This window comes from Channa argus, chromosome 23 (assembly GCF_033026475.1).
Source record: "Channa argus isolate prfri chromosome 23, Channa argus male v1.0, whole genome shotgun sequence".
In the NCBI taxonomy this organism is placed as follows: Eukaryota; Metazoa; Chordata; class Actinopteri; order Anabantiformes; family Channidae; genus Channa; species Channa argus.
In genome coordinates, this window is record NC_090219.1 from 11,290,818 (window position 1) to 11,343,388 (window position 52,571).

General features: G+C 42.2%; 3 protein-coding genes across 8 annotated transcripts; 2 read left to right on the forward strand and 1 right to left on the reverse strand.

Annotated features, from left to right (window-relative positions):
- The first annotated feature begins 4,881 nt into the window (after nucleotides 1-4,881).
- lsp1a (lymphocyte specific protein 1 a) lies at nucleotides 4,882-34,105 on the forward strand. Of its 2 annotated transcripts, none has more exons than XM_067493386.1 (13): nucleotides 4,882-5,212; nucleotides 14,478-14,624; nucleotides 18,414-18,783; nucleotides 18,885-19,033; nucleotides 19,207-19,444; nucleotides 20,020-20,157; nucleotides 21,676-21,719; nucleotides 23,425-23,506; nucleotides 24,447-24,584; nucleotides 25,134-25,229; nucleotides 25,806-25,892; nucleotides 26,369-26,477; nucleotides 33,445-34,105. In XM_067493386.1, the coding sequence occupies exons 1-13, from the start codon at nucleotides 5,154-5,156 to the stop codon at nucleotides 33,465-33,467; spliced, it is 1,680 nt and encodes a 559-aa protein (XP_067349487.1). In that variant the 5' UTR covers nucleotides 4,882-5,153; the 3' UTR covers nucleotides 33,468-34,105. The 2 variants fall into 2 exon arrangements, with proteins under 2 accessions (XP_067349487.1, XP_067349486.1); XM_067493385.1 differs by having other exon boundaries at nucleotides 24,447-24,583; nucleotides 25,127-25,229.
- Nucleotides 29,535-37,629, reverse strand: prr33 (proline rich 33). Of its 3 annotated transcripts, none has more exons than XM_067493382.1 (3): nucleotides 37,513-37,629; nucleotides 37,117-37,163; nucleotides 29,535-32,933 (listed from the first exon to the last, which is right to left on the reverse strand). In XM_067493382.1, exon 3 carries the CDS (start codon nucleotides 32,916-32,918, stop codon nucleotides 29,829-29,831), a length of 3,090 nt encoding a protein of 1,029 aa, XP_067349483.1. In that variant the 5' UTR covers nucleotides 32,919-32,933; nucleotides 37,117-37,163; nucleotides 37,513-37,629; the 3' UTR covers nucleotides 29,535-29,828. The 3 variants fall into 3 exon arrangements, with proteins under 3 accessions (XP_067349483.1, XP_067349484.1, XP_067349485.1); XM_067493383.1 differs by having other exon boundaries at nucleotides 37,072-37,163; XM_067493384.1 differs by having other exon boundaries at nucleotides 37,117-37,153; nucleotides 37,513-37,622.
- A 2,381-nt stretch (nucleotides 37,630-40,010) lies between these two features.
- LOC137108769 (troponin T, fast skeletal muscle isoforms-like) lies at nucleotides 40,011-50,798 on the forward strand. 3 transcript variants are annotated; one of them, XM_067493779.1, is made up of 14 exons: nucleotides 40,011-40,156; nucleotides 41,896-41,936; nucleotides 42,158-42,171; nucleotides 43,256-43,429; nucleotides 44,900-44,917; nucleotides 45,629-45,647; nucleotides 45,783-45,828; nucleotides 45,932-46,048; nucleotides 46,227-46,304; nucleotides 46,656-46,769; nucleotides 46,867-46,979; nucleotides 47,521-47,611; nucleotides 48,367-48,407; nucleotides 50,479-50,798. In XM_067493779.1, the coding sequence occupies exons 2-14, from the start codon at nucleotides 41,917-41,919 to the stop codon at nucleotides 50,513-50,515; spliced, it is 882 nt and encodes a 293-aa protein (XP_067349880.1). In that variant the 5' UTR covers nucleotides 40,011-40,156; nucleotides 41,896-41,916; the 3' UTR covers nucleotides 50,516-50,798. The 3 variants fall into 3 exon arrangements, with proteins under 3 accessions (XP_067349880.1, XP_067349881.1, XP_067349882.1); XM_067493780.1 differs by lacking the exon at nucleotides 44,900-44,917; XM_067493781.1 differs by lacking the exons at nucleotides 43,256-43,429; nucleotides 44,900-44,917 and having other exon boundaries at nucleotides 40,014-40,156.
- The last annotated feature ends 1,773 nt before the right edge of the window (nucleotides 50,799-52,571 follow it).

Genomic DNA, 52,571 nt, shown 5'->3' on the forward strand with positions numbered 1-52,571 from the left:
GCTGCAGCCTTAAGCCTGCTTTAGCCAAACAAGCAAAAGGGATTTAATTTTTTTTTTTTTTTTTTTTAAACCTGGGAACCTGTTGGTCCTCCTGGATTTACAGAGTTATATCTGAATTCAAAGATGAAGGGGGCTTGGTGGTTCAGTGGTAGAACCTTAGGATGGTCCCACCAAGGGGGACCTTGCTGTCCGTACCAAGCCCAGACAGAAATGGGAGGGTTTGCGGCCGGAAGGGCAGCTGGCACCAAAGCTCACGCCAAATCAAGGTGCAGAACACATTCCGCTGTGGCGACCCCTACTCTCTCCTTCTAAAAGGCCTAACGGGGATTTGAAATGTAGTAAAATCTGTGGTTTTCTGGGCCTCCAAGCTCTGACAACTACTTCTAATACTCAGGGACGTTAGAGACACTTCACCTCTTAAGTCTCAAGCTAAATTGGACTGATGGGGGTTTGCTGTAGTGATTTGTGTCTTTAGATAAGCTCAAAACACAGCAGCTCAAGCTTAAAGTGTTTGTTTTCCAGCAGGGAAGGTGTAGGAGACGAAACGCCACCGACTGTCTGCTTGTGTCCAAAGCAGCAGCTCGTCAGCTGAGCCTGGACGGTGGCTGAAGACAAAACACCATCTACACTTCGATGTGTTGCTGCAAATGCAGCCAGTTTCTTTCTGTCACCACATAGACTTGTGCTAAAGCGAAGCTACTAAGCTCTGTCTGAACTGAAGCTGATGTTTCAGTAAGTCAAAGTTTGTCTCATTATCATTCAGGATCACAGATTGCTGTAAAAGGTATTGTTCTGTTATATTTAAATAGAACTTGACGAGCTTATTATTTATCAGGCCGTGTTCTGATTGGCTGGGTGACTTGACCTCCAGGCTATCAGTTGTAGACATTCACGAATAAACCAGTAAAATCTCTCTATTGTTTTACAGCGGATTCTAATGTTTCTTTATTCAGCAGAATATAATGAGTCGTGTCATATTCTTTGCCTGATGCCGTGGTTGATCTTCTAAACGTCTCTGCTTGTTGGACAGATCCAGCAGGTCTCTGCACCTTATTTACAATTCTGTTTGGGTAATTCATACTTTTTGGGTAATTCATACTCTGCTTCAGTGACAGATCTCAGAAGCATTTTTCCTTTGATGCAGGCGGATTCTGGAGCAGACTTGTTTAGACTTGGGACAGACAGGTCTCCCAGTGTCAGAGAGAATATGAGACAAACTAGTTTTAAATTTGGTGCTATAATGGTTAAATTATCTCTAAAGTAAGTTTAAAAATGTGTGGTAGGTTGTTAAGATGATGGTTACATTAATATTTCATGTGAGAACCCACAACTTGCTTAACATCTACAGGAGAAGTAAAATCGAATGAGAATCTGTTATTTGATGCTTCAGAATGGAGCTGAAAGAGGTCATTGTGTTTTTCTTTTCCAGTTTGTCACCCAGTGGCAGGTTTGATGTTTTTTCCAGATGTTTGCCGACGTGTTGGAACATGTTGTCAGCGTGTCTCTGGTCAGATCTGTCGAGCTCTTAACTTTTTCTGTTTGTTTTAGAGTGTCTGGGTGTTGAGGTTACGTTCAGGTCAGCCTGTGTTTGTTGGAAATGCGTAGCTCTGTTTTATGAGCATGAGCTGAGGGGGGGGTCGTCCACGCCATCAATTCGCTTCCCAGAATGCCCTTTTGTTCGACGTGCCGCCAAGCAAGACTTGCCAACACTCCAGGGGAGAATGGTGAAGAGTGGGTTGCCGTGGAAACAGCGGCGTCCTCAATATGTGAGGGTCTCTGGGAGGAGCGGGGCCGAGACAAAGCAGCACAGTTGGTTTGTCGAAGTGTGAAGGACAGAGAGACGGTTTCATAAGCTGAATTCAGCTGTGCACGAGTGTCCAAAGCTGCAGAGGGTTTGACTGATCTCAGAAGAAAAAAGGAATTGAATTCGTGAACTGGGCTGCTTCGACTGATGGTGCCAGTTTACAGGGTTAAGCTTGGGTAACCTTGGCTAAAAAGAATGTTACAGACCGTCCCGAACCAGGAAAAATGAAAGGAGGAAGGTTTGCTACCGAAACTGAGTCAGGCTTGTCTTTTCATTCTCAGCATCACTTGACTTAACATTAAATCCTTCACAGAGCTGCTCTGACGACATGTAGCCTGTGTTTGGGGTTCAGGTTTGGGCTTCCATGAACCTTAGGAACCTAAATCCTACAAAGGTTTTTTCTACCATCTGTCATGGATTTCTCTTCTCTGCCAACCTTCTCTCCCTCCAGACTGTTAGTGGGACGTCTATTATTACTAGAAGTTGTGGCAGTAAATAAAACTGCAAATCCTGTAAGAGCAAGTATTCTTGTGTGCTTGTGCATTAAAACAAGCAGCAACTGACGGTTGATATCATATCATAACTCAAACAGCAGCAGCTTGTGTTGCCCTGAAAAAAACCAAAAAAACTCCCAAAGAGTTTTGCTGAGATTGTGGATAGAGACGTGTGAACAACACAAACTCGACAGCCCACCTTTCGGTGTCAACGAAGAGCCAACTTCGCCACAGATTCAGCTCCACAGGTCCAACATGTGTGAACACACCTTCAGTGTTCACTTAATTTTTTTGCTGGTCACTTTCAGAGAACCATTTGTTTAGCTCACCATCTTTAATCTGTGTCTCGCTCAGGCAACAGCTAATGGCGTCATCAGTCACAAATGGACAAAAATATCAAGTGGCACAACTGGATCTGAAGACTGAGCCTTTGTCCTTCGAGCACATTGTGATATCTGGCATTGAACAACAGAGATGTATGATCATTATGTAGACTTTTGTACGATGTATGAGCAATAATTCTTAAATAGAAATTTGTTCTGCAGTCTGAATTTTGAAAGTAAATAGTAAATGTTCTGCACGTACCTATTGGCACTCAAAGCGCTTTGCACTGCTTCTTATTCACCCATTCATACACACACTCATACACACACTCACACTGATGGGGGAGCTGCTATGCAGCTGGCCAACAATCACCGGGAGCAACTAAGTTGGGGCTCAGTGTCTTTCTCTGTGACTTTGACATGTGACTGGAGGAGATGGGGATTGAACCATCAACTGTGAGATTGGTGGACAACCGCTCTACCTTCCTGCGCCACAGTCGCCCACAAAATACCATTGTGTCAAAATACAATGATACTGGCGGTTTTGAGCAAATGTTTTCAGGATGTGGCAACGCTGCACTGAACAGACATCACGTCAAATTCCCAATCTTCAGCAGCTGTTTGGCATGTTCCCCCCACTCTTCCCCTAAAGGTAAGTTGTCAGTATTGAAGAGACAGGTTCACATATTTTATAGATTGCTACGTGGGAGTTACCTCATTTGTTTCTTTATTATTTTTTTTTAAATTCTTATCTTTATTTTTGGAGCCAGCATCTAGTGTGCGTCAGTGCCACTGTACTTTAAAGAATGATATTGGTAACGTTCATCATTTTATCAGTCCATCATACCGACACTAAAACCTACAATAAACTGTTTGCTGTCTCAGGCTGCAGCCTGGATTAGTTTGTCCATCTGCATCGTACACCTCTCTGCTGTTGTCCAAAAACTAGCTCTGCCCAGTGGAGCTGCTCCACCGGGTTCATTCCGAAAAGCGACTAGAATAAAACTCCCCCAAAGACTCCTGCATGAAGTGATGGTGAGTCAGAGCATTTGGGGCAACGTTGGTTAGTGGTTAGGACACTAAACATGACTAAAGGGTTTATTTTCAGTGACAGTATAAGGTTTGTTGAAAATATGAGTAATTTTTAAAAAATGACCAAAGTTCCCCTTCCAGATACTTCCACGTGTTTAGATTAGGATTCAGCTGCTCTCTGCTGAGCAACTGTTACAGACAGTGGTGGAAAGTAGCAACGTACTTCTTTACTGTACTCAATAATACTTTTTACATATCTTCACTTGGCTTAACTACATGTAATTATGACTGCTTTGACTTTTATTTCACTACATATAAGAGCATATGATTATATCTTAATTTAACATAACAAATCACCAGTGAGACATGAATCTCTTCACTAAACCAGGTTCAGACATAGCGTCAGTTCCTTCTTCGACATATTAGCACTAAAACTTTGGTGTGTTTGTGCTGAGTTTGGCCTGTCAATCTATTTTCAGCTGTAAAGCTGCTGAATTCACGGTAAAATGTGTCTTCAACTGACAATCGTTGAGTGCAGTGTCAAATTCACTCTGCCATGTCAAAGTCCATCAAACAACGTCAATTCTGTGTGTCCTCACCTTATGTCCAGCTCTCTGGACATGTTATCAGTGTTTTATTGTTGAATTTACTGAACAGTTAGGCTGTTACTGTCACTGTGTGATGGTCCAACATGAGAAAAAAAAAGAGCATCAGATCATAAAACATCTTTAACCATCATTTAAGTCTTTATAATAAACGCAAAGCTGCACGGCGAGAAAAATACTTTTATTTTAAATACTTACACAAAGAAATTTTACTCTAGCAAAAGTATATTTGAGCTTTACATGAATGTATTTCTACTAGTACTTTTACTTAAAGGCAGTGCAGTATTTTCAGTATTGTAAATGTTTCTGCTGCATCAGCCACAGACTTTCAGGCTCCCTCACTTTGTTACTTTGTTCTCTGGTAATCTGCAGTGTTGGCAATCAAACGGAGATTGAAATGTCGGGGAGGGGACGGGGATGGTTCAGCAGTGGATCATCTTTCATTCCCCCCTCAGGGAGGAACACATGACCGGCATAACGGAGAAAGGCGGTGAGTAAGGGGGGAAGAGGGAGAGAGATGTCGGGCCCCGCCGCTCTGAGCTCTTCAATGAAAACCACATGTAGGACAGAGGGAGGGAGGGGGAGAGGGAGGTGTAATGACTGAAAACCCAGCCTCTCTCAGAGAGAGAGAGAGAGAGGAGGGAGTCACTCTGAGCTCCGCTGACATTCCCAACAAGCGTAGCAGGGGAGCAACCAGCAGAAGAGTCTGTAACTGTAACACACTCAATAATCTGAGCTTCAGTTTGGCTGCAGGACCCAGCGCTGCCTTCGCTGACGAGGTGCAGAAGAAGAAAAGCAGCAGAAAGTTACTCTCATCCGCCACCGGGATCTGCTTTGTTTCCACCAAAGAGACTTCAGAAGGAGGACAGGAATTGGAAGAAGAAAAGAGGCCAGAATGTCCAACGCTTTGCTGAGGAGAAACTCCAGCAAACAGGGTTTACAGAACCTGATGAGGTTTGTGGCTGATCTTTGTCTTTCTGTTTGTTTCTGCTGAACACACACAGAAGGAAGCGGCTCAAGTTAATATTTAAACATGACCACACTGATTTCAGTTGGGTTTGACATCAGATAAAGGTGTTTTAACCTTTTAAGTGAAACGTCTGAAATGTGAAGAGAAACTGTAGATGAGGACAAAGAGGATTGTTTGTCTAAATGGGAACAGTGGGATTACTGGGAGTGTTTTGGGTCACGCAGGGTTTTGGGGGGATTTGGTGCTTTTTGAATGGATTTATCTCCACTCACATTAATCACAACAATACATTTATTAAAACTGTTAATTTGCTTTTTTTTTTAAAAAAAAAGAAATTATCTGTGTGTTCAATTAGTTGAGAAAAGCTAAAGCAGGAAATAAATTTTTTGTGAAAACCAGGACCAGTCGCTGCTGATCTCTGGGGCAAGCTGGACGCCTGAGGCATCTCTGTTTCAGTGAGAGGGGAAGTGGTGTCAGAGGTGAAAGGTCAACTGAGTCAGTCTTTTGTTTTCTGGGTGCTTACCAGTGGCGGCACGTCCTGTCTTTTGGGAAAAATATTTTTCCCATCTTGTGTCAGGTTCCAGTGTGACTCTTGTAATGCAGGAGATAACAGCTCGGACCAGCTCCAGGGCCCCCTGACCTCTTGGTCCTGTGCCCAGTAGACCTGCTTGTAAATCCATCCGTGACCCTGTCTTCAAAACATTAATCACCAATACCACAGATCTGCACACAAATAAGTTCTTAAAGTCTGTAACATACCTAATGTGGGCCTTATGAGTGGAGACCTGTCTAGGGTGGAGCCCGGCTCTTGCCCAAAGACATCTGGGATAGGCTCCAGTCCCCTGAGACCCTGAACAGGATACGTGGTTAAAAATGATAGATGGTTGGTTACTGAATGTGGATTTGTTGTCAATTTGTATAAATGACCAGTCGCAAATCTGTTGATACTGAACAGTGACATTCCCAAACATTTCTTTATCACTTTTTGTGAGTGCTGTGATGTTAGATTTTTATTTTTTTCTTATATTTGTGGACCAGGTTAACGGACACCGTTATTGAATTTCAACCAGCTTCCCATTCTTCTACTTTGGGGAGTGTATATGTACAACCTCAATTCCCAAAAAGTCGGGAAGATGTGAAAACGGAAATGGAAAACAGGATGCAATGATTTGCAAATCTCATCAACCCACATTTTATTCACAATAAAACGGAAACAACATATCAGATGTTGAAACAGAGAGAGTTTTCATTTCATGGAAAATATTAGCTCCTTTTGAATTTGACGGCATCCCACGACCCCTCAGATCGATCTGCTCATCAGTGCTGTAGGAGGGGGTCTGGACTAAACCAACTTGCAGTCTGTCAAATGGGTCATCAGTGCTCATTATCCATTTTGTAATGCGGAAAAATCTGCAAATCAAGGGCTGTTATTCTGTAGAGCTGGTACAAGCACTTCAAACGTGTACTTTGCTGATGATACTCTTAGAACTACAAGAGTGCGCTGCCTTTTTCTTGGCTCACACAAAGTACACGAACAACAAAAGTTTGTTTAAACCTGCAGGAACAGGACACAAACTTCATTCATTCTGCGCATCAGAGTCAAGAGCTGTGTCTAATCTGTTACTGCAAAGGTTGAGCTATGCGATGGCTGGCCAACAGCAAGACTCCAAGGCCCTTGGTTTTTATTTATGTCCCAGTTGCTTTGTGTGTTGCGCGTGCAAAGAATCTAGGGATCGCTGCGAAGGATCAGTGGTTGGAGCCGGGACAAGGCCAGGTTTGACGGAGGCTTTGAAATGAGACGACACTGGGACAAATGCAGGCCCCAAATTGAGACACACTTAACTTTGTGCTAATTAATTTTATTGCATCAGAAGAGGGTTTAACTCTTCCCATCTCCCCATTTCCTCAGCAGTTTTTCCATAGAAAACTGAGTCCCGGTTTTGTCATACTCTGTACTCACGCAGTGACTTAAGGTCCTAGGAGTCTGCTCGAGACGCCTCGCTGTGTCTGGAGGTGTTGTAATCAGTGAACTCAGTGTAAACGTCTGAGTCACGGTGAGAACAGCGGTTGGGCCGCGTGCTAATGCGGCAGATAACAGCTGGAGGAGGCGGCATCTCGCTCTGATTCAGCAGATGGGATCAGTCTGCAGGAGCTGACGTCATTTTCAAAAAAAGCACTAGATCATGCAATGTGGGCACTGACTGTTTTACATCCATCATCCACTGTGTCAGACATGATTCATTCTGCATTTCTCAGAGGTTTGATCTTTCATTCCAGCTGCTTTGCAGGAGCCGATTGCACAGAATTTAGCTTTTAACACCTTCTTAAATACAAAAAGTAGTGGTCAGATCTTTCAATTTTTAAAGTTTTAATCCTCAACTTTTCAGTTACAAATGTTTGAATGTTCTCTGAAAAAGACAAAACAAGAACAAAAAAAGTCATCAATGATTTTAGTTGTTAAAAGAAATCGCAGCACCAATCCGCAACTGATTGTACAGTAAATCATACAGTTGCAGAGGTATCAGCTGTAACATCAGCCTGCAGCGTCAAACACAAACCGAACACATCACCGCAGGAGAAAATCGTCGACCGGAGCCAAAGACCGGCTGTTATCAGCCCGTGCACTGTGCACGGAGGCAGGCAGGCAGCAGGGCCGATCTGTTTTCAATCAGCGCTTTCCGGGAGACAAACTCACCCCCGGTGACGTAATCCAGGGGGCAATACCTCCTTTGAAACAGACTGAATGACCCCTGAACCCCCCACACATGGCGGTTGTCCCCGTGTGTTTACGATCCAGGGAGATAAGGCGCTAAGGAATGTTTTGGTGGGAGTTAGACGATGAGTGATGAAGCCTCCCTCCCTCTGCAGGTTGTCTGCGTTAAAATGACGCAGTAAAGTAAACGGATCGAGTTTCCTGTTTGCAGATGACAGCTTTTTATCTCTCTGGCCTTGCTGTGTGAGCACTGACTTCACTCTCTGTTGTCCCGTATGTGCAGATAACCAAACTCCTCCAGAGCTGATTTCTCAGCGTGGGAGTTTTTTCTCTCTCACCTCATTAAAGTCCTCGAGGTTAAAGCATAAAGAGCTCGGTTCAGGCCAGGTTTTTAATAATCCACCCTGCATGAAGTACTAGTGCTACAGTACATGAAGTACACGTACTGATTCCTGTCCCAAATGGTTTGTAAGGAAGTCATAAAAACGTGATTCAGTGGAACCAAAAGTTAATTACTAACAGCAAGCTAAGTAATTGGAGGACATGAGTAAACGAATCAGAAATATTATCGAGGCTTCTCTTGTGTCGGGGAAACGTTTCAGGGCACCCAGCTCTTAACCTTTGGCACCGTGTGGAATCAGATGCTCGGTTTGTTTAGTTATGTATAAAGGGAAAATGTCCTCGCTGCATTTGTTTCGGGATTTCGGTTTGTTTGTGAACAATTATTCCGTCATTCTTCATCAGCTTCTCTTTAATCTTAAATCCCTTAGTTGTTTGTAGTCCTGTGGAGGTTCCACAGGTCTCCCACAGATTCCAGCCATTAGCAGGTTTTTGCCTCGACCTCCAGTAAAGTCTGTTGGGAACCGTGCAGGACTTCATGGATCAGCGATCCATTTGTGCTCTGCGCGGAGGGGGGACACTCCGACATGCAGCCATAACACAGTGAGTCTGCTGCAGGTCTCAGGGGGCTTGTCAGACTTCTGTTCATTACAACTGGTGTCTGACTCCATGGTTAACACTAACCCCTCCAAATGTATTGGAGCAGGAAGCCCAGTACATTGGTTTGCTGTTCTTAAGGCGTCTGGGTCACTGATTTTCTTTTTCAGCCGTATAGAACACAGCACTTTTTGCATCAGACGATCAGACAAGTGAGCAAACATTTTTCAACAGATGATTTCGAAGTGAATTTAAACAAGCACAACGTAAAATTTTTGTGTTCAGCTCTGAATTAATTCCGCTGCACTGTCTTGTTTTCTATACCAGTAAACCAAGACACTTCTGTCACTGTGCTCCAAAGATGAGCTTTAGATCATGAGCACATTCATTTTCCCTCCACACTTCCCATCACTTTGGTGGGTCTCCTTGGTCTCATTAGTCCATAAAACATCCATAATGTTCCAGAACCTGGATCATCTCTGTGCTTCTTTTGTTACGTATTCCAAACCTGGCTGATGAGGGATTTACAGCTTGTGGTACGGCCTCTGTCTTTCTGCTTGTTTCCTTCAGATGGTGGATTGTGATGTCTTCAGTCCTGCTGTGTGGAGGTTGTTGGTAGTTTGGGGGGTTTTTCTTCGCAGCTCTGTGTTTCTGTCATCAGCTGCTGTTGTTTTACTCTGGTGACCTGTTCTGTGTGGCTTCCTTCTTCCTTTGGCAACAGCAGGCATTAGGTGGTAATGCTGTGCTTCTGATTTTATTTTTTAACTTTAAACCTAAACATCTAAAGAACACTAATAAATTGCTGCTCCATTACTTTTGAACATGGCTGTAAATACTCAGTCTTCTAAACCCTTTCAAACTTGTGCATTGCCTCTGCTTTCACCTTCCTGTTGAGGATCAGAACCAACGTGTCATTGTTTAAAATGTTGCACAGCTTTGCAAATGTCCATGTCTCTTTTGGGACCAGTGGTGCTGAACCTTCAGAAGCTCTAATAAAGTTGTCATTGGGAGACAAATGAGAACAGCAACAGCAGCAGTTTTGACTCTACGTGTCCTGCTGCTCTGTGCAGGTTGATCCCCTCTGGCTGCTTCCTCACAACTCGTCTGGTGACTCCGGTGACTTTTTGGCGTCTTTCTGTTGTTGTGTCAGAGTGATTCAGTGCCCTCCGCGGCCCGGACTTGTTTTAACACAACACTGACTTCATCTCGCAAACGTCTTCCCACCGTCCTCCTCTGTCCCGCGTAGCCTGGCGGGCTTTGAGGCTGAAAGGGAACCGTGTTATTATTGTGTCATTCAACCGAGTCATCCAGCCGATGACAGAATTTGGGCTGACAAAAGAGCAGCTGAGGATTTAATACTTCAATCCTTTATTTTCTCCTCGCAGCCAGTTCCTCTTTCAGGCTCGTCCTGGGGAAACAGTGTTGGACAATAAAGTTTAATGCCAGAACAAGTGCAGACAGATAGAGACCAACAATGTGTGGTTCAGTGGTTTCTGTTGGCAGGTGGTGGAGCTTTCATCTGTATTTGTGGCTGAGTGTCTCACGTTTCTGGTTGGTGCTGTTGGTCCGTTCTATTTTATCTTTTTCTTTTTTTTTTTCCCTCATTGTGCCACAAATCTGTTAGCAACCAGCTGTGTCTCCAAAACACTGGAGAACTGTTTGTTACTTAAACACTCCAACATTTTGGATATCGTTTTTCATTTCGTTTGCCTTCATCGTTCTTCTCTTCTCGAGTTCATCATTGTCCCATTTGGCGATACATCCAGGATGAGCTTTAGAGTTTCAGCTCATCCAATCCTCACGATTTATTTGAACCCAAAGTTGAGGGCAGAAATTTGCCCAGGAAAAGCCCCACGTTTAAACAGAAGAAAAAGTCTTTGTGTTTGAAAGCGGGAACCAGGAAACATTTGGCGTTCTGCTTCGAAAATCACTGAATCAAATCATCTATTACCAAAATAGTTGCAGGTTCATTTGCGTTCCATCAGCTAATTGAATAACTGACAGGCTTTTGCAGCTTATTATCGTTGGCACATAAGTTTGTGCTTTTGCAACCAGTGGCACATGAATCTTAACCAGGAAATGAACCTGTTTCCTTCAATTTAGTTAAGAAAAAAAGCAAATTCTTCAAATTAATTTGGTGTTTCTGAAAGTCAACCTTTAGAAATAAAACTTTGTGTGGAAATCTGTTTTTACTTTTGCATAGATTTCCTTCCTTTTACTTATTTTACTTTTCATAAACTAGAAGTTGAAGATTTGCAGAATTCATCTTTGAAAACCCCAAACAGGTTAACGTAACATAAAAAAGCCTGTGAGACAGAATCCAGCTTCAAGTCTGTTATTTGAGTTGTTTGCTGACTGGGTGCAGCGTCTCTATATGGGACATGTCCCCTTCACAATCCTAATGTGGTAATTTACTAATTTCACACTGAATTACTACTTAATGTCTCTGATTGTTGCCTGCTGATCATTAACTGCATTTTCCAAACTTCTTTTACACTGTTAACAGCCTAAAGACAGAACCTGCATTTATCTGCATTATTATAATTTGCTGTTCATGTCTTTTTTACTTTATTGAAAAAAAAATATGAAAATCTCAGGCTGGGAAATTGTTACAGGCATTTTTTTACTTCAGCAACTTAAAGAAGAATTTACAGGCAGAAAATTCAGTTGTTTTTACTTTCACGATGTTACATTGTTCTTTCTTCTGTTTGTCCTTTAACCGTGAACAAAAAAACGATCAAGTATTGATAGTGAACACAGGATGTGTTGCCACCCAGTATTTAACAGTTAAACAGCAACAATGTTTATTGACTTTTCAGCTCAGGTGTATCGTTCTGGCTCGAGTCACCCTGAAATTTCTCTGAAGAAACATTTGACGGTGCTTTACAGAGCAACAACAGACTTGGGACTTAGGCGGAGAGAGTGGTCAGGACGTGTTGTGTGAATCGTCTGGAGACACAGTCCAGACCTGCAGCCGCTTTGGACAAGGGCAGAGATTTCTGCACTGCTGCAATGATTCAATGACAAGTGCGATAAAATGCAGGAGGAGGAGGAAGTAAAACTGCCGGTAATCCCGGTACTTTAAAAGCACTGAGGGGGATTTATCGTTTAGTCTGAATCAGATATTTGATCCAGTGCCAAACATGACAAAATCCCACAGCGCTGATTACAGAAAGGAGACGTAACTAAAGGGCAGAGGAGGGAGAGAGTTTAGCAGGTTTTAACACCCAACTGCTGACTACACAACAAGCCAGCAGCCAGAACCTGCTCTGTGAGGCAGTGGGGACCTGGACCAGGTCACAACTAATATTTTGGTTGTTGGTTGATTTTCCTAACTCCAGGTCATTTTCTCTAAAAGTTAATATACCAAAGAGGCAAAGAAATGATGCACGATAACATATGATAAATTAATTACTGGTGAACCACAGAAATTAGATCACAAAAAAGACCAGAATTTGTTGGTCAGATTTGTTTTTTTGTTTAGTTTTTTTTTAATCCAGATCATTGGCATAAATCTGTAAGTAGCAGCAGAGACTTTTACTTTGAAATTCCCGACTACCCAACCTGACATTGAGCAAATCGTCCTGACACACTGCTCCTAGCACCTCTAATACAAACGTCCCTGTTTTTAATCCTTTCTCTACCCGACCTCTGCCGTGTTTTCTGACCCACATCCAGCTGTGCACCAGCCTCTCCACCTCTGCACCTTTATTCATTTCCTGTCTGCTTTTTCCTGTCTGCTCACAGGAAGGAAAGACAGGGGGAAAAAAAATAGATGAGATGGAGGAAGTTGTGTTGGCCCTGCACACGTCTGTGTACTGCTTGTCACTGGAAGCACACTTTAATGGGGCATAGCAGTGGGTTCTGTACAGTAGATGGTCTGATTAACTACTTTTGGATCTAGCCACACTAAACTCACTGAGAGAAGTGTTAAAGCTGCAGCTGGTCAGTGGTGGGCAGCAGAAACTAGTTGTGGCATCACTTTTTAAGGTGGCGTGCTATTGGGCAAAGAGACGAACTGCTGGACAGAGCGATGCATTGAAATGTACCTCTGGATGTGGGGGAGACCAAACCCAGAGCTAAAAGAGAGAGAATACTGCACTTGGTTTCCTGTCCGCTACTTGCTGCCGAGTGGGTGGTGCACAGAGACTATTTAGAGCTTTTCTTTAAAAACAGCTGCTTCGTGCTGCAGGAAATTACACTGCGAGGACAAAAAGACTGAAACAAAACTGTAGATGTGTGGTGCAGAAACTGAAACAGAACAATGAAACTGAAACTTGCAGTAAAGCTCAGTAAAGACAAGAGGAAATGCAGATTCAGCTGATTCTTCTCTGTAGGTTCATTTTCCCTCTTCTGATACTTGAACTTTTTGCACAGAGGTGTCACTTCTGCACACAGGAAGCACGAGGGGTCTGATAGGAGATAATGCTGCAGCTTGTAACTGTGGTGAAACTAAGCCAGACAAGACGTAACAATAAAAGTTTTATCTGTGCCGATGCTGAGGGTCAGAGGTCACAGGATGTCCCGCATACAGCAGAGGAACAGATGGGGGCTGGCAGACATTAGGGATCTTTTTAGTGACCCAGAAGCCAAATGTGAGTTTAGTAACTCGACACCTGAGCACATGGAGCTTATTGACCTGTTAGTCCTCTGGGTGTTTGCTCCGCAGGACACAGTCCAGGTCACAAGCTTGGATCCAAACACTCACCGTCATGTTTCGTATCAGTGTCCGTACAAGCATGTGCCAATACAGATCCAGCGGAGGATTTTTTTTTTATTTCTTGTGGAATATTTGGTTTGTGATGTGTTTTCTTTATATTAATATTTTGGGAAGCTACTTACGTGTTGATGCTGAAGCAACTGTACATGTGGTTTCGATGTTAATTAGTGATGAGTAAAATTTGAACATGGCAGAAGTTGTGTTGATGGAAACTTCACAACTGGAACAAAAAGTTGCTCAAAACTGCATTTACCTGCCCACAGGACGGAAAACCACCACCCAGCACTAAAATGAATATAGATCCAAACTCGCAGTAATGCTGGTACACGCTGATCTTTCCAGTATTCAATAAACAAAGAAAATGTGGATTTATGTGATGCTGTGAATCAGGGCGTCGCTCATGTTTGGCTCATAACTGACGATTAACAGTGTTTGTAATAAATGCAGTGATGTCATGCAGACATGAGGTGAAAAGCACGTGTGTTTATCCTGCACATAAACAGCCGGTGTCCTTTCTCATCTGAGGGCCGGCAGATGTTCTCCTGGACAGATCTCAGCCTCTTCACGACTTAACCGACTCTTTGTCGAGAGGCCTGACAGACGATGAGTCACCATCTGTGTCAGCTGTAATACATGAGGAATGTTTGAAGTTTTATGGTTTCCACGGTGGAAAATTAATCATTGCATAAAGAAATTACACAGAAAAATCCCTGAGTCGTCGTACATTTTCATTTAGGCAATTCTTTCAGAGTTCAAGTCAAAAGTCCAGTGGTAAAAATGATGGGCGGGAAAGACAAATTTTCTAGCGGGAAAAATGAGTCAGAATTCACAAACTTCGTTAAAACTTTATTAACCACAGTTTGTCCTCCCTCGTGTCTAGGCTGACGACTCAGAGGAGCATCGAGGATGCAGAGGAGGTGGAGAGGGAGCGTCGGCGAAGAGCTCGGGAGGAACTACGCCGGAGAAACAGCGGCTCCACGACCGGAGAGTCATCACTGGAGAGCGAGGCGCCAGCAGAGGAGAACATGTAAGTAGAGATGAAGGGAAATAAAAAAAACTTTATCAAACTGTGTAAATGCTGAAGCTGCGAGTGCAACTGTTCTTTTGCTTTTTGCTCCAGAATTTCCATCAATGTCACCATGTTTTGTTTTAAAGGCACAATTTCCCATTTTACACAAATTAAACACTCGTTTGGTGAAGAAGCAGCAAATGTTGGATTTCCTAAAAAAATAAATAAATAATACATTTCGCAATTAATTCAAAGTAAAAACAGTGAAGGCTGGACATGAGTCGGAACAGACATGGATGATAACATTGAGCCTAAAGGGAGACAGTTACTGAACTACTTTGGATGCTTGTGTGTGAGAAAGTCCCGGCCATATGTAGCATAAAAATAAAATCCGGACATACAAAGATCTGATGAATTCGAAGGTGACTTGATTTTGTTTATGATATATTTATGATAAAACATGGCCGTGTTGTTTATCATGTTTGAGCCTGATGTAATTTTGAAATAATCCAAAAGGTTCAAAAGAAGTTTGTGAGCATGAAACCAAAGTTCAAACTTTACCATTTATTAAAAAAAAAAGAGATTTAAAAAAAAATGCACATTTGGCATCAATATGTTTGAATTTCTTGTCCATGCAGTCATGAGAACGCAGGAAGTTATTAAGTGGACGCCATTAGTCACTAACTCTCCTCATGTCCACTGATTTCCTGTGCGAACTGTAACTGTGTGATCGTCTACTTTCCTGATGATAATTCTGAGTTTAAAGACTTTGTCGTCATGTTTCCCAGCTGTGCAACTTGTGGCGGTTTTTGACGTGGCCTCGATGGTTTACAGGGTTTCACGGATGTCTGGGTACATAAAACAAATGTTTCCATTGGGGGGAAAAACTGCAAACAACCTCTTTCCTCCCGTCGTGTTGATGTGAAGACGAACACACAGCTGGCTTCACATTACACAACCTTTAAAGAATGTTTACTACAAAGAGTCTTGAGGGAAAAGCACCACCATGTCAAAGCTTGTGGTGTTTCAGCCGACTTTTCATTTCAGCCTCTTAATTACAGCCTGCACCTCGGACACCTTCTCCTCCATCCCATCACAGGCTCAGCTGATGCGATGTGAGGTGACTTCACTGAAGCCTGTAATCAAATGGGTTTTCTCCACAAGATGCAGCGATGATGTAATGCTGTTTTGAAATCCCCTTTGGGTCAATTAGCTGCAGCATTTTCTGCCTTCAGGGAGGTCGGAGATCCCACGGATGTTAGTTAAAGATTGGTTTCTATAACTGCTACGTCAATCATCTGCCAAGAGGTTTTTATAGGTTGTTTACTCATATCAACCCCAGATTTTCTACACTGGAAAAGCTGCAACTAGAATTTTTTTTGGCATAAGTAAAAAATTAAAGCTTGTTAAGACCATAAAATTCCAGCTCCTTTCTCTGCACCATATGTCTAATGGTTTAGTTCATGGTTTAATGGTTTGGTTTCCATGTTCTTCTCATCAAGCATTTCCAGTTTCAGCAGTTGATCAGCGAACAGAACGTGTCAGCTAAAGAATATGAACATGAAATTTCACCAAATGTGCGTCCTACACTCTGAGCCACCAGCTCTTTCCATCCTATCGTTCACCAGATGTGTCTGTGAGGCATTCAGGGACCGTACAGAATATAAGTTTGTTGTGTTTCGAAAGCACTGACTGAATGGTCAACCACTAACCCTGGTCACCACCACCACCGTTAAATCAACATGTGATGTCAGAGAAGTGAACCCAAACATGCTTATTTTGAACAAGCTGTGAATATAACGAAGTTCTTTGGATCTAATTTTTTCAAGCCGCTCTGTGTTTTTTGTTCGTTGAAGTGTCTCAGACGAGTTAGACGGTCTTAAAATGTTCATATGTAGTATTAATTATGTGTTTGCCTTAATTAATAAATAGATTTTCAAAAGGGGGTCACAGAACTTTTATTTCTGTTTATTTTACTCAAAGGCAAAAACTTAAAAAAAAACAAAAAAAAACTGAATGACTTTTTTTTTGAAACTTTGACTCTTCATCCCAGTTTTGAGTTTTTGAGGTTGGCAGCTTTGGGTTCACAGTGCAGCAACGGCCAGTGTGATCAGGCAAAATAATACCAAACCTGACCAGGTGTCGACTTTACAGGTCAAACAGCAGACGCACACAGAAACATGACCTGTCGTTAAGGCTGATTAGTTGCTCCCATCATACAACGGTGGGAGGGGGGGGGGTCTTAATCGTCTGGGGAATGCTGAGTGAATTCCTTTCTGCCAGCTCCTGGAAACACTAAACACACTTTCATTAGTTTTAATTAGCAGGCGGCAGAACCAGAGGAGCTGTGGTAATTACTGCAAAACAATCCAGTTCTAATTTAAAACTTAATTAATGTTCACGAAAACACAAAAGCAAAGTCCAAATGCTAAATAACGGCCGAGTAGATTGTACTACTTTCTGCACGAGTGGCTCTTTGCTGCTCTGTACTGTACATCTTTTGATCAGACATCAGTACTGACCTCCTCCATAGGAAGGACAAAAACACTGCAGTGGTTGTGAGAAGCGTTCACAGCCTTTTGGGTTGTGGTGTTGGCTTTGTGGCCTGCAAATACCTCCGGTTGCTCTGGTCTCTTCACTCTTTAACCTCACTTCCAGCCTCAACCAGCAGCTGGTAAATGTAAAAAGCCTCTGACCAACGCAGAGCTACTCACCCAGCACCACACAACAGTCCGAAAACCATCCAAGAAGCGTGGTAGGGTGCTTAGCAGCTGGAGCAAAACTGTAATTACAGCCTTGTGGTTGTTTGCCTCAACCAGTGAGTTTTAGTTTACATGCATGTTTGTCCAGACTCATTTTCTAATAGGTTCATCCGTTCAACTTTCCTCAAAACGGCATCAGTCGTTTCAGCAAAAGCCCAGAAAAGTTCATGTTCAGGTGGAAAAGCCCTTTTGTGCCTGTAACTAACAGTAGGAATAAGGGGGCTGTAGTTACAGAGCTACTAAATCCACAGAGGGAGGGGGTTCGACTGGGTGGACAGTCAACACACACAGTTCCTGTTTTTACAGCCATCATTGCTTTATTTTAATCCTTATCACAATAACTCTCATAATCAGTTATCGTGACAACGACAGCAAATGTGTCCTCACCTCAACCAAATTTTGAACAATTAACATATTTTTGTGCTTAAAGCTAAGCAAACTTAGCCGATAACTGAGCTTCAAAGCCACTCTGCATTTTCATCATATGCTGTATGTCCTCACTCTGTTATTGTCTTTGAACTGAAAATGAGACCTTGCAAAATTCAACGTAAGTCATGAACTTCAGGCTCAATAAGAACAACTTTAAATGTCCTGGTGATTCTGCAGTCAGGCTTTTTACCGCCGTTAAACTTGAGTCTGATTCTTGGCTCTGATTCCAGATCATTTCAATAAGTTCTGTACATTGTTACTTTTCCAGCCTGCAGCGACTCGACCCCCTTTGCAGCCTGTCAAAGCCTGCGTTTACTGAAGCGCGGAAAGCCTTGTTACAGAAATCACTTGATGCCTTTTGATGAGCAGAAACCTAAATAAGCTCCTGCAGACTGGCTCAGAGGTGGTGAAAAAAAAAAGGAAAACCATCTCCAGGCGGCACACACTTAATCACTGTACAGTTAACTATGATTGTGATTTGGTTGTGACGATTCGTTGGACCGAGTTGGTCCTAGTCAGTGTTGGTCTGGTTCAGTCAGCAGAGACAATCGTTAAGTATCAGCTGCGTAAAGATTCTAGCATTTAGTCCCACGATTCAGTCTCATCGCCTCCGCAGGTACGACAGAGACCTGAAGCCAAGCAGCTCCCTGTCTCTAGAGGAGGACGAGGGCTTCAGTGACTGGACTCAACGCAGGGAGAGACGGAGGCAGCAGCGCCTGCAGGAGCTCAGCCATAGAGGCGATGAGGAGGACGAAGAGGAGAACCTGATAAACCAACCCACAAAGACCGTCCAGGCCTGCATCACAACCTCAGGCCGACTTCAGAGACAGCAGGAAGAAGACCAGGCCAGAGCCTCCAGGATGGAGACAGAGAGGAGGAAGGAACGTGAAGTGGAGGCCATCAGAGGAGAGAAGGCAATGAGGGAAAAAGAGAAGGAGGAGGAGGAGAAGAAGAAGAGGGATGAGTTTCCTGGTCCAAAATCAGAGGTAGGGATTTAAGGATCTTCACAGATAAAACACACAGCGGATTCTGTTTGTAGTTTGTTGTATTTCAAAAAATGTGCCGACCGTAACATTTGAATGCACAGGTGGAGAGAAGAAAAGAAGTTAAAGTGTCCTACACATCCAAGGTTTTCCTTCACCAGGAGCCGAAACCCAGCAAGTCCAACGGAGACATGAGCAACACGGAAGTAACAAAATACATAGACGGCAAGACAACAGCAAAAAGATCCACCAGGTGTGCAGTGATTTATTTATGGTTCATAGTTACTTCCTGCATCTTTGGTTAAAACCTTTATCAGTTTCAGCTTTCAGGAAATACATACAAGTGCTTGGCCATGGGCAGGTCTTTGGACAGTCTCCAGACTGGCATTAATAAAATCTTTAACTCCGCTGTGGTCTGTGTCGCAGAGCCGTGGAGCCAGAGGAGGCGGAGGCCATTCTAGAGGCGGAGCAGCGTCTGGAGAAGATCCGACGGAGCCTCCAGGCAAAGGAGAGCCAGGGGATGGAGCAGCTGAGTCAGCGTCAGGCCGAGGCCGAGCAGGAGCTGGAGGGGCTGAAGAGGAGGAGGGAGGAGAGACGCCGAATCCGGGAGGAAGAGGAACGCAGGCGGGAGGAGGAGGAGCAGCAACGACTGTACAGAGAGGAGGTGACGTGCCTCATTAAAAAGCTCATTACTTTCAATACACAGCAAATCACCACCAGGCACCAGTCAAGAAGCTTGATTTTTAGGAAAATAGAACAGAAGGTTCTGGCAGTTTATGATCTACAGTGGTCTGACACAAAATCCCCCCCAGAGCCTTGAAACAAAAAGATGTGCTGGGAGCGTATTTTAGGAGATTCGGGATTGTAATAAAATATGGACTTTAAGAGTATGTTTGATTATGTTTCTAAGAGTTTTATCTTTATTTAGCTCGCGACAGTCCAAATAAAGATGGACACAAGAAGAGGAGCAGGTGAAGAGTAGGACACCAAACAAGAGCAAAAAGGACACAACACAGAACTGCTCATGTGCATCAACTACATGACCACTTATGCGACATTTAGCCAACTTTGTAAACGCAAATTTTAGAGGGATGTGGAGTCACTTTGCCCCCTGGTGACCATTAAATCATTAATGCATCATTTGCAGTGTGGACACTTTTCCCCTTTAGCATTAAAAGCCAGTTTGAGCCACACAGTCTGATGCAGAAATGTAGAGTTCAACATGGTTTGTGACTCCAGGAGGAGAGGAGACGGATGAAGGAGGACATCGAGAGGAGGAGGATGGAGGCGGCGGAGAGGATGAAGAACCTGAGCACATCCAGTGTGGATGGAGACGAGGTGTTCAGTCCCTTTAGTCCCAAAGCTCCCACACACAAGGTGAATAAATCTTGTAAAGTTAACTTATTCATGGACAGGTGGTGCAGCTAAACGCTGGTGTGTGTTCGACTGTCCTTCAACCTGCCAATGAGGAATAACTCTGTGTTACCTTCACAGCCGAGCGGTTCAGTCTCAGCTTGTAAGTTTTTTGTGTGTGTGTGTGTGTGTGTCTCTGATAGGCCAGTGTGTCCTTGCTACACCAAAAAATTAGCATGTTATCATCAGGAAACCACTGATATGTAAATGTTTGAGTGTGTGTGTGCTGTGCTGCTTTACTGTAGATTTAGCAGATTACGCACAACTTGTTTAGTCCCTGCAGGTGAGTTCAGATGTTTACATGGACTTTTTCTGAACATGTTCAACATTTTTTCCCCATTGATACTTCTGTTATTGGAGCTACTTTATTTTGAACAAGGCAACATTTAAAAAAAAAAAAAAAAAAACACTTTTTATCAGTTGCTGTCACGTTCCCAGGGGGTCAGTAGTGTTGGTGGCACTGCTTTTAAACTCTGCAGCATAACCTGAACAGCTGGACGAAGCTTTGCACAACTGCTGGATTTTCGGCGACGATTGTGTAACTTCTCAGCCAGGTAGCTACAATCCAGCTTGTAGGATGAAACTCCACACCAATCATTTACGGGCGCTTTATCAAAGCCTTTAACATCTCATAGATACACACATGGTATTTTTGAATATGACGCTTGGAAACCTGTGGAAGGGGAAATGCTGCCAGTGATGTTCGATTTAAGCTGCATCGTTTAAAGGCAAATACCAGCTTATGACTGTTATTCTGAAATGTACAGTTGAAAAGAGTTTGTGTGTGCAAACTTCTGACGCTGACTGTCCCCTTTAAAAAAGTTTGAGATGCTCCAGAGCTGCACGATATCATTTGTGTCTGATGGAAATGTGCATGACACTGCATGTGTGTCTCTGCACCTTTGTGCACTTATTGAAAATTGACACTTGTTCTGAGGATTTTGGGGAGAACAATAATCATTTGCATTTTTTATCAGACTCATTATAATAATTTAAAAGTCTGTAATCCAAACTAGAAATGTATTTTTAACAAGTGACAATTTGTGTCAGTTGCATGAGCCCAGTGCCAGTGTTTTGGATGCATTTGTGCTGCACAGTTCAGGTCCTGTTTGTAACTCATACAGGTACAAAACTGACCTGGTGCAACAGTGTTTCACCCAAACTAATGAATCCACAATTCTACCGAACAAAAACCGTTTCACAGCCAGCAGTTTTACTGCATGAGGTAATGAGAAGAAAGAAATTGCCATAAACAGCTGAGGAAATGGTTCCTTTCTTTTCAAATGCAAATCAGTCTGTTGTTCAGAGCTGAAAACACGTTCCCATCATCCCTTGCACGTGGTGCCAGATGGGGCGCTGCAGCTCCTCTGATGATTCATATGGTTTGTGCTGGATGGATAGTTAAAGTGTAATCTACACACTTCTGAATGCATAGACCTTTGGAGAAAGGGGGAAAATGACTTCAGACTTGTTCTTTTTCAGATTACAGAGAGAACGGAGTCCCTGAATCGCTCACTGAAGAAAAGGTGAATATCATGATGAGCAGTGATCATTCTTTATCTGTTTTTGTGGCTGCATGAATCTGACAAGCTGAAATATTTCTGTGTGGTTTTAGAAAAATATCAAATGGTCAAATTTGGTGTCTGTGCATCCCCACTAGAACTTGGAGATGGTTACATTTGTTCTAAGTGACCCATCAGGATGGTACAAACATGTCCACAGTGCACATCTGTAGATCCAGGAAATATCCAAAACAGCTTTGGTTCATTGCAGACTGTTGGTGGCAGAGGTTGACAGGCTGTTGTCCTGTTGAGTCAGTGAATGCTGGTCCATGTTGATTCCCAAAAGCACCTACAACGGGCAAGTAAGCATCAGAACTGGACTTTGGAGCAATGGATGAAGGTGGCCCAGTCAGATGTGCAAAGTGCATGTACACTGTTCATCTGGGGCAGTGATGAGAAAAGCATCCACTGTGGGAGTCAGATCCATGGAGGCCCCACCTCCCAACTTAGTAGACTAGAAGAATCTGCTGCTGAGGCCTTGGTGTCCGATACCAACTCTGTATTAGGCATAATGTTGTGGTTTGATCTGTGTGCGACTGGGCTGCCATTTTTGGTTGGAAGGGAGTTTTGTGATTTGAATGTTACTTGTGGAAGGTTGGGGGCTGGACTCTGAGAAGTGACTTAAGCCTTGCAGGTCTCTGAATCGATTGGTTTCTGACGGATAGTTCCTAGGACAAGCCTCCCAAATGTTAGAATACACTGAAGTGCTCCTCACCTTCATCACACGTTTGGTTCTGTTCCATCAACAATCCAGAATCCAACGATATTCAATTTACAATGAAAGAAAAGAGCCTCTGTTTGCAGCTCAGTCTCCTGGTTAATTCTCCACTGATGGACAGGTGACCTCTCGACCTCCTCAGCTGTGATTTATGGCTGTGCTTAATTCTGTCCAGATGCAGGTGTGGGTGTCGTCTCTGGTGTTTGGTGAGGTATGGCAGCCCCCAGGCAGCGTGCAGTCGTCAGATCTGTGGTGCTCTCAACACGACTAAAGCCTTTGTGTCTTTGTAGAAGTTTTTGTAGAGGAACATAATTACAACGAAGTTGTTTTCTGATAAGAAAACAATCATATGTTGACCATAATCTATAAATAGCCAGTTTCAAAGCAGATCACAGTATGAAGTAATTTAAAGTGAAAACCTTTAAAATGTGGGCATCACAGAGAGGGGGTGGGGGTCTCAGACAAGTGAGATGGAGAAATTTTCCCTCCATGCTGTGAAGGAATGACATCATCTAACATTCGAGTTCATTTCTGGATTTGGTTTCTCAGGAAGATGGTGGAGGTTGTGTTGGGACAGCTGGATGAAACATGGTTCCTTTCAGGCCAGACCTCATCTAATCACCCACATATTCACATTTAAGCTGCCCTGACAACATTTCTAACATTTCTGGTTTTGAATGAAGTGTGAATGATGCAAACATGTTAAAAAATGTTTCTCGCAAACAGCACTTCAGGTAATTAAGCTTCTGTATACAGTGAACTGCAGGCGACGTGGTTCATTGTGGAGAGTTGTATAACTTTAAAATGACAAAGTGGAATTTAGGAAAAAATGAAGCGGCATGAGAGAAAATGAATAAAACATGAAGTTTCACAGTGAGAACTGATTTATTCCTGAATCTGTGACTCTGGTTTTAACTTTTCATGTTTCTCATTGTGTTTCCTTTGAATCAGTAACAGCTTTAAGAAGACGCAGCCTCTCGTCCTGACATCGAAGATCGATGACAAGCTGGAGCAGTACGCCCACGCCGTGGAGGTCAACAACCCAAACGCATACATATAAAGTGTTGGGCTTTGGTTTCTTCATTGGTTCATACGTCCGTCAGAAAACCTTTAGTCCTGTTAGATCTGTGCAGAGACACGAAAAATGTTTAGCAGAAGTTACTTAGTTTTGTTATTTCAAGTGGTTACAAACAACACATGTGTCTAAATCCAGATATATTTTTTAAGTTAACTACTTATCATTTTAAAATAATTTCCAATAAATTGTCATTTTTTTCCCTAAATTACTTTGAGGATATTTTAGACTAATCTCATTAATATTTCCAACTAAGCTCATGTTAAATGTACTGAAATATATCACGTAAATTGGCAAATTGCCATGACTCAATTTCTTACTGTACATTCATCTTTGTATAATGATTTAACTCCTACATACTAAAATTAAGTTTAATCTATTTTCAATGGATTCAGTAAACAAACTTATCATTGTAACAATTACATCTCTGTCAAAGTGCAAAGTGTTGGAAAACCTGCAACATCGTTCCATCTATTAGACAGACACGGCTTTGGGCTTGTCCCTTAAGGGGTCGGCACAGCTGAACATGTTGCGCGCGTAGATTTTGCACACCTGGTGGGGTGGGATTCGAACCGGCGGCCTTCTGCATCCCAACCCAATGCTCTACCACTGTCTCTATCAGAAGACAAAGCTGAAAGCTCGAACCACTACATTCTCTCTCAACACACATTTTGAAGTGTAAATAGGTCCATGGTGACGTAAAACCCTGGTTACAAAATGCTTACTCACCCAGATTAAAAAGCCTAATGGAGCCCGTGGAAAGTCAGAGTGAACAGAAAAAACAAAATGGATTCAGTTTAATCTTGTTTCATGTAGGATCATTTCACTTTTTTCAGTGTATAGAGAAGCTTTATGGTTTATTAGCCTACAGGACTAACTCAGGCTTGTCATTGTGCAGAACTCTCAGGAGGTGTGGGCAGCGAAGGCCTCACTGACCGACCTGCCCAGCTCACCTGAGCCTGTCGCCTCCAAGAAGAACCTGTTTGAGGCCGGAGAGGCCTGGAACCAGAGTCCCACCAAGGCAACCATCTCCAAGGCAAGAAAACATACAGGCAGCACAAAGTTAGTGCCCTGCCTGCCTATTGTTCATGCTGAAAGCCAAAATCCCTTTTGGGCCTGTGGAGAGCACATTTGTCGGTTTGGCCGACCTCAGAGCTCCAACTTCACACGTCTATTTAAACTCCTGGCAGCAGATCTGATGTGCCCACATGTTTAATGTGCATTTGCTTCATTAAGTTCTCTGAGGTCAACAAACAAACAGACTTGTGTGTCGATGGGCAGAGACCGGTGATAATGAGCTCTGAGCCCAGGCCGCACACACTTTCCCGGCATCGGTGGTTGATATTAAGTTGGCTTCCAAAGATTCAACCTTCTGCCTGACTTGTTGGAACAATCCAAACCAACCTTATTGAGCCTTATTACTGAGGAGTTTCTGTTCCTAAGGGCACAGTTGTGTGACTTGGATCAAAGCTTTAGCTTGAAAACTCTCTAAACATCTTGAAAAGCTATGAAGCTTTATAACAATTAATCTGATGTGGTTTCCCTGGAATTAATTTTTTTATTTATTTATTTTTTTCTGAACCAGGACACAGAGGGTCTGAAGGTCGGTGTGGCCAACCTGATCACTCAGTGGGTGAAGGGCCCAACTGATGGCAGCAGACAGTTGCCCTGCAGAGCAGCAGTACGTCACACATAAACGTTTAACTCTCAATTTCTGCTGTCAGAGCTTAGTAAAGCCTCCTTACTGGCCTCCTTTCTGTCTGGGATTCATTTAGCAAAGACCTCCTTCAGTTTCTGAAGCATTGGTCTGGTGTTGCACAAGCTGTGAACATCTTTTTGATGCACGATCGAACCAAAGCACAAGCACATTGTGAGGGAACATTTTCAATGCACAAAAGCTTTAAATCCTGATGTTTGTGTCCAACAGCTTTTAACAAACAGACAGAATCTGTAACGAGTTCACTGTGGTCAGGTGCAGCAGTGAAAGTTTCTTATGTAGGGTTTTGCTCTTGTGGAGAAACAAAATCTCAGACAACCACAGATGTTCAATCATGAAATCCAAACGTTATTTATATAAAATCAATCAATTCAACACCTAATGTGTCTAAAACAGTTTAAACCAGAAGCAAACCTCACCAACTTCATCAAGGCGGGTTTGTTGGAGTTTGGTGATAATTTGTAGCTGGGTGTACTTAATAAACCGGCTAATCGAGTGTGGCTGGAATTACAAACCTATTTGTGTTAATTGTTTTTTCAGGATGTGAAGCCTGGAGACGTGATGCAGAAAAAGAACATGTGGGAGGTTATCGGAGATTCGTCAGGGAGACTGGGACAAAGAAGCAAGGTGACAACAGAAAAGCAACCAATACTGTCCAGTTTAGAACGTTTTTTACTCTCATTTGTTTTCTTCAGTTGATATTAATTTGGGAAAAAATGTAGTTTGCCCCGAATCTGCAGCTTCTCAGCTACCACACAAATTGGCTTACATTTGAATTCTAACGTAGGAATAGTGCAGAATCCAAATCATCTGTTTTTCATTCATGACATCCCCGAATTTCTGATTATTTGCAGTTTTACATGGAAATTTAACACACTTTCAATGGTGGTCTCAGACTTTTGGACCCCAGTCTGACTTAATCTCATTAAGTTTGCCCACACGCCAATTCTTTTGATCAGTTGATTCTTGTGATCAGTTACAGTTGTTTCCTGGTTGTCATTTGAGTTTGTGTCATCGATTCACTTTAAAAATTATATTGTTGGGATGATAATAAATGACAGCAGTGAAGTGAACTAATTTATTGTTGTATTTTCTGTCCTCAGGGCTCAACAGGCAGTAAAAAGTACAAATTTGTCGTCACCGGTCACGGGAAATATGAAAAGATCCCTGTGGATGACACGAATGGAGAAGAATTCACAAACGGGAAATCTGGTACGAACACTGACACATGTGACTCTACCAGTCTTCTTCTAAACCTGTTCACTAGGTTTTTCTAGTAGAAATAGTGGCTTTATATTCAGGTGGCATTAGGCTGAGGATTTAATATATGTATGGTACCTTTTGGTTTTCCACTTTTCAGTTTTGCTTTTGTAAAAATAACCATGTAAAACTCGATTCCCGTTTCCCTTCTCTACTGTCATTATGGCAGTAAACAGAAGATCTGATCTTTAGCTCAAACTCGATCTCTGTTCACTCCATGAACAACAAAAATAAAATAAATTGCTTTGACACATTTTAATTTGCACTAAAGTGTGACGGGGTTTAATCAACTTTGGGTTGTTGAGCTTGTGTTTGCGTGGACCTTCCAGGAACTGATGTCAGCCTCTTCACAGCAGCTTTAACTCAAGAGACAAATCACAGTTCCAGGAACACTAATGTGTATGACACAGAATTTCTTGATCTTGAAAACTAGTAAAGCCATTGTTTACATCAGCATAAATGGGATTTTTTTTTTCATACAAGGAGTTTTTATCCTATTCAGAAGTCAATCATCAGTTATGTGCCCATATTTATGGTCGAGTAGGCCACCTACTACCCCTCAGCAGGCCAGTGGGTGTGTGTGGTAATCTGTCACAATTTAGCTACAGTGGGTATTGTGATTATTAAACAGCTGAATCTGTTGGTTTTTTCCTTCTAATTCACAAAATGACTCCAGAATTTCCTGATGTTTAAGTCAAACTTTATTTTTAGCACCTTTTGTGCAGGATGGCAGTACAGAGTGCTCCACATAAGAGAACACAGTTCAAAGTGCTTCGCTTTAAGTAAAATGTCAGTGACAAGCAAATACACCTTAAGCCAAACAGACCATTAGACTAAGAAGCTTTACACAAACTTTAAATGATCAGGAAGTTTTCCAGAACATTTATACAGTTGTGGTAAAAAAAAAAAAAAACTGTCTTGTAACTACAGTTTAACGTTTGACATTACAGCTTCACGACAAACAAAGTCAACACAAAGAAAAAAGTTCAGCTTCTCCGAGAGAATAAAAAAAATAAGCAACTGATGTGAACCTAGATTAATCGACATATAGAATAGAAACCATTGGAAAAAAAACCGATGCCACCCGACAGATTTGGAAATAAAACTAGAAAAATACTGTTTTAATTGCTCGCGCTGTGAGAAGTCAGTCTTTAACCCTCATTATTCCACTGACCTCCATCATAACGGAGGCTTCTCTTCATCATTTCTCTATCTACTTACGCAAGCTTTTAGCTCAGCAGCCGCCTTCAAATCACAGTGAAATTATCAATATTTCATTCAGATGCTATTGACCTATTGACCCAGCAGCTTGCTATCTATTATCAGTCCATACATAGGGCTTAGTAGGTCCTCACTCCATCTGCCAGTAGGTGCTGTGGGTGATTATCTTGGTTACAATACTAGGTGAAGGTGGAGCCACAAACTACAAGGTTAGGGTTAAAATGAAGCCGCTGTCCAACAAACCATGACACCAACTGCCTCTCTTGACAGAATCTGGCTCCAAATTAAGATGGTACATTGTCAAGTTCAGCAAGTAGTTGTCGATATTGACCAAACGCTGTTAATCTTAGCAGAAGATGGATGTTAAAGCAAAGATGGCTGGTGTTAGACAATAAGGTAAAGAGGTAAGAGTTGGTAAAGCCAGTGGTCAGAGCAATAAGTCCCAGAAACATTGTAAAAACTACAACCTCTGGAAAACTTTACAACTTTTATCTGACATTATGTATTCGACCGTCTTGACAGCAGTTTGTAATCACTGACTGGAAGCAGGTGCAGGTCATATGTACTACAGCCACTAGACCTCACCGAATTACCACAATGAGCTTCCTGGACAACTGGTGGTTATTTAGTTGCCTACTGAACCATAGTTATGGGGATGAAAATGACAGATAACTAATATCTGCTTTCATTTTTAAATTGGCACAGCATTAGGGACCCTTCTCTACAGACGGTCATCAAACTCTGTCCTGAAGGAAATCAGAGAGGCTGTGTGAAATTCAGAGCGGTTCCTCTATGAGAGTAGCTAAGAAACATGGCCTCTATTGACACCATTTAGCGCCGTTCAGCAGGATTGTTTTTAGTGAAAGCTTCCCAAACTAAGTTAGTTTGATTAAAGTTTTTACTGCCTGAAATCGAATTGTGTAGCTCGACGCTCATGGATCATGTTTGGGATGTTAGAGCTCAGCACACAATTACTCGGTAGCTATGTTCGTAGTATTAATGTGTGAAAATGCAGCTTGGGTTGCAGCCATACATGTAAACTGAAAATAAAATGGTTTTGTGCTCCTGGTTTAAAGTGAACCACTGTGAATTGTTAGTTAGTATTGAGCATCATGAAGAGAATCCATATTTCCTTTGAATCAGACATTTTGAAGCATTAAAATGAATAAGATGATGTTTAAGCAAATACAACTCAGTAACTGTAATCACACTCCAATACCGTGCAAGCAATTCATCTGTGGCAATAACTTCTTATCATTTCAAAAAGAAATAAAATTAGAGTTTTCACCGATGTCACTAATTTAAAATATTTCCCCCCTTTGGTGGCTTTTCCTCTTTGTCTCCGTTGACATCGGATTATTGGATTTATTTAAATGATCCATGCCAGAGGAAATGAAAGATCTTGCTGTATTTCATTATGACTTTAAGAATGTTCTTTTGCAAACATAACTATCTGCAGTCTAAAAAATTTCAAATGTCACCACACATACGATTCACTAACTAGTAAGAGGTCTCACCCTGAGGCAAGTAGCACCATTTTGAATACAATTGTATAATTGAATGATTAAATCAGAAACTGAACGAGAAACACGTCCTAAAATAATGTAACATTTTTTAAAATCTATCAGCAAATTGTTTCAAATATTCACATGAAGCCTTTTGGTAAACAGAAAGATCTAAACTACTGCAAATGGATGTATTTCAAATATATTTATATTTAGTTGAACATGTAGAACCTAAACCATATTTATAGCGTGTGATGAAAGGAACAGATGAGAAGCTCTGAAATTACTTGAAACATAAATGCTTTAATTTGATGTGATGTCTGAATGACTTTAAGACAAATAGAGCTCTTTCTGTCAGCGACCCAACAAATACAAACATATAAAATTAGACAACCAGTTTTCTACAAATGCAACACGAAGCATTTGTCAAGTATAAAGTTTTCTACAACACCGCCACAGTTGTCATTTGTCTAAAACATAGACAAAGACACTTGTTGACGCCTGTACATAAACGTATCTTAGCTTTTTTTTTTTTTTCTTTTGTCTTTACATTTTTGTCTTGTCACTTTTTATTAGCTTAACTAGCAGTGAACCCTCTCGCTGTTCTGTTAAAGTCTTTTGGTTCCTCGTCTTTACCTTTCCGCCCAATGAGACCCATTTCAAACACTGTTGAAATTTTTGTCACCGGCCTCGACGCCGCTTCTTTCAGCCTTTTAGCATCAAACTTGGGACTGAAAAGCAGCACAGGCAGCCGGTATGCAAACGAAGGTATTTCTTTCTCTTCGTCTGTTATCTCTTTCTTTTTCTGATCCTCTTTTTTGTTTAACTCTATCTGGTGCATGATGTTCTCTTTGGTAGAAAACATCTGGAAGAGGACAGCGTCCCACATCTTTGTTGCCTTGGGAGTGTCTTTAGTTTGGTTCTTATCCTGAGCTTCAGGCTCGTTAGTAGCTTCCTCTTCAGCTATCTTTGCCTCACTCTGGTCCTGCCCTGTAGCCTCCTTTTCAAATCCATTCTTGGAATCTGGAAATTGGGGCTCTTCCTGCTCCACCACCATGTGCTTCTTGAGTCGAGACCAACCACTCATTTTAGATTTCATTCCCTTCGGCTTCTGTATGACTTTCAGAAGGGGCTCTGCTGCTGTCATGGACTCATCACCTTCAGTTTTCTCCGATGCATCTTTTCCTTTGTCTTCATTTCCTGCTGGTTTCACAGCAGGGGCCTTGGCAGGCAGAGCAGGCACTACTGCTTGGCTTGGCTTTGAATCTTCAGCTTTAGTCTCAGTGGTAGCTACAGGTTTCACTGCCTCTTTTCGTTCTGAGACATCAGTTTCTGTTTTAGTTCCAGCTTTCCATTCTGCAGCCTGGACTTTATCTTTGCCTAAAAGTTTTCTTACTGCCTTGAGAGCATCATGGTCAGGACCTTGATGTGGAGGAGGTTTTGTGACCTCTTGTACTGGCAGTTCCACCTTCTGACTCTCAGGAGTTGTCACCTCTGCTGTTGGAGGTTTGGCCTTCGGTGTTTCCTGTTTTTTTGTTACCTGATTGGATGCCATGCTTGTCTCTTCTCTTAATGTTGTTCCTGGGGTGTCAGATGCTTGTGACACAACTATAATAGGGATTGAAGGAGGGGTGTATGTCTTTTCATCTCTGAGATCTTTAGGCTTCTCTTTGACTTTAGGCAACTCAGCTTTAGAAGGTTCTTTCACAGCCAGGTGTTTGCTAACTGTTTCACATTCTGCTGAATGCTCTTTTGTAACTTGAACCCCCTCTTGAGTTGATGTCTTTAAGCTCGAGATACCAAATGCTGGAGTGTAAGTTTTGATTCCACCGTAAGCAGAATATTCAGCAGGTGTCAATCCACGATAGGAAGACTTTGGCATTTGAGCAACTTGAGTTGGGGGTTTAGGTCTCTGGAAGGCTACAGGTGATACACCAGTAGGTGTCTTTGGTCTTTCATACCCAGGTGATGTGGTCATAAGGCGGGAGGCCTCATATGTTGGTGTCTTAGGCCTTTGATAGCCATACTCACTGCTGGACACTGCTGTTTTTGCTGGCTCTGACGTAATTGTTTGAGGTCTTTGAGAACCATCTCTGGCAGCTGTGATTTTTTGTTTTGTCAGATCAGGCTCTGACTTTGATTTTGTCATACTTTGTTGGACTGGTTTCGCCACTGGTGTCATATCTGAGTAAATGTCCCCATTCAGTATTGTTTCAGGCTTTGTTTTTGACCTCTCCGGCTCTACCATGATTGGCGAAACTGCAAACAAGAGAGGATTGGGTTTTGAGACTTCAAAGACTGGTGTTGTAGCCCGTGTCACATGGTAGGCTGGGGTTTTAGGCCGTCCTGCTGTAGTTCTTGTTTGGAACTCGTGAGTTGGTGTTTTAACTCTAATTTCAAATGTTGGAGTGGCTCTCTTGAGTTCAGCTGTTGGTGTTGATCTTTTCATTTCAGCCGTTGGTGTTGATCTTTTCATTTCAGCCGTTGGTGTTGATCTTTTCATTTCAGCCATTGGTGTTGATCTTTTCATTTCAGCCGTTGGGGTTGATCTTTTCATTTCAGCCGTTGGCGTTGATCTTTTCATTTCAGCCGTTGGGGTTCTTCTAATTTCAGAAGCTGACGTTGTTTTTTGAACTTCAGACGTTGGTGTGGTGCCTCTTTTAATTTCTGAAGTTGGTGTTTTTCTCTGGGACTCTGTCCCGAGTAAAGTGTGTGTTGCATGTCTTTGAACCTCATTTTTTGGAGTCAAATCTTGTTTGGTTTCTCTTAAAATTGTACTTTGAGGTAGGGTGCTGCCAATGGCGGTTAATTCAGATGTGTCGAACATTGGTGGGGTCCTGGATGCCTCATAGTACGATGTGCTTGCTGTGTACAACCGAATTTGAGGTACATCAAACATAGGTTTTGGGGATCTTGAGGGCTCAGTTGCTTTGAATGTTGGACGTGGACTCTTAGGTTTGACAAACTGGGTCAACACAGTGAGAGGTCGAGTGACAGTTTGTCCACCTATTGATGGATATGGAATTTGACCTGGACTTCTGGGTTTTTGCTGTGGGGCAACCACGGCTGCAGCTGGTCTTAGACCAGCATGGGTTTCACCAAAACCAGGCTTTGTCACAGTAGCAGGTACAGTTGCTTCAGGCACAGAAAAGGCTGGCAGAGGTATTTTGGGCACCGCTGTCTGGGCCACCAGCCCCTGAGCTGGTGAAACTGCAGAGAGGTGGGCTGGTTCAGAATATGAAGAAACTATGGTGACATGCTGGGAATAAGAGTATGATGGCATTGCTACAGTCTGAGGCGAGAACCTTGCTCCTCTGCCAAAAGATGCACGCTGAGGGTAAGGTGAAGCCACATGCTGATACGGCTGCCTGATGGTGTATCTAGGAGGCTGCTGGCCACCATAGTACAAAGAGGATGCCTCTGGAGTCCGGGGAGGGGTGGAGTGGTCACTGTGCTCGAGGTCAGGGCTTGCTTCATTCACAGGAGAAAGGCTGGAGCGGAAAGGTGCGATGACCTGTGATGCTTGTGTTGAGGTCTTTTTCTTGGCGGTTCGCTTGAGGAGCTTCTGAAGCCGAACATTGTCCTTTCCGGGCTTGGGCAGCAGGGGCGGGGGGTATTGCTGGGAAAGCAGGCCAGGCTGGGAGACAACACTGTAAGCGACAGCCATGAGCGATTCGGCACCCTGTGAATGGAAAAACAAAATCAGACTTGTCAAGTGTAAAGTTCAGGTTGAATTATTTATTTTTCGCCGGCAGAGCAGACTGCAACTATGGACCCGTTCATGCTTGTTTGCCATCATGTTTGTATTTGTAGTACAACTTTCTGTTCATATGGTTCTTATGGCACATCAGAAAATATTTTAAATCAAGAAACAGCCCATAATGTGTTAGACCCAATATCATGCTGCATCATGGTTTTCACCTGAAGTTTTAAAAAGTCCTAAATCTTCACTACCTTTGGTGTTGATGATCCTAAATATGTATTTACATCATTGTATTACTGTTTGTACCTGCTAATGGACTGTAATTAGCTAGTAGATAAATACTATCTATCCCTATTTCTATGAGACTGCTTTTTAACTTGGTCACTGATAAACAAATATATCAACGTCTTTAAAAGAATTTAACTAATAAGCAATGTGACCGTTTTACAATGTCCTAATAATGAACATTTTCTTTTGATCTTTTTTGCAGATTTATATCCCAGTGATTACTGAGGTGGAAATGTGTCTTGAGGTGGTTTCCATTTTCATCTGCCATAAGCATCTGTTTGATATGAAGATGTCTGACAGAACCAGGTGAACACAATAAATCACCTTTTCCTGACTCTCAGTTGATCTTGTACAAACTCAGCAGCTCTATTCCAAAAGATCATCAAAATGTCTTTCAGTATCTTTGTTTTAGTAGTTTGTCTCATTTATTCGTATGTATATATCTGAATGTGAGCTTCACTGTTTGTGTTCTTTTTTTTTTAAAAAAAACATTTTTTTTTAAGTTTTGAATAGAAAAAGTTTACATTTTCCAATCACGTTCAGTCAGTAAGTCACAGTGTTCAGCTTCCTGTTCTGCATTCACTCTCTGGCTAAACAACAATGATAATAACACTAGCTATGAACTATGAAATTATCATCTCTTGACTGGAAGGTTTGATATCTGATAAATCACAAACAAACAATCTGATCTGTACAATCAATTTTTTTTCCCTCTGTATCTTTTAGTTTAGCTCACTGGTTCCTTCAGTTCTCTCTGTATTACTGCAAGTTTTTTCACTTTTAATATCCATGTACTATGATCACTACTTGTTTCTGTTTATATAACCCTTTTTTAAAATAAATTAAAATAATTTTCTACTGTAGCTGTGCGCTCCATTTTATTATTTATTATTCTCATTTATTATTGTAACTACTGTATGACAAGGTCCAGTATAACAACCTTCTAATCCATATCTTTTTGGTTCTACGGCTATTGAATGCTGTAATAATTTTTAAAGCAAATGATCAGCTATATACCTTGTCATAACTGCAGTTTCATCACTAAAGTTGTTAGTGGAGGTTCATAGTCTCCACAGGATGATTATTAATGATTTGGTTTCTTTTTCTTGTAGCACCACCATCATAATTTAATACACAATACAAATAACCAACTGTCAAAATGCTACAATTACATCAAGATTGGAAATTCCTAATCATTTTTTATTCATTTTTTATCCAGGAAATCACAACCAAGCATTGCATTTGCCATTTATGCTGCTGTTTGCAGAGTTAAAACACTCAGGAACTGATGAGCAAAACATCTGTTTTTTAAGCTGATGATGCACAAAGTTTAGTAAAAGGTGCTTTTGCTAATGAAGTAAACTAATGAAGTGCTTTACTAAAGGCATAAAAAGCAGCGAGAGCTCTGACGGAAATCAAATGTAGTTTAACAAATCAAAATGGGAAAAACAAGCTACTAAAATTAAAGCATGGAATAAAAAAATAAAAATACATAAATACTATAATGTATTCAGAAATAATAATGTAGTAATTTGACTAAATGAAATTAAGAGATTTATCAAGTGAGTGAAAGTTAGTGCTGATAGAACTGCAGCGTTTGGATCAAGTAGTTCCTCAAAAAATTTGTTGTGTTTGAATATTAGACACATTTCGTCCAAATTTACTGTCAAAGGGCTAAATCAGTGTCTGCAGATACACAACCAGGTCGGTTATGGAGGAAAAAACTGAACTGAGCTCCAACACTCCCTGCAAAGACATGTGGAATGACTCCCATACTCCCTCCTTTAAAGCAAATACAAAACTCATGATTTAGGAGCTTTTCACAAAGTAATAAAGCATGTGTCACTCACACATAACTGACGATAACTAATCCTGTTAAAAATAAAAGCCACCAATACAAAGTTTCGCTGCTGCAAGCTAAAAAGTCCAACAGCCAATCGAGCTCTTCCTGGATGATGTTACCACCTCACTGCTGATCCTGAAGCGTTTCCTTTGCCTAATTTTAGTTTGAAGGCAGAGAGGAGACTGGCCAATCAAATGCTTCCCTTTTTTTAGGGCTGCTGGCTTTTGGCTTTTTGATGCATCCTTTCCTGAAAACAGTCATTCAGAGTGCTGTGATGCAGATCATATGCAGCTTGCTCCAAATTATCATGAAATGACTGATATATTGAACAACATATTATTTAATGTATCATTCCAGCGTTAATTGTGTGGACTCTAACAAGCACGTGAGCCCCCAAGCTAATGACATCAACACAAGTTAACCAGAGTCAGGAGACAAACCTGGAGTCAGAAGTGAACCAAACCTTTTACAAAAAAGTTCCCAGAAGCCTCGGAGGAAGGAAATTGTTGATTTGCATAAAGCTGGAAAGGTTAAAGTAATCTCAAAGAATCCCAGCTAACATGACCCAAAGAGCAGCAGCTAAAGGTTTAAAGGAATCATTGTTGCCATTGAGTTGCCATGTCTGTTCGTGACACACATGCATCGCTGGACATCTGAAACTGGTCCTCGACACTCCACAAAGTTACTAGGTGAAGCTTTTTCAAAGTGACGACACTGAGGTTGAACAGCAGCATGTACCGTGTAAACAGGCCACTGCAAACCAACATGAACCAATGTAGAAAGCACTGTATACAGGAACACAATCCAGTTTAAATGTACAATATATGCAAAAATAAAAACTTATGATTAAACTATTTTGATACACTGAACCGAGTAAAACTGTTTCTTAACCTCACAGGAGCTGGAATGAGGTTACAAAGTGTCATTGCTGTCCTGCGATTAAAATATTAGATGTTTTTCTTTCTTTTTTTTTTACCTACTGGGATAGTTGTTTTTTTCAAGTGACGTGTAGCAAGTTGCCGCTATCAATCAGCTGCAGTAAATAATTGAAACGCCACTGATTTGCATTGACATGGGCTTGTTACTGGAAATCCGTGTACTGTATACATACAGCAGCTGAGTAAACTGATTTCTCCTCCACCTCTGACTTATTTTGGAAGCTTTAACTGTTTAAGTGATGGAAAACTCAGTTTTCTTTTTCTTTTTTTTTTAAGATAAATCCGGAAAACTCCGTCCAGTCATAAAATGGCTGGTCCACCTGTGTGCTTACAGTGTACAGGCTGAGTTTTATTTGCTGGAGTGCAGCTTTGTCATGTCAGGACCCTCTCAGGTCTCTTCCCACATAAACACACACATATAGATGTGTATATATATCTGCTGAGGGGTGAAAGTGAATGCAGAGCACCTGACCTCATGACATCACAGCGCTATGACACTGGATAGGGCCTCAGAATATAGCCAGTCACATGAGGAGAGAAGAATTTAACGTAGATGGATGCATAAATGATCTCGGAGAAATTTAGTGGATGTTTCTAGTTGTTCTGCATTTTTTTTTTGTTTGTGACTACATAAAAATGTTCGTTTAAAATATCACTGCACAAGCAGCATGCAACATTTGTGTAATGAATCTGCACTCAAAATAGCAGTTGGATAAGTTCACATTCTCACTTTTCAGGAGCTTTGGGATGTGAATAAATGATTTCTGACGTCATGCAAACAACTGTTTGATAGCCTCAGTTCACTATGTGTGTGTCACTTCAGTGAAATGTAGGCCAGAGCTGCTTGTGTTTTAAAGCCCTCGTCCACCTCCCTGCCTGACACATGAGCGCTTGCTCCTCCTTTTAAGGCTTTAGCAGGTTTAGTGTTTGGAGCGCCTTCAGGATGCAAGTTCAAAAGAGGAAAGGGTAAGAATAGCTGTGTAATACAAACCACGCTGCTCCACAATGGCCCCCTTAAATAAATGAATCCACCCAAAAAGTCATTTACCTCCACTGAAGTTCTGAGGCTCCACACAAACTCAGCAAACCTTACCAGGTTAAGACTTGTTGCCAACGTTGACGCACTCCAGCTGGGTTCCCCTGGACAGAACAGGGGACAACAATGATTCAGGTGCAATGTTAAATATATAACCTGACAAGTGAACCCCCCCCCCCCTGCAGTTACAGAAAGATTACAGCTAAAAACTAAAATGGGGTCATCATTCACAAAGGAGGTGAATCAGTGTGAGCTTAGCACTCAGCGTAGCCCTGCTGGTGTTTTAATGTTGCACTGAGGACAAGACAAACACCCTGAGCTCTCCAAACTCAGCATACCTCTGGCTGCTGAGGTGGAGGCTTCTGCATTCGACAGCAGCTGCCTCCCTAACGCTGCTAACAGCTTCCCTGCGCTCTAGCTGGACAATAAAAGGTGTAATAACGGCATGTTTACCTGTGCGACTGCTGCTCGGGGGGCTGCCGGCCGGCTGCTGCCTGCTTGTCCCAGCCCGGAGTGTCAGAGCGGCAGGTTCACGTTGAGCCCAACTTGACCCCCCTTCCTACAAATGGATGGAACAAACACCATGGCAGTCCAAAAATAAACCCCGAGTCCTGTGGGCTGCTCAGAGTGACAGAAACGTTGTCCTGACAGCAGACACGTGTTGTTCCAGCAAGCATGGACAAGCCACGGGACCTTAGGTTTCACCACCTCAGGGCTCTAAAAGTGGGGTCCGAGGACCACCCAGTGGACTCCAGGATCCTGGCAGGCAGCTCCACGGTGAATTTGAGGTGTAAATTAACGATCTGAACTGGATCCAAAGTGGAATCTTGTAACATTTCCAAACCACTTTTTTCTGGTATTGCCATTGCAGGGGACCTGTTCATAGGAATTTTGTTGGGTTGTGTTAGTTCTTTAGGTTTTCTAGGCACAACAAGATGTGGGTCCTAAACATTCATTCATTCATTTAAAGGGGTTCATGAAAGTCTTTTTTTCATTCCTTTTCTTGGGGAGGTTCTAGGCTTGAATGGTGGGGGTTAGAGGAAGGTTGAGTTAGGCTTGATCAGAACTAGTTAAGTGTTAATATCCAAAGGCTGAATCGAGTCAAATGGACTTTTGTCTTTTTGGCTGAACATGTTTTGCTACTCATCCAAGCAGCTTCTTCAGTCTGCGGGAACATTAACAAAGAGAACCATCCTCCAGAGTGGGGAGGTTGATTTGAATGTTGGGAACCATGAAATGGTTTCCTCTAAAGCTGCAGCTCTGTGGGGTTTTCCAGGTTCCCTCAGTGAAGTTGGAACATCATGTTCATCAATTACATGGCTACAATATTATTGATACCACCCTCTAAATAATAATTTTCTGGCAAGTCATCAAAATCTCCACCATTCATCCCATATTATGTGAACTCTACTTTGGACTTCAGAGATTTCTCACCAGAAGCCATCACTATTTGAACTGAGTCTTTGAAAGCCTGCCTCTCCAAAAGCCTTGGAAGGGAACCTTGGTAAGGTGTCATAAAGCACCGAGGGATAACAGGGGTTCCTAACGAGCATTGCAGGGGGCTATGTCTTTGAGAGGGATTCCTAGAGTATCTGGGGCTTTTACGTGGCTCCAGGAGCCCTGGACAGAGATCCAGAACATTTTTAAACTGTTTGACCTGATACTGGGAACTAATTGAAGCTTTACTGATGTATTGACAGTTTTCCTGGACATAATGGTTTTTGCAGGGAATGTGTGTGGTCTTTCGGGTTTGTTCTTTAATCTTAGTGATTTCCTGCTTTGCTCAGTTGGGGTTTCACGTGTGCCTCTGGAGGTCATGGCAATTCTTCAGAGGGTCTGACATGTCTGTGTGGGATTTAATGTGGGTCAGGAGACACAGGTTTTGTTCCACGTGTTGCTAAGAGGATTCTTAGGGGCAACTCATGGGCTCTAATGTTGTCACAGCAGGTTTTAATGATTTGTTTTAAAGATCCACAGGGAGACTACTTGTTATTTTATTAGATAATGCACCAAAAATTTCATGCAGTGTGTTTTGTTGTAACGGGAGCTGGAGCAGCCAACAGGTCAGTTCAGGAGGTGGTTCATGGCCTGAGCATTGTCTATGTGTGTTTCCAGGACTTGAATACCTTTGACAGCACCACGTGTGGCTGACTCAGAATCTCTGCTCTGAAATCTGCTACTGTAGCACCCCCTGGAGGAAATGTTACATTTATTCTGGATCCCCTAGACTTCCAAACCTCTGGTTCACGCTCTAAGGTCTTTGCTGAATGGTTTAAGATGCAGCTTGTTTAGACTTAGAGTTGAACTGAAGGAAACGGACAACAGATCGAACTGATCCTGCTGAGGATTTCAATGAGATACATAAAAACACTATGAGTAAAGCACAATATAGAGCACAAAATGTGAGTTTGTGAGTTTCCCTTCTCTTATTAAAGCGTTTTAGAAAAGACCCACTGGCAGCCTGACGGCAGGAGACTGACCCGTGTAGGATTTCAGTTATCTACTGTTGTTTGTGCATATTTTTAGGACCTGCATGGCATGAAACTCTCTGAGGTCTGTCCAGTGATTTTGGAGGCAGCTGCTTTTGTAGATTCTCGCATATCAAAGAAAACATGTTCAAAGATCCCGAGGAAAATTTACAGCGCTGATAGACAAATCATTCAGCCTCTTGTCTGCGTGCTGTACATTATGTTTATGTCTCCCAGATTTTGTAAGAGGTTCAGAAACACCACCTGCCTGACGTCTGACTCTCCTCTCATTCTCAAATGAAATTTGCTTGCCTAATGCAGCTGCCCCAGAATAGCAACCTGGGGGCGTCCTAGCTGCCCCTTCTCCAAACTTGAACCTCCCTCCTTAGCGTTAGATTCTTCCATCTCCTTATTGAGTGCCATCAGAGAGACAGGGGAGGGAGACCAAAGATGTGGATGCTTCCCCGCTGCACGCCAGGCCTCGCCTCCAGACCGGCTCCTCGGCCAATGGGGAGGCCAAGAGGATCGAGTGTCACTATAACAGAAGGACATAATCAGCGCGGCAAGTTTGCAGAACCTTACAGCCTGTCTCGGCCAGCAGGGAGCTCGCTTCTTTCAGCTTTTCTGAGGTAAGGAAGAGGAGAGAGAGAATGTGAGTGTGACTGGTAGAGAGGATAGAGAGCTCAAGTGCAATGTCCCCAAACATCAACCAAGCTGAGGACAGCTGTGTCCACAAGTGTTAAAATCACTGACATGAGCAGCAGAGGCTTCTGCCGAGGTCAGGGGTGAGATGGGAACAGACAGTGGATCACAGAGGGGAAAAGACCTATTGAAGCCCACAGAGTGTGATGAGTGTGTGTTTCAGCGGTTTAATTTCAGCTGCGTGTCTGATCGGAGCTGATGAGCAGTGCTTTTTGATTATGTCTTGGGGTTTGAAAGCCACGATTACAATGTGATGCTTCCAGATGTTTAAATGATGCGAGGTCTTCGCAGGAACAGCAGCTGTTAAAGGACTTTATTGTGGTTTCTGTGCCCGTTTGGTCCGAGTCCAGTGACCCAGAGGAGCTTCATACCTGAGGGATTTACAGACGGCTTAAAGCCTTTGAAGCAGCTTTTCGCTGCTGGAGACAGAACATGACACTAATGAATGAAGTCACATTAAGAAAACAGAACTACTGTTGAATCAGGAGTATTTGGTGGCTTATATATTATAGGTTCATTGGTGTGTTTGTACATGTTTGTTGATGCCAGTTAGTGAAGCTGTACATGTGAGTGACGTGTGTGTACGATAAAGTGCACATAGCTGGAGGATAAACACTTTAACATCTTTGAACAGAGGCCAAAAACCTCCACACCAGATGTAAAGGAATTACCTCCTTTTATAATGCTGTAAACACTTTAAGAACAAATATAAGTTTGGTATTTATGAAATTCAAAGAGGAAATACCAGGAAGTCGAACATTAGCCACTGAAATTTCACAGCTCTGTTTCAGAGTTTATTTTAATTCTTGAGTAAGTGGCCTCACTCAGCAAGGAGCCTCAGAAAGATGATTGAAGGAACCATGTGAGAGCGAGACATCCACATAAGGAAATGAAGGTGGAATTATGGGTAGTGGTCCAGGGGAAGGAACCTAATCTTCAACGTCGGGTTCACTGAAACCGGATCTGGGACCTGTGCAGCTGTCCATTGAAAATAGTTGTGATGTCGGGACGCTTTCCTGGTGGCCTCACGCTAATGAGGCTAATAGGCAACTAATTTAAAAGCTGATCACTGATGGATTCGATTATGATCACGCTCGGGTCACGTGTGTTTATCCTTGCAAGGCTCTGATCAGATGCTGCATCCAGTCTGGAATTTCAGAACTGAAACTGAAAGAGCTGAAGCCAAAGATAAAAAGTCTTCACCAGGTTAAATCCCTAAATGACGGCAGAGGGTGGGAGGTCGACCTTTATTTAAAGCCGCCTTTAATCACTTTTCTCAGTGGTTGAAAAAAAGACCAACGCTGTCAATCTAAGTTTGGCTGCCTTCTCACTTACCACCAGAGAAGCAGATTCAGGACTGAGGCTTGAATTTCAGCTAATTATAAAGCAAAGATGTTTGGACCTGAATAATTTGGGGAATGTTTGAAGCGCATTAAAAGGCTTTGACTCACATGGGGCTAAATGTTTTTAAATGAATCCACATAAAGATTTTTTTGAGCGTGAGATTAAAATATGTGAAAGCAAGCAGGTGGTTTGGTCAGGGTGGGGTCGCCAGCAGATATTTAAGACATCTGCAACTTAATCCTGTGCTATAAATACAGTGGGCGGCTCGGTTGCCTCTTTGCAGACAGACTTTAAGTTCCTCTCCTCTCTCTCCTGTCTCCAGGTTGCAAAGTCCACTGTAACCATGTCTGACGCAGATGAAGTGTAAGTCACATCAGATTTTCATTCGCAACTGAGAACATTCAAGCCTTTGCTGAATAGTCTGACAAAAGCACCTAAAGTTGCAGTCCACGTATTTGCTCTAAGCATTTGGGTAAAGACTCGTAAATGGACCTGGAGCTTGTGTTGCTTTGTCAAACTATTCTTTCCATGGTCAAATTTTAAACCTTAACTCAAAACCACCTTCTGTGCTTTGTGTCTTGCAGTGATCAAGTCGAGGGTAAGTAGCACCATTCTTCCTGTGGGAATACAATTGTGCGACAATCAGATCTAGGTACAGTCCGGAGTTCCATGCTAAATCCCAGTATCATTTCTGAATCTTGCCTAACCGACTTTCCATCCCTGTGTAGAGAGTCATTTGCACTGGACAAATTCATATGTTTGCAGGTTTGGCTTGACTCCTCCAGATTCAAGTTGTGCAACGATGCTGTCTCCTTTAAGCAAATCTGCACATACGTTGATTTCTCACCGCTGTAGCATGGTTGCAGACACTGAAAACACCTCGACAACAGAGCAGCGTCACATGTGCTGCGCGACATTCAAACGTGTACAGTTTAAATTGCACCAAGCCTGCACTGACCTGTTGTCAACGTGCCCTGCAGCTCTGCATGTCCATCTGCAACTGTGCAGCCCTCCTGAGCTGAACAGGCTTCCAGACGAAGGACACTGGCACTTTTGTGAACTTTGAAGCTCTGATCATCTCAGGAGGGCTGTAATAAATAAGCTTAGCATGGATCCCCAGTGTACCCACATTTTGCATTTGAATTCTGTCAAAAATGGGTACAGACGGGATCTTTTCATAATGTTCTTCTGCTCCTTTCTTTCTCGGACGGACGTGAAGAATACGATGGTAAGACACAGCCTGCAGACTCCAGATGATACCTCTCACATCACTGATACTAATTTGTCAGTCACTTTTGAAGCCGTGTGTTCTGACCTTCACGTGTATTATTTTGTGGCATGCTGGTTTACACTAACGAAGGTTTACAAAAAGTGTCACGTCAGGTTAGAATCTTTCTCTTTTAGACTTCGAATCTATGTAGCTGCAGTGCAGGTTTTTCCAGGAATCGATCACATTTCATCCATCAATGACTGACCTTCGATGACTGACCTTTTCCCCCTCGTAACTGCTTGCTCTCTCATCTGCTTTAGCGCCGTCCAGTGGCAGTTACCTCAAACTGCCTCACCATGAACCTCCTCACATCACACCCGTTCACCTACTCACCCCCACCACCTCCATCTGTTTCCCTTTAACTCTTCTCACACCCTTCCTCTCCCCTCGTGACTCGCTGCATGTTGTATAGCTGTAGAAGCTGTAGAAGAGGAGGTAGTAAAGGAAGTAGAGGTGGCCCCTGAGGCGGCCCCTGAGCCAGAGCCAGAGCCAGAGCCAGAGCCAGAGCCAGAACCAGTACCAGTGGTAGAACCAGAGCCAGAACCAGAGCCAGAACCAGAGCCTGAGCCTGAGCCTGAGCTTGAAGGTATGTTGCATGGACGGGGGAAGGGGGTATTCTGTCATCCTTTCCCAGGCAACAGGTGCGCTCCACCAGCCATAACCAGCCAGACAGACCCCACTAATCCTGATCTGCATACGATGGCTAATGCTAACACTACTGTATCTTCTTTCACCTCTGGACAAAACCAAAATAGCATGATCTTACTGTACTGTCCTCAAAACATTTTCTGATGAAGGCTTGTGAAAATGTATTGATTCATCCTGAAATATACTTTGTAAAAACCCAAAGGATGAAAATTATTAACTAAATTCACACGTGTGCAATGAAAATGTTTGGTAGTCATTCTAAAGCATTAGCATATGTTACGGTACAGTAAGTTTTCTAAACTGTAAATCTAATCCAATTTTTAATAAAGGAAACTTTGGAATTTGAAAGTCCACATTTTTTGATAATATCATTTTCTGTTCTGCCATATTTAAGCTCACTAGCTAACATAGCTTTAAATAATACAAATAGAAAACAATTTACGATTTACATCACGATAAAAACAAAACAAAGATATGATATTCTAGATATGAAAATTACAAGAAATATATTTTGAAAAAACAGCAAAAAAGATGAAGATTACAACATATATATTTGGAAAAAGCAGCAAAAAGACGGTGTCATCTTTTTCAGCATTAATAGGTTAAATTTATGTTCCTCTTATAATCTAAGTTGGTGATGCATTCAGGTGCTCTCTGGTTGAAAGGTATCATTTAGAAAGTAGACTGTGACAAAATTGAAATCTAGTGGTAAAAACGAATTAACTACATTTTACCGTATTCTCGATGAAAACTGCATCAACCCTGAATATTCGGACTTTGCGGCCTCTACATTTCACTTTTAAAGAATACTGTCCAACGGCACATGAACGCAGCGTTAGATTTAAAGAAAAAGAGAGGCCATATCAGTAACACCTCAAATATGTTTTATGTGAACAACAGAACTGTGGACAACGTGCACATCATGCAGTTATTAATTCTAACGTTTGGGGTAACGAGGAAATAACACGATGAGTATAACATCTGCTCTCTTTTTCTTTACCGTGTTTTGTGCACCTGCACCTGTCCTGAAGACTTTACGTGAATTCTCAAATACTGGCTGCACCTTTATTTGCCACAATCTTAAAATAAAGTTGTTATGTTATTTTAAAATTTCTGAATTGATGGTAAAAGGACTTCGAGCAGTTTTTTCTTATTACTGCCCATAAGACTCGATTTTAAATACAATCCACGATTCTGCTGCACAATGGATCAAGTCCTGTGATTTATCACATCAGCTACTGCAGAACAGCTTCTCCCACAAGTGTTTTTACCTGGTCCACCTGTATTTATTCCAGTGATATTTGCTGCAGCCCAGGTTTAGCTGTTTGGATGTGCAGTTTGCTGCACCCAGTGCTCTGCTAATGCTCTTGTCTGTTCTGCTTTTGTTTTCGATGCTTGCTGCATGCAGACGACCTTGAAGAGGAAGGTATGTTCATTTAAATCTGAGATCTGTCATTCTGGTTTTGGGAGGACCACAGTGTCCACAGTGTACTTTGGGAAAATGCCTGTCCAAGTGTTTAGGTGTTAAGACCCCCTGGCATTGGGAGTTTCAAGTCCAAATTTGCAAAAAAATAAACAAAAATCCATAAGTTAAGGTTCCTTTTACAAGAGTTTTGAGTCGTATTAAAAGCGCTTGTGGAGAAGAAGGGTGAAAGAATCGGAAACACTAACACGTGCTTCAACATGCGGCGACCCTCACACTCCTGCTGTGCCACTCAGCATCTGCATGGCATGGAGCCGCCAGAATCTGGGTTCATAGGAAGCAAAGCAGTGGGGAAAGTGACTTTGTGTTGCTTGTGTAAAGAGATTATGGGGTCAAGCCAAAAAACTGAAGGAAAAGTGACTTTTAGTCGTGAACACACTGAAGCTTTTTTGACCAAATTGATTTAAAAGTTCAGCTTTACGTAGGTTGGCCCACAGAAAGATGGTTCTGTGAAATTCACAGAACTTTGTAATCCCCCCGTTCTGTATTTCATTCATGTGTTTACTCCTATTTATCTCTTGTTCTTAATCCTTATCCAATCTGATATATAGAGCCAAAAGCACACAGGCCAGTTCATAAAATGCCTGAAAGAATTTAAATCTGCCTTGTTTCTAACCAAATGACATGTCCCATTTTCATTTCCCAAACCTGCAGAGGAGAAGCCAAAGTTCAAGTAAGTTTTCCTCACAGCATCTGAAATCAAATGACTTATGTAGACATTTAGTTCTGAGCCATGTGACTGGAAACACACACACACACACACACACACACACAACAATGTGCCAGTAAACTCAACACTTTCTCATAGGCCAACTGCTCCAAAGATCCCAGATGGTGAGAAAGTGGACTTTGATGTAAGTATCCTGGACGGGACAACGTGGAAGGATTTGTGCTCACTTCGTGTTGTGGTGTCTCTCTGCACGGCTGAAAATCGTCTCTGCTCTTCTGCACCTGCAGGACATCCAGAAGAAACGTCAGAACAAGGACCTAGTCGAGCTGCAGGCCTTGATCGATGCTCACTTTGAGTGCAGGAAGAAGGAGGAGGAGGAGCTGATCGCTCTCAAAGACAGGATTGTGAGTTTGAAACCTTACACGGAAAACACTTCCTCAACACATCAGAGTTTGTGAACCCACTGCAACTTTTAGGGGGAATCCAGCTCCAGCAGCTGTAGCATCACACTCCACATAAATCATGTACCTTTGTGCATTAGAATGTGACACACCGGCTTTGACCTTTGTTGCGCTCCTGCAGGAGAAGCGTCGTGCTGAGAGGGCCGAGCAGCAGAGGGTCCGCGCTGAGAAGGACAAGGAGCGCCAGGCCAGACGTGAGGTTTGTAGTCTGAGTCATTTGTTTTCTTCTTCTTCTGCTTCTTTTGGCTTATCCTGTTAGGTCAGGCTTCCCACAGCGGATCATTGGAATCTAAGTTCAACTTTAGGATTGATTCTCTACTGTTTAGAAACCTCATCATGTGCTACCGTCTTCAGGTTTTTATAGCTGGAATAGTTTATTTTGGTTTTCTTAAGTGTTTCACCCTTCACAGTAAAAAGACATTAAAATTGTAGAGTAAGTCTGCAGTGACTTGAATTTGCACTACATCACACAACAAATGTTACCATGAATTTGTTGCATCCCCATACTGAGCTGCTGAGGTCTCACTCCCACATGTTTTTCGTCACCCAGGAGGAGAGGCGGACCAAGGAGGAGGCTGACGCCAAGAAGAAGGCAGATGAGGACGCCAAGAAGAAGTCAGCTCTGTCCAGCATGGGCTCCACCTACAGCAGCCACCTGCAGAGAGTCAGTACAAACACTGGTATCGTCCACACTCGGTGTGGTGTCCTGTGTCCGCATGTCTGCTGATCTGCTTTTGTGTGATTGTGTCTACACTGGACAGGCCGACCAGAAGAGAGGAGGAAAGAAGGAGACTGAGAGAGAGAAGAAGAAGAAGATCCTGGCCGCCAGACGCAAGGCACTTAACATCGACCATCTGAATGAGGACAAGCTGAGGTAGGACGTCTCGCTCACGATGCTTCCTGAGACGTTCGTGTTAAAACATTTTTCAGTGTTCACGTTCTCTTCTCATCAGGTTCAGTACTGAAATGTAACTAAGTACATCTACTCAAGTACTGTACTGAAGTGTTCGATGTTACTTTAATCTTCTGCTCTAATACATTTCATTTAGTTAATTTATACAAATACAGACTTGTACACAAAAAGCATCGAAGCTTTAAAATAAGATCCTGTTTAATGGAAAAGAAACCGGCAGCTGCTTTAAAAGTAATTAAAATAATGTTCGTGCAGCGCTGACAAACACAGTTCCTCAAATCTGGTTGGTTTTCTGCTCTTTCCTTTAATTATTCACGTGAATTTAATTTAAATATGGTCATTCTGAAGTTTAGAGTATTAAATAAAACAGGCATGTGAAGGTGTCACATGACAAACATTTCTTAATATTTTATTAATGTTTGCAAAGATTATTAGACTGACTGCAATTCGAAACTTTGAGTTGCTCTGTTATTTGAAGCTGTCACTCTCGTGTTTCCCACAGAGAAAAGATCAACGAGCTGCATCAGTGGATGACCCAGCTGGAGTCCGAGAAGTTCGACCACATGGAGAGACTGAAGAGGCAGAAGTACGAGGTGAGACTCCATCCCCGTCGTCTTCTACCTCTCTGACTATCATCTGCTGGGTTTACTGTCTGAGCCAGAACTTCTGGAAAACATCAGAAGTTTTCCACTCTCACCTAAACTTGGGATAAATTAAATATCATTTTTTTAAGATTTTAGACACATATAATCATGTTATTTTACACATTTATCACCGTAACAGTTTAAAAAAAACGATGCGGATATTTATTTTTACGAGATGCATCTTGTGGAGCGTATCCCGTTAGATCAGAACCAGAAATTTGTTATTACAGAAAGAATTCCAAAAAATTGCATATTGCACTTTAAAAATTTTTTTTTTTCAGTGCAATTCCTGGTTTAATGCCCTTGAATAACAGCTGGCTTTAAAAACAAAATACATTGCTGAAAAGCTCAATACTTTCACTTATTCTTTTCTACATAAACACCAAATATTTAAATCACCAGCAACATCAAGACTAATCATATTGAATATACACAAAATTCAAAAGTGGTTTATAATTTAATCCCGATTACAAAACTGTGTGTGGTTTCTGCAAGAATTAAATGCACCTGATCATTTCTTTTTCATTACCATCCTGTAAATTCTACGTCTTAGTCAACTGTTTAAGGTGAACACCATGAATCACAAGGTGTCTCAAACACACCAGAGTTGTTGATGATTCTGGGGTCCTGAGCTGACTTTTTCCAGCTGAGCATCCCATGTCCTCTGGACCTGAACACTCGATGTGCTCTTTAAATCCCTCCAGGTTACAACCCTGCGTAAGAGAGTGGAGGAGCTCAGTAAATTGTAAGTAGAGCTGTGCGGGGGGGGGGGGGGGGGGTCCGCCTGCTGGCTTCAGGCTTGATGCATGTTAGCATTAAGGGGGGTCAGAGAACCAGAGCCCCGGGAGACTCCACACACCACCGAAAAGCAAAAAAGCAGAAAGGCAGGTCTGAAGAGTTCGTTTGCAGGGGTCACAGATGTTTGACCGATTTATCAAGGTGAAGCCAAATATGTGCAAAGGATTTTTCTTAAAGCCTAAAACTACAGCACTGCTTTATTTGACATCTCAGTTATTTTCTAATCGTTTCAAAAAAATAAATAGAGAAAATCATTTTGCTTAAATCCTTGAAATAATCACGTGTTTTGGAATTAACAACAAGGGCAACGAGAGAGGCGGCATCTGAGTAGTAAATTCTGCTAAATTTAGCAACTGTGAGCGAGATTCACTGGTTTTCTACTGAAGCTGGAACCTACTGTGCTGGATCCTTGTTCATGTGAATTCCTGCAACACGACAGGTCTGTGTCACCTTCCACCTTCTTCCACAATAATCCGTTTTCTAGCAAAAGTGCTTTTTGGTGCAGCATCACTTTGCTATCAGACTCTTCAGCTAAGCACAGAAAAAGATCTAAGCTGGATTTAAAGGCAGTGTTTCAGGATCACAAACCTGCAGCCTGGTGTAGGTAAGAGCCTCCTGAGGTATTAGAGCCGTGTTGGTTTCCCATGATGCTTCAGGCCCTGCTGCATGTTAAAGCTCCTGCCATGTTGCTTTTCAGGTGCTCATGCACAGGTTTCGCATCGATGAGCTGCAGAAGCAGTAAGTACAGTTGCAGCCGCTTTCACTGACAAGCAATTCATCTCAAAACCTTAACTCTGTGTAGCTCCAACTCTAACTGTCCCCCACAAAACTGTCATAACATTGAGGACAGTTGGTCGCTTTATGGCAAAAAAAAAACAAAAAAAAAAAACATAAGATAAGAGACATGCATCAGACTGATACAGGTAAAATCACTCAGACATTAGCATGCAGGTCATTTTTACAGGTGTCGCTCATTAAACCTGCTTCATTACATTTCAGCGCGTATTCAATCCCATTTACGATGCATCACATCTAACAACAACACAACTTCGATACAGAAACGCCATAAACGCAACAGTTCCTCGCTAACGGCATGATTCAGGTCCAAGTCCAGGCCTGATTGCTAAATGAATGAATCAATGAAATGTTTGCGGTTTTTTATGAGGAAAAACCTACGTCTGTCTTGACAGTTAGCGAGCGAGCCGCCTAGCTGGCGGCTAATACTAGACTGACCAAGAAACTTCTGGAAGGAAGCTAGACTGAAACACTTTCTGTGGTATTTAGTTCAAACTCCCTTTGAACATTACATGTCTATAACTGTTTAAACGCACATTATATCGAGGAGAAAAGTGTCCTCTTGTGAAATATGACAGAGGAGGTTGTTAGTACCAAAAATGAGCTAAAGATCCATGTGGCTGCTTTTAGCGGCTACGCTAACTATGAGTGCCCATCACCAACCTAACCGACTGTGCAAACACTAAGTTGAAATCCCCCACATTTTGGAGTGTTTAGAGGAGGGTTTGCCAACCCATTGTCTTCCAACTATCCCCACCCTACCCACTGGCCTCCCCCCTGCCTCTGATTAACCAAGCGCACCTAATCCAGGTAATCAGCAGTGGCTGCAATGGTTTGCTGCTGGGCTGTGTAATGATTCAGTCTGTGCAGGTAAGTTCTGCATGGGTTTGATTTCTGCACCAAGAGATGTCTGATCTTATGTAGCAGGTACCTTTAAATCCCTCTTAAAGGTTTGTTTGTAATATTGTACATTTAGTTTTGGCTTATTAATTGGCTCGTTTTATATAGCGTCCAGGAGCTTAATGAAAAACTGCTGCTGTTAAAGGCGACACGACAGAAGTAAATTAATGCTTTTTGATCTATTTAGCTGAAAGTTTGTCTTTGGTTTATTTTCTGAGGGGATTTCGAGTGACCTGCTAACATGGATTAATGCACAAAGTTGTCATTTCAATCAACAAAAGCAACTGACGTGTTTTGCAATTGTTCTGTATTTCGTATTGCAGCAGCAAGAAGGGAGCCGCCGTTCGCCGCAGGAAGTAGATCGGCTAATGCCGCCACTGCTCAGAAACCAAACTGTGATCGTCCCGGACACACGCCTGATGAAGCAACGCACCCTGTGGCAAAGGTCATAGCTCAGAAGAAGCGAGTAACGCTGAAATTTACGCTGTGGTTACGAAGCCACAGTGTGATACACGCAACCAGAAGCATTTAGCTGCTGTTCAATAGGAATAAAAATGTATAAACTCATTCGCCGTCGTGCTTCCTCACCCTCGACTGTTTGGTTCTCAGTATTTTTGTAAATAAAGTGTGACTCCTCAAGCCATGTCTGTTTATCTGTTGTTATTCAGAAATCAATAAAGTTCAGTATTTTTAGCCTTTTAATTTTAAAGTCGTTTGTTCAACACCATCTTCAAAGTGCAGATGTAAGCGTAGTCAAATGCTAATCAGTGACCACAGGGTCTTTATTTAATTGGAATGCTCGTTAGAGAGTGATACTTTTCTGCTACGGAATCAATCAGTTCTTTTGTTGAGTGAGGGTTTAAGGATTGATGGAGGTCGCAACTAAATGAGGAACATTAAAAAACGTCCTCAGCCTTAGTTTAGTTTATATTTAATTGTAAGATTTGGAGAAAATTTGCTCGAGTAAGAAGATGCATCAGTGTTTCATAAGTCATTATTGTTAGAAGTGTCCTGAGGCTTTAAAAATATTTTCTGTGATGGTTCAACACCTGATCGATCACTGGAAATGACGCCTGTGTGCAGGTCTATTAAAGCCCAGCAGAGGCCAGTGAACCTCATGGTTCACGTCATCACTTCACTTCAGTTCAGATTTAAAGAATAAATTCAGAAATAAAGTAAAATAGAGAAGGTCTGTAGTATTTAATTTGAGTTGGCATTTTTTTACAGACCTCATTTTAATCCAGCTAAAGAAAATGTTTATTTGGTTTTTCAGAGACAGATTTGGCCCCGTGTCCCGGCAGGAAAACAACAGGTAGAAATAATTCAATAAATGATGGCTGAACTCCACGTGCGGGTGTCTTGACTTCTCTTTCAGGGTTCTGGTTCTGTGTATCCTGACTTACTAGCGTTCCCACCAAGTTTCCTTCAAAATGTAGTGAAAGCTTCAGTGTGCAACCTAAAAGGTCCATATCGTCATTTTATCCAGGTGCTAATACTGAAGCAGGTTTGTATATTTCAATTTTAAAATAGTGTTTTGATAATGGGTCTTTATGAACCAGCTCGTCTGGTGGAGTGTGTGAAATGGTTAGTTTCATCTTTTGTGTCTATAAGACCTCCCACACTGACTCTCTGCTCTGAAACAGCTTTGCTTCTGCCACACTCTGCACAGGCCTACAGGTATAAAAATGCAAAGCTACCACACTGAATAACTGAGCAGAAACCGTTGCTCTCCTCTGATTGGTCAGAAGGGTGAGCCTCATTAAAAAAAACCCAAAAAAACATGTTTCTGCACTGCTGCCAGTGCTGTTTGCTGAGTTTGTGTAAAGTAAAAGTAAGTGCTGGGGCTTATTTCTATGAAAAATGTTGCACATTGTAACTGTAACCATTAGAAAACACTAATTATGTCTCTCTTGTTTGGACAATATTTAGGGGACGGTCACATCAAGATACAGCTGAAAACACTCAGTTCAAAGACAGTCGGATGCAGAAAAAGCTGCACACACGAAACGAATCAAGAAAACGTTCTTAGGAAAATCTGTTTTACAGTGATTCAACAGGTCAACTCCAAAAGTGCAGCAGCATTTGTTCTCTCTAGTAAAATCACCATGAGACGTTTGGATATTGATACATTTATTTTGTATTTTGTTGTCTACTGTGACGTGACTGATTGAAAGAGAGTCAAAGTTTGACCTCAAGTTGTGTTGTTTGAGGGAAAAACCAGCTTTTGCTGCCTGTTGTTAATGTTCTTTTGTGTGTTCCCTGCTTTAGAAATGGGATTTCAGACTGAACACAAGTGTCGGAGCAGATAAGAAAAACTGTAATATTGTAGTTTAAAACCTCCAGACACACAAATCCAGCAAAACCTCTTTTTTGGTTTTTATCGGCCCTAGTAGTAAAATGTGTGTTTAACCAACAA

Coding starts and splice junctions, on each gene's coding strand:
- lsp1a (XM_067493385.1), top strand. CDS start 5,154: ATGTCCAACGCTTTGCTGAGGAGAAACTCCAGCAAACAGGGTTTACAG. Junction 18,784..18,884: donor TTCCTGGTCCAAAATCAGAG/GTAGGGATTTAA, acceptor TTGAATGCACAG/GTGGAGAGAAGAAAAGAAGT. Junction 25,893..26,368: donor GACTGGGACAAAGAAGCAAG/GTGACAACAGAA, acceptor TTCTGTCCTCAG/GGCTCAACAGGCAGTAAAAA.
- LOC137108769 (XM_067493779.1), top strand. CDS start 41,917: ATGTCTGACGCAGATGAAGT. Junction 45,829..45,931: donor GTGAGAAAGTGGACTTTGAT/GTAAGTATCCTG, acceptor CTGCACCTGCAG/GACATCCAGAAGAAACGTCA. Junction 47,612..48,366: donor TGAAGAGGCAGAAGTACGAG/GTGAGACTCCAT, acceptor AAATCCCTCCAG/GTTACAACCCTGCGTAAGAG.
- prr33 (XM_067493382.1), bottom strand. CDS start 32,918: ATGGCTGTCGCTTACAGTGTTGTCTCCCAGCCTGGCCTGCTTTCCCAG.